At 47.0% G+C, this 72,089-nt stretch overlaps 1 protein-coding gene across 2 annotated transcripts; it reads right to left on the bottom strand.

Moving 5' to 3' along the window:
• Positions 1-17,402: 17,402 nt before the first annotated feature.
• Positions 17,403-64,214, bottom strand: slc2a2 (solute carrier family 2 member 2). Of its 2 annotated transcripts, XM_078564398.1 has the most exons (11): positions 64,091-64,214; positions 59,343-59,438; positions 53,399-53,592; positions 51,169-51,293; positions 47,778-47,893; positions 44,629-44,791; positions 34,673-34,860; positions 27,753-27,857; positions 24,923-25,024; positions 23,966-24,169; positions 17,403-22,272 (listed from the first exon to the last, which is right to left on the bottom strand). In XM_078564398.1, the coding sequence occupies exons 1-11, from the start codon at positions 64,124-64,126 to the stop codon at positions 22,072-22,074; spliced, it is 1,530 nt and encodes a 509-aa protein (XP_078420524.1). In that variant the 5' UTR covers positions 64,127-64,214; the 3' UTR covers positions 17,403-22,071. The 2 variants fall into 2 exon arrangements, with proteins under 2 accessions (XP_078420524.1, XP_078420525.1); XM_078564399.1 differs by lacking the exon at positions 53,399-53,592.
• Positions 64,215-72,089: the final 7,875 nt, after the last annotated feature.

The raw sequence follows: 72,089 nt of genomic DNA, 5'->3' as shown, positions 1-72,089 counted from the left end.
TCCCACGTTACAGCATTGACTATAGTTGGCAAAAGGGCTTCATTGGTTGTAAAGGACTGTGGTTCATCTTGAGGTTGTGCAATCTGCTATATAAATGCAGAAGCTCTTCCTTTCTCTTTGGTCAGGATTTGAATTCAGCCCTAACCAGCAGAGGGGTTGTGAGTGAAAAGCCATATTGTGTTTAGTCTAGTCAAAAGATTTAAATTGGCAGATTAAACAAACAGAACAGGACTCAAGTTAACTTCCAATGGTCTAATATGATACAATAGAATCTTACAATGTAGACAAGGCCATTCAACCCATCGTGCCACTGCTGGCTTTGTGAAAAAGCTATCTAATTAGTCCCACTACACCTTCTCTTTCCCCGGAGCCCTGAAAGCATATTTCAAATTCTCCCTTTGAAAAGTAACTGCTTCCGATACACTTTTTAGCAGAACATTCCATATCATGACAACTGGTATATGTTTTGAAAAATTGCACAGCATTTCTTCAATTATCACCACCTTATCCCATCAGTGAAGTGTTTCAAAGCTGTTCATGCAACAAATTCTATTGAGGTGAATCAACCATTGTTACACAGGGAGATGTGACAGCTAATTTCCAGTAGCTACAGAAGCAGCAGTGGGATGATTAGCTGTGCAATCCTTGTCAAGGGAGGAATGTCAGCTGAAATACCTGGGAGAACTCCCTGTTCTAACAAATATTATCATAGGTAGTTGCTTAATATCCAGCTGAACAGCCAATAGGACCTCAGTTCACTCAATCCTGCTTGCTCATCCCCTCCCTCGCTCTCTCACTCACTCACTCCCTTCCCCAGGGCACATAGGCTTGATGAGTTGACATAATGTTTGGATGCCACTATTTAAACTTGCAACATTAAAGACCCCTGGGGCCAAGAGTTTTTGCTTTGGGTGCAAACGATGATCTGAATGCAAATTGCACTGGAAATTACACTAATTTCCCAAAGGTTCTCTTTGCACTGATCTATTTGCATAAAACCTGGCATGAAGCAGCGCAATTGGATAGCATCTCAGAAAAACCTTTGTTGTTAAAAAAAAGTTTGCATTAAAATATATCCCTTGATATATTTAAGAGTAGTAACCTGGTGCAGTTTGATTAATATATCTGAACGGGGGTTTATCACAAAATAAGCATTGTTAATCAATGTCAACTCAGCACCTCAAGAGTAACCCAATTTTAAATAATTGCAAATAATTTTTCAAAACTATATAAAGAATAATTTATTAGTTTGATTGGTGTAAATGGCCAGCTTCATAGTAAGTTAGGAAATAGTTAAAATCCTTTGAAAGGTGCCTATATGTCTTTGCACCATACCCAGGCTCTAAACTGCCCTCTGAAAAGGTTTAGCAAGCCACTCAATTATATTCGAGGAAGTTGGCTGAACACCGCCCTCTCAAGGGCCGTTAAGGGTGGGCATTCAATCTTGGCCTTGCCAGTGAAGCCCACATCCCATGAATGAATATAAAAATAGGACATTGATTGACCTTGAGCAAGAGTGGCGAGGACTTACAATGGCAAGAGAGGAGAGAGAGCAGCGAGAACTTAAAGCAGCCAGAGAGGTAAGGAGAGAGAGAGAGAGTGGCTGTGGACTGACCAAGTTCTGAAAAAAAATCAAAGTCTGATGTCACACAGAAACAGGTAAGTGATTAGTGAGTATTTTGCTTATTTTGCATGTTTTTTTTTAAATTAGTGCAACTTATGAGAAATTGTAAGGTTTTATTAGTATTAGTAAACATTACTAGCAGTAGTAAAGCTTATTGGGAATAGTAGGATATATTAATTATAAATATATTTAGAAAATAAATTATTTAACACAATTAATTTAACAATAAAGATGGAAGGGCAAGTCATGTGTTGTGACTGCAGAATGTGGGAATTCTTGGACACCAGTGTGATCCAGGGCAGACACGTCTTCAGTAAGTGTCTGTGGGTTGAGGAGCTTCAGCTCGGAGTTATTGAGCTGGAGGCTGAGCTGCAGACACTGTAAATCATCAGGGAAGGGGAAAGTTATCTGGATTTTTTATTCTAGGAGGCAGTCATACACCTTAGGATACGGTCTTCTGATTTGGTCAGTGGTCAGGGACAGGAGGGTGTGGCTGCAATTGAGGCAGGTAAGGGGACCCAGAAGGTAGAAGTTGAGGAGCCTCAGACTTTGCAATTGTCCAACAGGTTCAAGGTTCTTGCAGCCTGTATGGATGAAACTGAGATCTGCAGGGTGGATGAGCAAGCTGACCATGGCACCATGGTACAGGAATCCATTCAAATGGAGGGAGTTTATCGGAATGTAATGGTGGTTGAGGACAGTATAGTCAGAGGGATAAACACAGTTCTCTGCAGCAGAGAGCATGAATCCAGAGGCTGTGTTGACTGCTTAGTGCCAGGGTTCGGGACATCTGCTCGAGGTTCGAGAGGAACTTGCAGTGGGAGGGGGAGGATCCAGTTGTCATGGTCCACGTTGGTACCAATGACATAGATAGGACTAGGAAAGAGATTCTGCTCAGGGATTATGAGCAGCTAGGGGCTAAATTAAAATGAAATCTCTGGATTATTACCTGAGCCATGAACAAATTGGCATAGGGTAAATAAGATTAGAGAGATGAATATGGGACTCAAAGACTGGTGCAGGAGAAATGGGTTTCGATTGTTGGGGCACTGGCGTCAGTACTGGGGAAAGTGGGAGGGTCTACACCTGAACTGTGCTGGGACCAGTGTTCTGGCGAATTGTATAACTAGGGTGGTAGAGAGGGCTTTAAAATAATTAGTGGGGGGGAAGGGATCATGTGAGAGGAGATGCAGTAATTCAAAGGGAATAAAGCAGAGTAGCGATCTGGGTAATGATAACCAGAGTGTGGCAAGAAGGAACAGAGAGTACAAACCAGCAGATAAGGCTAGAGAGTACAAAAATGGTAAAAAGACAAAGTTAAAGGCTCCGTATCTGAATATGTGCAGCATTCTTGACAAAGTGGATGATTTTTTAGCACAGATAGAAATAAATATAGGTGCCCTGATAGTATTACAGAGACATGGCTGCATGGTGATCAAGGCTGAGTCCTAAATATTGAAGGGTATTTGACATTTTGAAAGGATAGGAAACTAGGAAAAGGTGGTGGGGTAGCTCTGTTAATTAAGGATGCAATTACTACCATAGTCAGAGATGACCTTAGCTAAAAAGAGCAAGATGTAGAATCAGTTTAGGTAGAGATAAGAAATAGAAAAGGTAAGAAGTCATTTGTGGGAGTAGTTTTATAGGTCCCCTAACAGTAGTTACAGGGTAGGACAGGATATACAAGAAGAAATAAATGGAGTGTGTAAAAAAAAAGTACCGCAATGATCGTGGGTGATTCTAATTTACATGTAGATTGAGAGAACCTGATTGGGAAAGGTAGCCTGGAACATGAGTTCATAGAATGTATTCAGGACAATTTCTCAAAGTAGTAAATTCTACAGCCAATCAGAGAACAAGCTGTTCTGGACCTGGTAATGAGTAATGAGACAGGATTAATCAATAATCTCATTGTAAAGGAGTATCCAGGCAACAGCGATCATAACATGACAGAATTTCATGTTCAGTTTGAAGGGGAGAAGTGTGGGTCTAACACTAGTGTTTTAAGTTAATTATGAGGGAAAGCAGATCTAGCTAAAGTGAATTGGGAAACTAGGTTAAAAGAGATGTAGTGTCAGACCTTTAAGGAGATATTTAATATCTCTCATCAAAGATTTATCCCAATGAGAAAGAAAGATTCTTTGAGAAGGATGCATCATCCATAGCTGAATAAGGAAGTTAATGATAGTATCAAATTGAAAGAAACACTATACAAATCTGCAAAGATTAGTGGTGGGTCAGAAGATTGGTCAAACCAGCAAAGAAGGACTTAAAAAAAATAAAGAGGGAAAAAGAAGAGTATGAGAGAAAGCTAGTGAGTAATATAAAAACGGATAGTAAGATTTTCTACAAGTATTTAAATGGGAAGAGTAATTAAAGCTAGTGTTGGTCCTCTAGAGAGTGAGTCTGGGGAATTGATAATGAAAAAACAAGGAAATGGCGGAGGCATTGAACGGGTATTTCGTGCCTATCATTGCTGTAGAAGATTTAGAAAACTTCCCAAAGATACTTGAAAATGAAGAGGTGAATGGGAGGGAGGAACTTAAAACAATCACCATCATTAGGGAAATGGAGTTGGGAAAACTTAAAGGCAGACAAGATCCCAGGACAAGATTGCTTGCATCGTAGGATCTTAAGAGAAGTGGCTGCAGAGATAGTAGATGCAATGGTTATAACCATCCAAATTTCCTTAAATCCTGGAAGGGACCCAATGGATTGGAAAATAACTAATTCCCTTTAATGAAAAAAGGAGGGAGACAGAAAGCAGGAAATTACAAGCCAATTAGCCTAACAACTGCCATAGGAAAATTGCTAGAATCCTTAATCAAGGAGGTTATAGCAGGATACTTAGAAAATCATAATTCAATCAGGCAGATTCAATATTGTCTGTGAAAGGGAAATCATGTTTAACTAATTTATTAGGGTGTTTTGAGGAAGTAACAAGTGAGATGGATAAAGGAGAAGCCGTACATATAGTGTACTTGGATTACCAGATGACATTTGATAAGGTGCCACATCAAAGGTTACTAAAATTACATGGGGTGGAATCGTCCCAGATTTGCACTAAGTGGGGTAGCGGGCGGGAAAAATTATGTTTTACCAGCCGGCCGCAATGGCGGCTTCTCACACTGTATCATCCCAAACCCACCACATTAATTAGGCATTCCCGTGAAACGCGCTGTTTCCATGGCGGGCGGGCTCTCATTCGCTCGCCACACCATCATCCCACTGCTTCATCATGCTGGGCTTTCACAGCTCACTGGGGATAGTGCGCTGTCATATCAGCCCCACTCTTCCCCAAGGCACAACAAATGTGAAATGTTTGACCAAACCACCAGATTTCCCAATACTACCGAACTGTTTAATTTAGGTTAACAGAATACGAGCACCAGGTTTGTAAACTTAATAAGCAAATAACTGTTTATTGAACAAACTGTAGTTAGCCAGTGGCAAGAGAAAGAAATATGAGCTGCTAATTTCTAACTCTATAACTTAAACGGTACCCCTTCTTAAATCCCTACACACACACATACAAGACACATAAGACACACAAAAACATGGATTTTAAGGTTGGGTTAAAACAGTTCAATAGCACCAATTCTGGAGTACAGGATTCGATGGGTTGATTTTGATTGATGTCTTCCAAATCCCTTTCAGCTCTTGTTGATGACACGAGGAGGTCTCCCAGCACTTTCACTATTAAGTTCACTGGTTGAGCACTTGCCTTTCAATGTCTCTAACAATGATTTTCCCCTTTGCCTCTTGACAGGAAGTTTCAGAGAGAAATCAGGTTATAGAGATATGAGGAGAAAAAGCCAGCTAGCTATTATTGTGGAATTACTGGAATCTTCCACACACAGGAAAAAGAGGTTTTAGGTCTTGTTCCTTTCAGGCTAGGAGCTATTCTGCACACTGCTCTCACACAAACCTGGTTGTCTGGTCAGGAACCAATTAAAATGTTGTTGCCAGGCAGCTCCCTTGGTCCAGGACTCCTTTCGGCACCATCCTGTCTTTCATGGCACACTCTGTTCCAGAACTGCAACATTGTATATATCTCTCATCCTCTTCCAGCAGACATGTCTCTCAAACTTCAGCCATTGTAATTTTAATCCACAGTCCAACAGAAAATAAGAAAAATGACCTTTACAAGAGTCCAACTGAAATAAAAAGATATGTTCTTTACAGGGCGCCACATTTAAAGTGCAACCACGCGCATGCCTCTCAGTGCATCCAGCCCAGGGCTGCTGCACAGAAGACAGGATGGCCCTGAAAAGCAAAAGGACTGCAGCCACCCACTTCAGTGACGCATCCCTTGAACTCCTTTTGAATGCTGTGGAGGCCCGTCGTGGTGTGCTCTACCCCTGCTCTGGACACAGGAGGGGCAGCTGCATCACCCATCTAGCATGGGAGGCAGTGGCAGTGGTGGTCAGTGCCAATGCCCTGCAAAAGAGGACAGTCACTCAGTTCCACAACAGGATGAACGGTCTAATCCGTTCCACCGGTGTAACCCCCTCTTCTCATCGCTCTCAACTCACACACTCACAAACCCATCGCACATCCACAGGGATCTCACACCTCGAGGGACAATACCACTAACTCTCACACACACCCTCACATCTCCATCAGGCTCATACCCTCTCGAGTTTGTGTCCTCATCCCGTCCATGGCTCCGCTCACCACACAAACATTCCACTCAGTGCCATGTGTCCTGCTCACACTCACTCCATCTGTTTCCATACAGGAGAAGCCTGCTCACATCAGCAGGGAGGGGTCCCAGACCGGGGGGATGGAGTGGCCCAAATTCAGCCCCTCACTCACTTTGAGGGGTGTGCCATTGTGCTGACTGGTGAGGATGTGGACTGTGCCTGTTGTGACCGTGGGGTCAGCGGTGAACACCCTCGCGAGGATCCTGCACCACATCATCTGCCTCTCAGCACAAATGTGAGAGCTCTCTCTCTCTCCTGCCTTTGACTCTGCTGCCATGCACTAATTATCTCTACTTTGGTTCACAGGGAGCTCTGCCAAGCGACCGACACCCTCAGCCAGCCAGTCCCTCAGCTCCATCCAGGTCCTCACCTCCAGCCAAGAGGACACCTTCTCCATTGGAGAGCTGGAAATAAGCAGCCTGGAAGACCTGTCACAATGCTTACCCACACCCTCCACCAGCGCAGAGACACACACCTCGGTTGGACCCTCGATCAAGAGCAAGCTCGGGTTCACAACCTGGTGGTCACCGCGTGGACATGTGTCCGCAGCAGGGGGAGGCAGATTCGACCTGAGCTCCCCGACACTCGGAGGACCTGCTAGGGAAGAGGCATCTGTGAGATCGGAGTCAGATTACAAGCCTCTGGATCTGGCCTTGCAACTCATCCAGGAGAGTCAGCAGAGGTGTGGCAACATCACACCGAGCTTTTGGAAGCCCTCAGCAAAGTGGCACATGAGGCGGAGGAGTGCATCCGTCTGCTTTCTCTGGTGGTGGTACCCACGTGCGCATATGGAGACCTCCATGGAGAGGATGGCGGATGCCATGGAGACTGTGGAGATGTGGGCAAACCTGCACTCCATCGCGGGATCCATGGTTAAGCTCCTGCAGCGGCAACAGGAAACAGGAAACAGGACACCTCAACATCCCTCCAGGTCCTCCTTCCCCTCAGGGAGTCAGGCCGGGGCCCCCAGCACCCGGAGGGAGGAGGAGTGGCAGCTGGACACCCCTGGGTCATCCACTCAGTAATCTCAGAGGCTGTCCTCTCCCTCCGAGTCCCCTTTGCCAGTGAGCTCCTCAACCTTAAACATCTGTCACCACAAAGGGAGCAGCTGGAGGGAGGTGTGTATATGTGGCAGGGCCTTTCGGAGCCTCGTGCAAACACTCTCACCCACACACGTGGATCCTTCACGTATCACACTCACCTCAATGCCCTGAGCATTTTCCCCACTGCCTGCTGGGATTCGCTTTCAGTTGTCCATCTGAGCTGATCTGCATCTCTGCCCAGCCAATGATCACACTCTCATGCAGCACCTGATCACTCCCACCACGACTCTCGTTTCACTTTCAATTTAGACAGAATGGTCTTGATTCAGTTTATCATGCGCTCCCACTATCTATTCCCCTCCCCCAGTCAGCCATTTCATTTCCCCCTTCACTGGTGACATCCCGGCATCACCTTCCACCTCCCCTCCGTGACCTACCAGCCACAACCCTTTTCCTTCAGGGATATCCAGGTGAACGTGCACACCCGACCCCTATCCATGTTCACCTCCCCGACCTCTTCCTTCCCACCCCTGGGTCCATGTCTGCCTTTGAGTCCCCACTAACCACCCTCGCCATCCCTTCTACCACTCCTGTCGAACACTCACCCTCTGACCGCCTCACTCTGCCCTGGGTCATTCTCACCATTCCCTTGTTCCAAGCCCACCCTTAGTTTGCTCCCCAGGAAGCAGAGATGGACTCATCAGACCCCCGCCTCGCACGTTCACCTGGACATCCTCCCCACTCCAGACCCCTTCCTCCTTTGGAACCCCTTCCCCCTTGGAACCCCTTGCCCTCAGACTCCCTCCCCCGCCCCATTTGAACCTCCCCCTCCCACCTCTGGAACTTTGCCCTTGCTTAACCCTTCCCCCTTCCTGACTCCTTCATTCACCCTTACTTCTTCCGCCACCCTTAGTCCTTCCCACTTCCTGAATCTTTCCTCCAGCCTTACTTTTTCCTCCATCCTTAGTCTTTCCCCTTCCCGACTCCTTTCTCCACCCATACTTCATCCTCCGGCCTTTCTCCCTCCCCTCTCCACACTCCTTCCTCCTCCCCGGACTCCCTCTCCTCTCTGTACTCCTTCCCCCCTCCAAACTCCTTCTCCCCTCCGAAGTCCTTCCCTTACACCTACCTCCCCAGTTGCCGTCTTCTCCTCTTTCACTGCCTCCTCCCCCATACTCCCTCCCTACCTCCCAACCACCACTCCGACACCTTCATTCCCACCCAACCTCACCTCATCCTAACACCTTCATTGCCCCCTCCCAATCTCACCCCATCCTAACGCCTTTATTCCCCCACTCCCAGCCTCACTTCTTTGTCTCCCAGTCGATTCTAGACCTTCCTCTCCCACACCCCTGGTACATCTTCCTCTCCCAAACTCAGCTGGACCTTCCTCTCCACCCCGACCATCATCTGTTGTGAGCGTCAACGGTGACTTTCCACCTTCTGTGAGCTGCTTCGCAGTGGAGCCATGTCCATGAGAATCCACCCAGCAATGCCATGGACGTTCCTCCAGTGAGCGGTTGCTGTCGGGCTGCAGCATCTTCAGCTCCTCGGATCTCCGCGATGTGAGCAAGGCCCTGGTGGTAAGTCCCGACTTCTGCACGTCACACTTGTCAAGACACGTTCTGCACTGGTGTGCAATCCCGCTGACAGAGACCAGTGGGGGAGGGAGGGGGGTGGGGGGGTGGGTGCTGGGGGGTGGGGGGGAATGATTCTGGCGTGCTGGCCTTATAGTATGCAGATATATTACAATGCATTGACGGGCTGAGTGGACGATTGCAAACTGGTCTCACAGCGTCATGAAACCGATTTCTGGCCTTCTCGCCATATTGTCTGCTCACACCACCGAGCATAACCGACGCCAGCGGGCATGGAAAATCCACCCCTCAGTGTAGGGGGATAACATATTAGCATGGATAAAGATTGGTTAGATGAAAGAATAAGGATACATGGGTCTTTTTTCAGATTGGCAAGCTGTGACAAGTGGAGTGCCACAGGGATCAGTGCTGGGGCCCCAACTATTTACCATCTACATCAATGGTCTGGATGAAGGGACTGAATGTGTGGTAGCTAAATTTTCCAATGACACCAAGATAGTCAGGAAAGCAAATTGTCAAGAGGAGGTAAAGAGTCTGCAAAGGGATACAGACAAGTAAAGTTAATGGGCAAAGATTTGACAGATGGAGTATAATGTGGAAAATGTGAACTTGTCCACTTTAGCAGGAAGAATAGAAAAGCAGTTTATTATTTAAATGGAGAGAGATTACAGAACTCGGTGGTACAGAGGGATCTGGGTGTCCTGGTACATGAATCACAAAAAGTGAGTCTGCAGGTACAGCAAGTGATTAGGAAGGCCAATGGAAAGTTGGCATTTATGGCAAAGTGAATGGAATATAAAAGTAGGGAAGTTTTGCTGTAGCTGTACAGAGTCTTGGTGGGATCACATCTGGAATACTGTGTACAGTTTTGGTCTCATTTTTGAAAAATGATACAATTGCACTAGAAGCAGTTCAGAGAAGGTTCACTCAACTCACCCCTGGGATCAGGGGCTTATCCAATGAAGAAAGGTTGAACAAGTTGGGCCTACACCCATTGGAGTTTAGAAGAATGAGAAGTGATCTTATTGAAACATATAAGATCCTGTGGGGATTCGATGGGGCAGATATCAGGAGGATGTTTCCTCTTGTGGGAGAGACTAGACCCAGAGGACACAGTTTAAGAATAAGAAGTCTATCATCTAAGTTGGAGATGAGGAGAAACTTTGTAGAATTCTCTTCCCCAGAGAGCAGTGGAGGCTGGGTCATGAATATTTCTACTTTTTCTGCATGGCTAACGTTTACTGTGGATACAAGTAACTGTGGGAAACGTTTGCAAATAGGACAGAGAAGCTCCTCTGAAGATAAAATTGATGGGAATCAGAGGGAAAACTCTCCACGAGTTGAAGTCACTGGGTGGAATTTAGCGGGAACTGCTGGAGCAGACAAGATGGCAGGTGGGCTCAGAGAATCGCATGGACTGCTGCGCATCCGACTCCCAGCGATGGGAAAACTGTCCCGTGTTGAGTGAACAGTGGGAAGGAGCTGATGTGGGACGTTTACCTGTCAGCAATGGGAAGGCAATTAGGCTCATTAATGAATCACTTAAACCCAATTATCTCTGTACCCACCGGGATCTCATGGTGGCTCAGGGCTTAAACGAGATTCAGAAAGTCACCCAGCAAACTCTGTCAGGGCTGCCAAGAGGGATGGACTTTGCCTTCAACTCGGAGTATTCTTTGAGATTATATTGACTTAAACTTCCAGACGTCTTTCACTTTTTAACTAACCCGGCTAATAATTGCTTCAATTACAGCCAAAATGGTTCACTTGAAGGCAAATAAAATGCAATCAATTATTATATCCATAAAGATTAATGAGGCTAGTAAGCAAATGACTTACCGTTGCGAAGAATCTGATGATTTGACTCATTTTTCTTCCATGTTGATTAAGTGGCAGTGTCAAAGGTTTGAGTTCCCTTGGATGTTCATGGTAAACCGTGGGCATGGCAGGTGCATGCACTCAGTTCGTGATCGAGGGACCTGGCATCAGGAAGCGGGCAGCCCACTGAAAACCAATCCCATTCCCTTCCATCCAACTCCCTGCCCCTCTCCACCCCATCAATGGCAGACCCCACCCCACAATATCCCAACCTGTCCCACTTACCTCCCCAGGGATCCAGTGTTGATCCCTGGTGAAGGCCCCAGTGTAATACTGGCAGTGGCCACCTCTATCAGTGGCGTTGCTGGTACTGGAGAGTTGCCAGACTCTGACTGGCCATCAGCTCTCAGGGGTGGGATTTTCTCCCAACTGAGGACTTAATCCAACAGGAGGCCCAACACTGTCCAGGTAAGTGCCTGCTTACCTGGTAATTGCACCTGGCCTCCCATTCAAAGGTGACACAGGGTTCCCTCCGGCTCTCCAACCAGTAGGCGGGACCATGGTCACCACAACTAAATTCCTGCCATACTTAGAATAAAGGAAGCTGGTTGTGGTTGTTGGAGGCCAAACATCTCAGCCTCAGGACATAACTGCAGGAGTTCCACAGGGTAGTGTCCTCGGCCCAACCATCTTCAGCTGCTTCATCAATGACCTTCCTTCCATCATAAGGTCAGAAGTGGGGATGTTCGCTGATGATTGCACAATGTTCAGCACCATTCGCGACTCCTCAGATACTGAGGCAGTCTGTGCCCAAATGCAGCAAGATCCTAACAACATTCAAGGTTGGGCTGGTAAGTAGCAAGCCACACAAGTTCCAGACAATGACCACCTTCACCAAGGGAAAATCTAACCATCTCCCCGTGACATTCAATGTCCTCATCATTGCCAAATCCCCCACCATCAAGATGCTGGTTGGGGTTAATCATAACTTTGCTGGACCAGCCATATAAATACTGTGGCTGGAAGAGACTCCCCAAAGCCATTCCATAATCTACAAGACACAAGTGCGATGGAATACTCTCCACTTCCCTGGATGATTTCACTCCAGCAACACTCAAGAACTTCAACACCATCCAGGAGAAAGCAGCCTGCAGGATCAACACCCCACTTAACAAGTTAAACATTCACCCCCTCCAGCACCAATGCTTAGTGGCAGCAGTGTGTACCATCTACAAGATGCACTGCAGCAACTCACCAAGGCTCCTTTGACAGAACTATCCAAACCCACAAACTTTACCATATAGAAGAACAAAGATTGCAGGCGCATGGAAACATCACCACCTGCAAGTTCACCTCCAAGTCATACACTAACTGTTCATTGATCATCACTGGGTCAAAATCCTGGAACTCCCTCCCTAACACCAACTTGGGAGTGCCTACACCACATGGACTGCAGTGGTTCAGAAAGACAGTTCACCACAACCTTCTCAAGGACGATTAAAGATGTGCAACAAATGTTGATCTTGCCAGAGACACTTACACTCTGTGAATAAATAACAAAAGTCAGTAACTGACTGAAATTGGACATTGGAGCCAAAGGTGGTTACTTCCCTGCTTTCTGCCTATAACACTGAAAATCCAAAAGAAAATGAATAACTTGCATTTTTATAGTGTCTGTCCTGACCTCAGGACTTCCCAAAGCACCTTAGATACAATGACGTACTTTGAATGTAGCCTTTGTTATAGGGAGCAGCGGAAGCCAATTTTGCACACAGCTAAATCCCCAAAAAGTGCAATGTACTAATGGCCAGATAATTGTTTCTTTTAGCAATGTTGGTTGAGGAATAAATGTTCACCCAGGGCATCAACAAGAACTCCCTTCTTCTTCCTTTAATAGTACTATATATATATGTTCACCCAAGAAGTCAGACGATGCCTTGATTTAATGTCTCATCCAAAAGACAGCATCTCTAACATTGCAACAGTCTCTCAGTATTACATTATTATGTAAGCTTAGCTTAAGTTTCTGGAGTTGAACCTGAACCTGTGACCTTTGACTCAGAATTAAATATGGCTGGTCAGAGTCAGAGGGCAGAATTTTGCCGTTGGCGAGCAGGGGGCGGGGCCCGCTCGCCGATGTGTAAAACGACGCGGGATGGCGTCAGGCGGAACCCCCGATGTCATCCCGCCCCATTTAAATTTTCAGGAAGGCGGGGGCTCAGCAAAATCAGCTGCTGGCCCCCCGACCTGTCAATGGCCAATTGAGGCCATTGACAGGATCATTTATACGATTAAAGGACCTGCCCGTCCAACCTTAAGGTTGGCGGGTCGGCCAGGAGCCCCGGTGGCAAATAGAAAAAACATGAAACCTCATCCACCAGCGGGATGGGGTTTCATGTAGGAATTTAAAAAGTTTAATAAAGTTGTTCTGTAAATTATGAACATGTCCCAACTGATGTCACATGAGGGGGGCATGTTAGGGAATTTTTTTTTCTCTATTTTTCATATTTTTAAAAGTGTCAGCGATCTCCCTGAGGCTGCACTTAGCCTCAGGGAGATGTGCGTTTTATCGTGCGCATGCGTGAAAGAGCGCACTCTCGCTTTTGGGGAATCCCTCCCCCCCCACCACACAGGTAGCGCATAGCGCTTCCCGCCGGACGTCACGCTGGGCGGGCCTTAATTGTCCCGCCCATGTAAAATGGAGGCGGGGCCCGCTTCTCCGGCGGGGATCGGCTCCCCTGCCCACCGGAGATTGGATCGAGCCCACCTACCCGACAGGCAGAAAATCCTGCCCATTGATTTCCAAATTTATTTTCTCCTTTGTCATCATTTCTGCTGGTGCATTTGTCTGTCACTGATACAAATTGTGTCAGCCTCAACTCAGTCAGTATAAATCCTTGCCATGGGCAAGGAAATCTCCTGCTGATTACCACCTCCTGCTTCCCTCACCCCTCTACCAGTGGCGCTGCCAGTACTGTAGAGCTGCCGGACTCTGATTGGCCCCTCAGCTGATGAATCAGTGCTCCTCCATGTTGAGCACCACTTGGAGGAAGCACTGAGGGTGGCAATGGTGCAGAATGTACTCTGGGTGGGGGACTTCAATGTCCATGGCCAAGAGTGGTTTGGTAGCACCACTACTGACCGAGCTGGCCGAGTCCTAAATGACATAGCTACTAGACTGGGCAGATGGTGAGAGAACCAACAAAAGGGAAACCTACTTGAGCTTGTCCTCACCAATCTACCTTTCGCAGATGCATCTGTTCATAACAGTATTTGTAGGAGCGACCACCACACAGTCCTTGTGGAGATAAAGTCCCATCTTCACACTGAGGATACCCTCCATTGTGTTGTGTGGCATTACCACCGTGCTAAATGGGATAGATTTGGAATAGATACGGCAACTCAAAATGGGACATCCATGAGGCGCTGTGGGCCATCAGCAGCAGCAGAATTGCACTCAAACACAATCTGTAACCTCATGGCCTGGCATTTCTCCCAATCTACCATTTCCATCAAGTCAAGTGATGAACCCTGGTTCAATGAAGAGTGCAGGAGGGCATGGCAGGAACAGCACCAGGCATATCAAAAAATGAGGTGTCAACCTGGTGAAACTATAATAATGGGACTACTTGCGTGCCAATATGCAGAAGCAGCAAGTGATAGTCAGAGCAAAGTGATTTCACAACCAACGGATCAGTTCTAAGCTCTGCAGTCCTGCCAAGTCCAGTCATGAATGGTGGTACAACTACCAAGAGAAGGAGACTCCACAAATATCCCTATCCTCTATGACGGGGGTGCTCAGTACACCAGTGTGAAAGGCTAAAGCATTTGCAGCATCTTCAGTCAGAACTGCCGAGTGGATGATCCATCTCAGCCTCCTCCTAAAGTCCCCAGCATCACAGATGTCAGTCTTCAGCCAATTCGATTCACTCCATGTGATATCAAGAAATGGCTGAGGGCACTGGATACTGCAAAGGCTATGGGCCCTGACAATATTCCAGAAATACTGAAGACTTGTGCTCCAGAACTTGCTGTGCCCCTAGACAAGCTGTTCCAGTACAGCTACAACACTGGCACCTACCCGGCTATGTGGGAAATTGGCCAGGTATGTCCTGTCCACAAACAGCAGGACAAACCCAACCTGACTAATTACCGCCCCATCAGTCTAGTCTTGATTACCAACAAAGCAATGGAATATGTAGTTGACACTGCTATCAAGCAGCACTCATTCAGCAAGAACCCTACTCACTGACACTCAGTTTGGGTTCCACCAGGGCCACACAGCTCCTGGTCTCAATACTGCCTTCAACCAAACATGTACAGAAGAGGTGAGATGAGGGTGTCTGCCCTTGACATCAAAGCAGCATTTGACCAAGTGTGGCATCAAGGAGCCTGAGAGAAACTGGAATCAGTGGGAATCAGGAGAAAATTCTCACTGGTTGGAGTCATACCTAGCACAAAGGAAGATGTTTGTGGTTGTTGGAGATTAATCATCTCAGTCTCAGGACATCACTGCAGGAGTTCCTCAGGGTAGTGTCCCAGACCCAACCATCTTCACCAATAACCTTCCCTCCATCATAAGGTCAGAAATGGGGATGTTTGCTGATTATTGCACAATGTTTAACACCATTTTCGATTCCTCAGATTCTGAAACAGTCCATGTGCAAATGCAGCAAAACCTGCTCAATATCCAGGTTTGGGCTGAGAAGTGGCAAGTAACATTCCTGCCACACAAGTAGTGACCATCTCCAACAAGAGAGAATCTAACCATCTCCCCTTGATATTCAATGGCATCACCATTGCTGAATCCCCCACTATCAACATCCTTGGGGTTACCATTGACCAGAAACTGAACTGGTAGATAGATTCATGTTAGGCAAGGGAGTCAAAGGTTAGCGGGGGTAGATGAGAATGTGGAATTCGAAACACAAACAGATCAGCCATGGTTTTATTGAACAGCAGAGCAGGCTCGAGGGGCCGAATGGTCTACTTCTGCTCCTATTTCATGGGAAAAATCTCCCCCCATCAGGGGTAGTTGTGCGGGGGTGAGTGTAAACCCAATCGGCGCCGCGCCACCATTTATTACGTGGGCGGGCCAATTAAGGCCCGTCCAGTGTGACCCTCACCCGGAAGCACTCCCTGTGCGGGCGGGCGGGATTCAGAGGTGCCTCAGGGAGATCAGTTTGATATTTAAAAACTGAAATAAAGTAATGAAAAGCTTTTAAAACATGTCCCCTCATGTGACATGAGCTGGGACATGTCAAAGAATTGTTTTTAAAATTTTTATTGAATTTTAAAACACTTCATGAAACCTCATCCCGCCTGTGGATGAGGTGAAAAATGCAAAGGCCGCCTGGGCTCTTTGCCTGCCCGCTAACCTTAAGGTTGTCAGGCAGCTCAGTTAATTGCTTAAATTAGTTTTTAACAGGCCGATTAGGCTGCGTACCCACCGAACTGGAAATCTAAATGTCGGGCGGTGTCATCGGGACACCCGCCTGACATCACCGTGCATCATTTTATGCATCGGCGAGTGGGCCCCTCCTCCACTCGCCAACCGGAGAATTCTGCCCCATATGTTCGTATGGATCAGCTATATAAATATTGTGGCTAAAAGAGCAGGTCAGAGGCTGTGAATTCTACAGAGAGTAACTCACCTCCTTGCTCCCTAAAGCCTGTCCACCAGCTACAAGGTACGAGTCAGGAGTGTGATGGAATACTCCCCACTTGCCTGGATGAGTGCAGCTCCCACAACACTCAAGAAGCTGGACACCATCCAGGTCAAAGCAGCCCGCTTGATTGGCACCCCACCCACCACCTTAAACATTCACTCCCTCTAACACCGACGCAAAGTGGCAGCAGTTAGTGCCAACTGAAAGATGCAAAACTCCTTCAGAGCAACTTCCCAACACACGATCTCTATCACCTTGAAGAATAGGGGCAGCAGACGCATAAGCACACTACCCCCTTCCAAGCCACACACCATCCTGACTTGGAACTATGTCACCTTTGCTTCACTGTCACTGGGTCAATATCCTGGAACTCCCTCCCTAACAGCACTGTGGGTGTCCCTACACCATATGGACTGCAGCGGTTCAAGAAGGCAGCTCACCACCACCTTCTCAAGGGCAATTGGGGATGGGCAATAAGTGCTGGTCTTTCCAACAATGCCCACACCCCATGAAAGGATATATAATAAGAAAAGCTTCTCTGGATTTTTAGTCTAATGATGTAACCGTCACGCTACTTGTGCTGCTTTCTGGGCTGATAAAAAAACAGGGAAACAAACTGCAAACACTGGGAATCTGAAATAAGCATGTTGGGAATACACTGCATGTACTAACCCAGCTCCTAGTGGGCACAACAGCCCACCCACTTCCCTCTTTTCCTCCTCTAATAACATGTTTAAATAAAACACATCAAAAAGGTTTTTTTGTTACATTTCACTGTATAAAAATCAAACATTCCAGTGATTGGCTCAATATGTTGTTATGACCGTGAACCAGACCCACAAGTTTTTGGTATGAGCCAGTTAGGGATGAGTAACTTATTGTTTAAAGTAGATAAAGTTTGAGATCCCAGGTACTTACTAAGTGAATAAAGCCACAAGGTTCCATTAAACAAACAAAATAATTTTTACTATACAAAATCAGAAAAGTAAAATGATTTACAATATCTTTCTTATACATTCGGAATTAATATGAAGTAAATATGAATTATCAGGCAAACTGTCATCGGACACACTACACTGCACAATAATGGCGGATGTAACCAAGACAGGGCCACACAGATTTCTCAGCACCCACCCTGACATCATTACCCGCTGTTGAAAAGAGGAAGGGGCAGGTGGAGCAAAATAGAAGGTCAGGGATAGGTTGGATGGCGGGAGGGACGAAATGACAAGAACTCAAGACAAAGGGAGTGGTAGTGATAGCATTAAAAATGAAGGCTTTGGTACAGAGTAGGTGTTATAGCAGGAATGAACGCCAACACTCTCTGAAAGCGAAATAGCAGAATGTGTTAATAGCAGAAAAAGGGGTCAGCACTGTAGAAAACAAAAACATGGGAACAAGATACAGACTGGAGTTTGGGGGCAAAAATTCAAAATGGAGGACAGAGTTCATGGTCTGAAGTTGTTGATCTCAATCACCCCACAAACTCTGGTACCGGGCGGGAGAAAAGTTGTTTCACCCTCCGGCCACAATGGCGTGTTTCCACACTGTATCGTCCCATTCCCGCCTCATTAATTGTACAGCCACAAGAAATATGATGTCTGGCTGGTGGGTGGCCTCTGATTTGCCCACCACGCAATTACCTCGCTGCTTCCTCAAGCAGGGTGCCATATTAAAAACAGCAGCTGTGTGCACACTTCTCAATTCTTGCAGCCCAGGACTGCTCCGGTGAAGGCACGGCCCCAAAAGTCAAGAAGTGTGCAGCCCCCTGGGATGCCTTCTGGATGCCAGGGAGGCCCGCCACGATGCCCTCTACCCCTACCCTGGCTGCAGGAGGCCCATCAGTCTCACCACTCCAGCTTGGGAGGCAGTGGCCGAGGTGGTTGGTGCCAATGCTGCACAGAAGAGGTTGGCCATCCAGTGCAGAAAACGGAAGAATGATCTCATCTGTGCCGCCAGGGTAAGGCAACCATCTCATCACTCTAAACTCACACACTCACAAGGCCATCGCACATTCACTGGCATCTCACTCACTGCCAGTTCAAGGGACATCACCACCCACTCTCCCACACACACCCTCACATCTCCATCTGGCCTCATCTCCTCTAGAGACTGCCTCCTCAGCCCTCACCCTCTTGAGCCCACTTGCACAGATCAATATGTGCCCCCACACACACCCTGGGATACCCCCCTTCCCCAGTACAGCCCTCACCCTGCAGCCTCTCCCCTTGCCTGAGGCCACTTCTCCCCCTTCCCCAAGCAAGCCCTAGTCCTGCAGCCATTGTAAAGTCACCCCATCAAACGGCTGGTCTGGTAGGTAGAGACCTGCCCGTGAACCCCCCCCTAAAAGTGATGTGATGTGAAGCCTGGTGCTGATGACCATGGGTGCTGACGGAAGCAAGGTGGGCAAACAAGCCTCGAAGTCCAGGGCATAGTGCAGCTCACCAGGTGCACTTTGCTTATGTACAGTTGTGAAACAGGCCAGAGTGTAATCACACTGACGTGCCCAGATGATTCATCGTTGGGGGATGATTCTGGTGAGCAGGGCTTATAATGAGATGCCTAAAGTATTGAATTAAAAACATTTTTTTTTATTCATTCACGGGATGTGGGAGTCGCTGGCTGGGCCAGCGTTTATTGCCCATCCCTAATTGCCCGCTGCAGTCCATGTGGTGTAGGTACACCCACAGTGCTGTTAGGGAGGAAGTTCCAAGATTTTGACCCAGCGACAGTGAAGGAACGGCCGATATATTTCCAAGTCAGGATGGTGAGTGACTTGGAGGGGAACTTCCAGGTGGTGGTGTTCCCATGCGCCTACTGCCCTGTCCTTCTAGATGGTAGTGGTTGTGGGTTTGGAAGGTGTTGTCTAAGGAGCCTTGGTGAATTCCTGCAGTGCATCTTGTAGATGGTACACACTGCTGCTACTGTGCGTCGGTGGTGGAGGGAGTGAATGTTTGTGGATGGGGTGCCAATCAAGCGAGGCTGCTTTGTCCTGGACAGTGTCAAGTTTCTTGGTGGAATTTTACTGTCCCATCGAGGCATGAGATGTGGTGGAACCGTTCAAAACTCCATTGACTTTGGCAGGACCATAGAATCCCGTCGGCGTAAAATTCCGCCCACAGGGACAAAAAATAAAATTGATTTCATGACAATGTTAACAATTTAATTTTTAAAAATCACGCATTGGTCTTTTTTAAAAAAAAATACTGAACAGGTTCATGGGATTTAAATCCAACCTTGCGCATTATAAATCTCTGCTCAGATGACATTTATTTAGAGGCAGGCAGTGAGTGATATGTTCCTCTGCAGATTGGTTTCCATGAATCGTTTGCTTGTATTAACGTCAGAGCTAATTCCACAATTGCTGCTTCATGATCACTTGGGCCAAGGAAGCCAGAGCTAACTCTCTATACACCCACTTGGCCATCCCCTCCCCAAGCCAATTCCACGCCACACTCCCTACGAGTGTAAACTTTGGGACTAGGAGTGGGGTTTTGTCCAAATTAACCCTAGACTTCCCAAAACGGTCTCTCAGAGGCAAATAGTTGGATGGGAGCAGTGATGGGCGATGAGTTCAGGGCCGGGTGATTGAGATGACAGTCATCACCCAGGTGAAAGTATCAGCAAATGCCTCTTTCATTGCTTCCGTGCAATCTGGAATCCCTGGAAGTCACCGGAGTGAGAATTCAGTTGAATCCTCAATCCGCCATTTCTAGTGCTGCAACAGACAGGCAAAAACTATATTTATAGAAATGAACAATTACAGGCAGTTTATTTAATTCAGTCACATAACTGGTTGTCCACCTTCTCCAGAGGTTTGCAGCACTCCATTACCTCCTTTTAAAACCACAAGAGCAGCAGCTGAATGATCGCAAGTGGGAGGTGGCTAGAAACAGTTCACACGGCTCAAAATGGCCCAAATTGTGCAGTCAGCAGTGAAGCAGTGGTCTTGAAGAAAGCCGCTCGGAAAGATCCAGCAATATCTCTGGCATGGGTCTCCCCTTTCCTGACATTAATTTGAATTTGGCACCAAGTTCAGGGGATCTCCATGCGTCCAGAAAAATGATGTCATCAAGCAGGGGTAAGGAACCAATAACATTGAAATATTCTCACAGACAGCAAACCAGGAAGTTAAATGCACTGATTATCCTTCATTTTCCAAAACATTATATTAAAAGCTATGGATTTTTTTTCTCACATTAGAAAAATGTTATCTTATACAAATATAAAAGTAGTTTTACAGATAGTTCAGTAGTTGCGACTCCGTTCCCTATTAAAAAGCTCAGTAAAACCTCGTTAACAAGGTGTAACTTCTTTTGTAGCTGGTTAACAACAAGATTACTGATTAAAAGGTGCAGTTTTCATCAATTCAGTGATTTCTGAAGATTAGCATCTGCAGAGACTTGAACAGTGTACCCTCTGAAGGAGCAGAAAATCACTGACAGCAAGATTTTCACCATTACCTGTGCATGTGTGAATGGCAGATGCTTCTGTCAGTTTCACAGGGTACTTACTGATAGCATCATTAAAACCACAGTTTTAATATTAATTATAGACAAGATTTTAGAACAATACTGCTGGGTAGATAATGTTGACCTTGAAATTATGTGGTAATAACACAGATGGGCATGGAATTCAGATTGGGTGAAGTTGGGCGGGGGGGAAATCACAATTTGCGTGGCAGTGGGTCATGCCCCTGTTATACACCATGCAGCACCATTACCCTTTGCAATGAAATCAGTGACAATGAAAAATCAGGCAAACTGTGTAACGGACACCAATGCTCATTTTTGCACTCCCCTTCCCCAAAAGTTGAATTCCATCCCCAAAGCCCTTATCAGTTCATCTGAAATGATTCTTTTATTCTAGCAGTGTTGCTGATCCACTCAACGTAAAAGGGCTAATTTCTGTTGTTAGCCCAAAAGGGTAATTAACTTCATTCAAACAGGTTAAGTATTTATCCATTAATTCCACACATAGTAATCTCTGGGCTGTTGCTGATAAGCACCATTCATATTGTGTTCTCACTTTATCAATCTTTCTCAGCAGTGAATCGATAACTGGATTATTCTAAACCATCGCTCAAAAGGACTTATTGTTTTCTCCCCATCTCCAATGCTTTTAAGTGAAAGTGTTCAAAGAAAACAGAGAAAAAGAAATTGGTGATGTTCCTCCTGGGTGATTCACAGTGGTTTGCAGGGAATTAGTCTTAAATTCCTGAAGACTCCAGAGCAATCATGGAGGGTTGGCCAAATGACCTCAATCTTCCATCTCCAGGAAAGCGTCGAGTGGGACAAAGAGGTAATCCAGCCGATATCGGGATCCTGCCCAGACTGGTGTCCAGTCCACACTGGGATCCAGCACGCACCGGGAAATCTGTTTTAACAAATGCTCTTACTTGGCCACTCTTTGGACAATACCAACATGCATTGCAGGTCGTTCTGGTTCCCTCTAACGATGAAGGAAGGGAGAAAGCAATTTTCCAACAATGCACTTCCCGCTGTAGGTACCTCATTTTACATGGTTCCTGTTCCAGTCTTAGTTTGAATACTTTCATCTCAATGTGCACAGCAGCAAGGCTTAGCATCCCCTCTTTCCCCCTCATCCACCCAGTTAGGCCTCTGTGGTGCCCAAATATTCCAGTTCAGTAGCAGAAGCTTTCAGGGGCCCTGATGAGGATTTCTTGCTTCGGAATCCTTGCACGATCTGTTCAAATGTCTTGCCTTTTGTCTCGGGCACCTTGATGTGCGTGAACAAGGTGAAACCAATGAGAAGCCCAGCAAAAATGACAAACACATAAGGGCCACACAATTCCTGTAGAGAGAATGTGCAGAGAACATCTTAAAAAGCGGGAGTGGTCAATCAGCCTCAATAGGATCGAGTCAAACACGATTCTAATTTTGCATTTGAATCACAGACTGACAGGAGTTTACAGCACAGTGGAAGCCATTTGGCCCATCATGTCTATGCCAGCTCTTTGCTGGAGCAATCTACTACTAATCCCATTGCTCAATCTCTCCCCATAGCCCCCTATCAATCCCACGCCATTGTCCCTAATCCATTCTCTCCTCATTGCCCCGTATGTTCCTCTATTTCAAATATTAATCTTTTAAAAGATGCAACAGTTTCTGCTTCAACCACTCGCTGTGGCACATGAAGAGGAATATTTTCAGGGCGACAGGAAAAGGGCAGGGGAGTGGGGCTAGCTGTGAGCTGGCTCAGACTCGATGGGCCAGATGGCCATCTTCGGCGCTGTAATCATCCTATGATTCTAAAATATCCCATGCTCCAACAACCCTCTGTGTGAAGGCATTTCTTAAACACCCCTCTCACGCTCTTACAGAGAATTTAAAGTTGATGACCCCCTCATCACTGAGGCTCCAACATAAGGATGTACTTTTTACCCTTTACAACCTACGAAAATCCTTCATTGTTCTAACAAGTTCAGTTACTTCTGTCAGCCTTCTCTGCTCTAGATGAAATAATCCTAGTGTCACAAGTCTCTTCTGACAACTATAGTTTCAGATCGGTGGGTCATTCTGGTGATTCTGTGCTCTAGCTTTGCAATGGTTTTAATTAAGTTGTAATGGTGGAGAGTGTAGAGCTGGAGATTGGGGTGGTTCCATTACATCCTATCCCACTCATTCTTCCACTCATCAGAATTTCCTGACCAATTGGGGACAGGTGCATATTACAGTAGGAAACGGGCGTGATTAGATCTACCAGCTAGTCTGCCGATGGGTTATAAAACAACATTCCAATTTGATCATGTCAGACTCCGGCTGATGAGAAGGATTAAGAAGTGCCCTCACCGAATTCCGTCTCGGCTATGCTGGGTACCATGATTCTTGGTTTTCACCCAATCCACTCAATAAAAGTCAGCCTTTGTCTGCCGTTCACCCACCACCCCTACGCTCACTGATCTACTTTGGCTCCCAGTTAAGTAACAGCTCGATTTTAAAACTCTCATCTGTCTTTTCAAATCTCTTTGTGGTCTCTCCCCTCCCTATCTCTGTAACGTCCTCCAGCCCCACAACCCTCTGAGGTCTCTGTGCTTCTCCAACTCTGGCCTCTTGCAGACCCCCAATTTTAAACAGTGGCTATGTCTTCAGTTACCTGGACCCTAAACCTCTGTAAACCTCTCTGCCTCTCTATGTCTCTCCTTTAAGATGTTCCTTAAAACTTACCTCTCTGACTAAATTTTTGCGCATTGTCCTTATATCTCTTTAAGTGGCTCAAGTCAAATTAGTTCTGGTGACACTCCTGTGAAGCACTTTGGGACATTTTTGCTACGTTTAAAGTGCTAAATAAATGAAAGTTGTTGTGCTTGAGTTTAGTAGTGCCATTTTATCATGGTCTTTAGTGTGTCAGAAAACCCTGAACTGAAACCCTGTAAGTGAATACTGGAGACCCCACCATCGTGAAAAAAGGCACCTTAAGGTGCCAGTCTGGATTATTCCTTACAGGGCGACAAATTGTTGAGAAAGCAGGCTGTAAATCTTCTTACCATGATGTATGGGAAGCACATTCCCACGATGAAGTTACAGGTCCAGTTGCAGAAACCCGCAATGGTTATAGCAGCCGGCCGGGCCCCCTGACTAAATAGCTCAGCTACGATGAACCAGGGGATCGGACCTGGTCCGATCTCAAAGAAGGCTACGAAGGTAAAGATGGCGGCCATGCTCAGGTAGCTCATCCACGTGAAGGTATGCTGAGGAAAGGCAGGAAAAGCACTCAGAATTCAGGAGACACAATAAATGGCACATCAAAAAACTTTACAAGAATCAAACCAGAGCCGAGAGGTTAGAACTAACTGTAAAGTCTGAAACAGGCCGGGGCTCTTTTCTCTGAAAACAATAAGGCTGAGGGGTGATCAGGTGGAGGCTTTTATGATAAACGTGAGATTTAAAATATAAGAATAATATAAAAATATAAGAAATATGAATATAAGTCTCTCATAAATCCAACAGGAAATTCAGGAAAAACTCCTGTAATTACCCAGAGAGTGGTGAGAATGTGGAACGTGCTGCCAGAAGGACAAGTTGAGGTAAATAAGAAGATGAAGAATTCAAGAACATGAGGGTGAAAGGAATAGGATTTACTGATTGGATTAGATGAAGAGGGGTGGGAGGAGGTTGGAGTAAAGCATAAACACTGCCATGACCAGATGGACTGAATGGCCTGTTTCTGTGCTGTGGTCTCGATGTGAGGGTACCTAAAAAAAAAACAAAAGTCAGAAGGTAAAAGTGACCCTTTCATGGCCCCTGTTTGGATGGTGGTGGGGGGGTGGGGGGCAAACTGCAAGCTGGTGGGTGACTATACTTTAAGAGTGTGCCATTGGCTGTGAAGCCCTTTGGAAGGTTCTGAGGTTGTTGACGGCATATGCAAATGCAAACTCTTTCTTGACACGCAATGTTTACGGGCACCAGTAGCCGGGTGTATTTTTTGCTCCAATCCCACTCACCTGGAAAACCAGCCCGATTGTCATGACAATCGCACAGCAACACATCCCTGCCAGACCCACGATGTACAGGGACCGACGCCCAGCATGTTCTACCAGGAAGACCTAAAGAGACACACATGTCAGAGGAAGCAGAACACATCCAGTCTACAAGTCCCCAGTGATGCTGCTGCTTCTCATGCACCACACCTAAGATTCCTCCAGCCAAGCAACAAGCCTTGGCTTGTGAATATGTATCCTTTTATCTACCTTGTCCATACGTCTTGCAGATTTCCTATTCTTTCTTTTCCCCTTTTTCAGCCCTGTCCTCCCACTGAAGCTGTAGACTCGTGCTGAGGGGTGTCTCTAGATTTACCAATATCTGGTCCAATCTTAGGAACATAGAAACAGTAGGAAGCCATTCAGCCCCATCAAGCTTCACTATTCTATTATATCATGGCTAATCTATTCTTCACATTCATTCGTTGGCCTTTGCCCCATATCTCTGGGTAGCCAACAAAACCTGTCAACCTCTGTCTTAAAATCTCCAATTTTCTCTCCACAGCCACAGCCATTGTGGGTGAAAGTTCCAGAAATCCACTTTGTGTGCAGAAGTACCTACTGATTTCACTCCTACGCAGCCTAGTTCAAATGTTAATATTTTGTCCACATATATTCTTCATTCCCCAGTCAGAGGAAACATTTTCTCTATCTACTCTATTGGATCTTTTAACTCTTGACATGTGAGCCCAGGTAGTTAATGCTAGCAAACTGCGCAACTCTTTTTATGCTTTCGTGGAATGTGAGTGTCGCTGGTAACTCCAGCATTTATTGCTCATCCATAATTGCTCTTGGAATGGTAGCGGTCAGCCACCTCCTTGAACCGCTGTACAGAAGAATCGCAGCAGAACCAGCCCCTGGGTCACATTTTCCAGGAGGGGTCACCCTATTCCAAACAGGAACAAGGGCTCCGGCCAGGCTTCCCCCTTTCAGATATCAGGGCTCATATTAGGAGGAATATTTCCATTTTAGATCTGTTGGACTGATGTCGCTTTGGAAATGCACGTTCTTTCAGCCTCTTCCTCTTTAATGTTTCTAACTATTGCTGGGCCATGATTGTAAAAGTTCAATTCAGCCTTGACAAAATGTTCCGATCTTAAACGCTAGGAGATTAGAGTAAACAAGCAATTGGAAATTATTAACTAGCTCCACTCTGCCAGCCAAAAAAGAAGTAGCAAAATACTGCTGATGCTGCAAATTTGAGATTGAATTAGAAAATGCTGAGAAATACTCAGCGTGTCGGCAGCATCTGTGTGGACAAGGAGATGGTTTTAACATTTTAGTTCAATGATTTGCTCTGATTCCTCGCAGGGGTCCAGTTCCAGGGGTAGCGCTATCCCTTCAGTAAAGGCCCAAGTCACCATTCTTCATACGTTGGTCACCAAAGGGAAACCTCGGCTGAACGTTTTTTTCTCAGGGTCACTGAGGTTAACTGTAGATCATCTACATTGTCCACACTGAGAACAGCTACCTCAGCGCGGACTAACAATGAAACCTGGGTCATTGCTGACCTGTGCTGGAACCACTGAGCCTTTTGGCAGTGCTTGCTGTATTAAAATATTGGGTAGGTCTCATGCCTGTCAGTCAGTACATCGTGGGTTGAATCCCCTTAGAGGGGGTGCAATAAGGGTTCACATCACTGACTCCTATGATTAAGGAACTATCCTATGAGGATAGTTTGAGTATGAGAGGTGAACCCATGGAAATTTGTAACATTTTCAGAGGGTTTGATAGGGTAGGTTTCCCCTGGTTGGAAAGACTGGAACTAGGGGTCACAGCTTTAGGATAATGGGGTCTGACTGGGCTGAGGAGAAATTTCTTTATTGGGAGGGTTGCAAATTTGTGGAATTCTCCACTGTGGATGCTCAGTTATTGAGAAATCTAGGTTGACACCCCAATGGAGTACAGACAGAGTGCTGCATCGTCGGAGGTGCCCTCTTTCAGATGAGATGTTAAATGAGGCCTCTGTCTACCCTCTCAGCTGTGTGTAAAGACCCCGTGGCACTATTTCAGAGAAGAACAGGGGAGTTCTCCATGCTGGGTGGCCAATTAACATCCAGCCAGCACGAAATGCGGGCTGAAAAGCTCAACGCTGCCTGGGTGGGGTGGGGGGTGGCGGGAAGAGGGCAGGCGATGATGTCAGCGCGGATGTGGGTGAGCGCCGCGAGAGAGCTCCCTGAGGGCAGACAGCTGCCTCAGGGAGGGAGCTGCGGACCTGCAAATAACGAAATAAAGCTGTAAAAAGCTGCAAAAAAAATGCCCATCCATCACGATCAAGCACCTGGAAACATCCTTCATAAAAATGCAGGCCACAGATGTTCCCTAGCGGAGATTTCATCCTGCCGCTGGATAAGGTTTGATGAAAAATGTAAAGGCCGCCTGGCGATTTGCCCGTCCGCCAACCTAAGGTTGGACAGGCCATGAAAAAATCGCCGACAATTTGTGCCGCCACTGAGCAAAATATTGGGTGAGTGCGTGATGACGTCGGGACGCTCGCCCAATGTCATCTTGCGCGATTTTACGCCCAATCGGATTTGGCGCACGCCTGCCTGTGGGATGTAAAACTCTGCCCATTGCTTGGTCATTTTCACATCGTTGTTTGCGGAAGCTTCCTGTGCATAAAGTGTTTGCCATATTTCCTACATCATAACAATGACTGCACTTCAATAGTACCTCACTGACTGCGGAGCCCTTTGGGATGTGCTGGGGTTGCAATAAGAGGCTATGGAAATCCTCGTCTCTCTTTTGTTCATAGGGAAAGGTACCAAAAAAAGCAATTTTTCCGACTACTCACGGAAACCATTGTGAAGATAATGTTGACCACTCCAACTCCGATTGTGGCGTAGACTGGGTGCAACAGACCAGCCTGTTTAAAAATAGCTGTGGAATAGTAGAATATCTAGAGGGAAGAAGAAGAGAGAATGATTACAAGATGTAACAGACAGCTGAGACTGGAACAAACTGTGGGTTTGGAAGGAACCAGCACATCCAACGAGATCCCTGTGAGTTGAGATCATGACCCTGTGCCCTCTTGAATTAAGATCAAAATATAATTTTTCTCCCCTAGGACTTAGCCACTGGACAATGAAGTGAGTCAAGAATCATCAAGTCACACAGCACAGGAGAAAGCCATTTGGCCCATCATGTCTGCCTGTGCCAGCTCTTTGAAAGACCAGTTAGTCCCACTTCCCCGCTCTTTCCCCATAGCCCAGCAAATTTTCCTTTTCAAATATTTATCCAATTCTCTTTTGAAAGTTACTATTGAATCTGTACCCACCGCCCTTTCAGTCAGCGCATTCTGGATCGTAACAACTCACTGGGTAAAATAAAATCCCCCTCTTTGTCCCTCTGGTTCTTTCGGGAAGGTTATGCGACAAGGGTTTTCTGGGCTTTGACTCGGCTCGGGTAAGATACGAGTAACGTGTTATCAATGTACCAGAAATTAACTCGCTCCTGTCTAATTGTGTCAATCTTCTGTCTTCTGGCTTTTGATTGATTTCACCATCCAATCATGAAGCCTGTTCTTTTTTAAAGTTAACCAAAATGAAGCTCAGTGAAAGAAAAAAAGTGATTGGGTCGAAATTTGACCAAGGAAGATTGATTGTCTGTGGAGGAAGTCAAATTACAGTTGAAGATGAACTAGACGGAGAAGGGCGAAGGTATTGGAGACAAAGAGTAAGGTAGAATGGGAAAGGGGGTAATGAGGTGAGCAGAAATAAAGTGGTATTTTGAACTGACAATGTTAACTTTAGACAATATTAATATGTTGAAAAAGCTTCCAACATTTGAATAATTTCATTCAAGTCATATTACTGCTTATCTCAATGTCACTCTGGTTGAAGGTGTAATTCAGCGGGGCCCGCTGGCCGATGCGCGGTGACGTCGGGGGGAACTCCAATTGAGGCCATTGACAGGGTCAATTTAGCCATTAAAGGACCTGCCCGTCCAACCTTATGGTTGTCGGGCAGGCCAGGAGCCCCAGTGGGAACTAGAAAAAGCATGAAACCTCATCCACTGGCGGGATGTGGTTTCATGTAGGTTTTTAAAAATTTTAATAAAGATTTTGTAAAAATTGTGGACATGTCCCAACTCATGTGACATTGTCACATGAGGGGACATGTGAGGGAAATTTTACCTTTCTATTTTTGTCTTTTTTACATGTGCAGCCGATCCCTCTGAGGCTGCACTTAGCCTCAGGGAGATGTGAGCTCTTTCATGCACATGCGTGAAAGAGCGCACTCTCGATTTTGGAATTCCCCCCCTGCCTGCACAGGACACACATAGCCCGCCCACATAGAATGGCGCCTCGGCTCCGATCGGGGGCACCGATCGGAAGCACACCCGTACGCGCCCGCCCATCAACATTCCCCCCCAACAGGGGGAAAATTCAGCCCAGTGAGTTTCAGCCATGGTTCACTGGGTAACACTCTTGCCTTAGGGTCAAAAGTCACTCCAGAGATTTGAATCCATAATCCAGTTGATACGCCTGGTGCAGTAGTGAGTGCTGCATTGTCAGGTGTCACATCTTTTGAATAAGACATTAAACCGAGGCCTTGCTTGCCCTTTCATGCAAATGTAAAAGATCCTATGGAGAAGGAGCAGGAGATTTCTCCCCAGTGTCCTGGCTAATCTTTTTCCCTCATTCAACATCACTAAAACAGATGATCTGGTCATAACTACATTGTCGTTTGTGGGATCTTGCACTGTGCAAATTGGCTGTGGCATTTCTTACGTTACAACTTTAAAAAAATATATTCATTCATGAGACATGGGCATTGCTGGCTGGGCCAGCATTTATTGCCCGTTCCTAATTGCCCTTGTGAAGGTGGTGATGAGCCGCCTTCTTGAACTGCTACAGTCCATGTGGTTTAGGAACACCAGCAGTGTCAGGCCTAGGTCGATGTCAGGGTGATCCATCTGGTTCCATTTAGACTTCATAGCTGTTTGATATAACTGAGTGGCTTGTTAGGCCATTTAAGAGTCAACCACATTGCTGTGGGCCTGGAGCCACCTGTAGGCCAGACCAGGCGAGGACAGCACATTTCCAGGGGACAAACTAACAAATTGTCAAGAGATTAAATGAACAAATAAAAGGGGAAGCCCCTTAAAGGGGCCTGTAACAAAAGACAAAACTGCGACAGCAACTTAAAATGGTCAAAACAACATGTGATTTTGGGGGTCAGTAATGCACACCAGCCCCAGCAGTGCCCACCGGTCATGGAAGGCCTTTAACATGCTGGCGGGCACCAGGTGCTCCTCCTGAAGAGACACCTGGCGGCAAAAGAGAGGCAGTCAGTCGGGTGAAATAGATGGGTTTTGGCAACAACCAGTGATAGCTGCAAGGTCACCATTACTGAGACGAGCTTCTTTAATTCTAGGTTTATTAATTTAAATTCCACTAGGTGCCGTGGTGGGACTTCAATCCATGGGTAAGATTTTCCCGTTGGCGTGCGGGAGCGGGCCCCACGTGTCCGTGTGTAAAATGAGGCGCGGTGACGTCGGGCAAGCGTCCCGATGTCACCCCCTCGCCAACGTGATATTTGGCTGGGCAGGTGCGTGATGATCTCCGATGCGCGCCCGCCGTTAATTAACGGGCCACTTAAGGCCCTTGAGGCGCCCATCGATGGCGATTTTTCAGCGCCCGTGCGATCTTCAGGTCGGCGCACGGGCACAACAGGCAGGCGGGTAGGGCACATTTGTATAAACCTTATCCCTGGGCGGGATAAGAGGACTCAGTGGGGTCACGAATGTGCTCTGTCAAATATTTATTTTTTAAAGTTATTGAAACTTGCCTGCGTGATCTGCAATATTTCAAAACGCATCCCAGCTGCTCTGTCTGGACTCTTAACCTTCAGGTCAGCGCTCTCCAGTGAGGAATCTTTCCTGGGCCTGCAGGTTTCAGGAAGCCTTCCCTTAGCCTGGGAATGGGAGCTGAACTCTCCACTGAAGGCAGCTCCTCTGAGGAGAAAGGGAGGGCTAGAAGGGGGAGGAGGCCAGGAGTGGACAATCAGCCTCCAGGGGAGCCACCTTTGGGAGGACAGGCGCAGGCACAAGGGGCGCAGGGCCAAGAGGTTGTCCAAGGTGGAAGAGGCCGCAGAAGATGCCACTGTCCTGCTGCCAGGGTTTACAGGCGGCGAAGCAGCTACCTCAATATGTCTGAGGTGCAGTGCCGAAGGAGGCTCCGTCTCTCAAGGGAGACAGTCACCTCCATCTGTCAGATGATTGGCCCTGAGATCTCCGCTAACTGTGTGGGTGGACACCCCATGCCAGCAGCTCTGAAGGTCATAGCTGCCCTCAACTTCTATGCCTCTGGTTCCTTCCAGGGCTCGGTGGGTGATCTTTGCGGTGTCTCCCAATCAGCTGTCCACACTTGTGTCAAGCAGGTCACAGATGCTCTGTTCAGACGGGCATTGACCTTCATCCACTACCGTTGGGACCAGGCAAGCCAGACACAGCGAGCCAGAGGCTTTGCGGCCTTTGCTGGCTTCCCCTGTGTCCAGGGTGCTATAGACTGTACACATGTGGCCATCAAGGTGCCAGCAGGTGAGCCCGGTGCCTTCGTCAACAGGAAGGGCTTCCACTCCATGAACGTGCAGATAGTGTGTGATCACAGGATGCTGATTCTACAAATCTGTGCAAGGTACCCAGGCAGCTCCCACAACGCCTACATCCTCAGACACTCCCAGGTGCCGGGGCTCTTCAGTTCTCCAGCCCGGCTGGATGGATGGCTGCTGGGTGACAAGGGCTATCCCCTCAGAAGGTGGCTCATGACGCCTCTCTGCCATCCAAGAACAGAAGCTGAGCAGCGGCACAATAGGAGCCAGGGCACCACGAGGGCTGTGGTGGAGAGAGCCATCGGTCTTCTCAAGATGCGCTTCCGATGCCTGGACCGCTCAGGGGGCGCACTCCAGTACCCCCCAGACCGTGTGTTGCTGATAATGGTTGCATGCTGCACTCTCCACAATCTTGTGCTGGAAAGGGGGGACACAGTGGACGCTTCTGGGTGCTACGTCTTGGCGCTGACCCCTCACTCGGAGTGGTATCTGAGCCAGCCTGCTGACTCTGCTGTCCTGTTGGCCTCGGTGACCTTGGCAGCTGTCCTCTGGTGCGTGGAGCCTGTGCTGGCCCTGTCTGGGAGGGAGCTGCCAGTTCCACAGCTGGCATCTCCCCAGTCGTCGCAGCCTCACCAAATGCAACAGTCACTGGGAGAGAGGCGGAGGAACTGCTGCCCTCATCCGGAGCACCCTGAGAGGAACCCACAGAGACGACAGGCAGCTGCTGCGCCGATGGGAGGTCGCTTTGGACCTCCCTGCTCACTGTGGATGGATGGGCACCAAGCTGGGAAAGTTGATGCCCAGATCATCTCCCACACTGGCACTGACCAGCTGAGGTCAATGCCAGTGTGAGGGCTTGCTGGTCAGAGCGCATCCCTAGGAAGCCCTTATGGGTCTCCTGAAGGAGCCTCTCCATGAGAGTCGCCACTTTCTCCATGGAGGACACATGGCGCTTGGACATGTGGCTCAGCAATCATTCAGCAATCGTCAGTGTAGACTCCTCCACCACGGAGACCAAGCCAAGCATAGCCTCATGTATCTCCCCCAGATACTCCCGCACACCCGGCCGCATTCTCTGCCCCTGCTGCGTTGTGGACGAATCCAGAGACACATCACCAGGCACCGACTGAGCATGTGCCTGGTCCCCTGCAGTCCTCCGACTGCTGGCGCCATGGGCACTCTCTGTCTCTGCCAGCTCCTCCAGCGGCTGTGAAGTGCCCTCACCGCTGTGCCCCGGGACACTAGCCGATGTTCTAATTCCGACCGAGGTGCTAGTATCTGCGCTGGTGCCTGCCTGGCAGAGATGGTGTGATGCTGGTGAGACTTCAGGCCCCTCAGGTGTGAGAGGGGGCTCTCTGCTGCTCCTCCTCCCAGCCCCTGGATTACTAGTCCAGCAACACCACCACTACACCAGCACCTCCACCAAACTGTGACTACACTTCAAAAAGGGTTGGGCTATATCTGGTCAAAAATACCTGGAAGTGCCAAATGGGTGATAGTGAATGAGCAGCCTGTTTTACATCCCACCCATTTAATCTTTTCCACCACTAATGCCCATTTTCACCAAACAGCAAAGGGCAGCTTCACCCTACAGGTAGGTTTGATGCTCGGGAGGTGAGGGAGTGATTATCAAAATCTGTGCAATTGAGGAGCAGTTTTGAAGGAACCATTATAATGAAAGCAAAATACTGCGGATGCTGGAAATCTGAAATAAGAACAAAAAAATGCTGGAAAAACTCAGCAGGTCTGGCAGCATCTGTGGAGAGGGAAACAGAGTTAACGTTTCAAGTCCATATTACTCTTCTTCAGAACAGCATTGATGGAACCTGTCCCTTTCTCATTGCAAACTTGTCAGTTTACAATGAGTCACCAATAAATCCAATCAGGAATTCAGGAGAAACTTCTTTATGCAGAGAGTAGTGAGAATGTGGAATGCACTACCACAGGGAGTAGTTGAGGTGAATAGTGCAGATACATTTAGAAACAATCTGGATAAACACATGAAGAAGAAAAGAATAGATGAATATGATGATAAGGTGAGTAGAAGAGGAGTGAGCTTAAATATCAGCATGGGTCACTTGGGCTGAATGGCCTCTTTCTGTGCTGTAAATTCTACGTTATACCATAAGCTGGAAGCTTCCAGAAGCCAACTGGGTCAGGGAGAGACCCAAATCTCTGGAACTGCCAACAGTCCAAAGGTTAAATATGCCAGGCAGGAATCTCTGGTGTGAGACAGTGTCTGTGACCCCATGTCAATGCTGAATTAGCAGACTTTCAGGGACAATTTCAACACTGCAATAAATTATACATTGTGGCAATCACTGGTTAATGCTTCAAATATACAGCTGAGTTTTGTCACAAAACAAAGGAGAGGTAGCACCAACAGTACAAACTGTTATCACCACCAACGACCAGATGGAATCTAATAGTAATGTTTGCCACTTTGGAGCAGAATATTACATCCTTTGCCATTTAATTACCATAGAAGGACAAATGAGCACAGTGATAGAGCAGTTATCTTACTGGACTAGTAATCCAGAGGGATACAGAGTGTAGTGGTTATATTACCAGACTAGTAATCCAGACAGGTACAGAAGTGTAGTGGTTATGTCCTCAAGTAATCATTCAATCGATGCCCTCCACCTGTATATACTCAACTTTAATGTATACAAGTAACAGCTTCACTCTGTATCTAACCCCATGCTGTACCTGTCCTGGGAGTGTTTGATGGGGACAGTGTAGAGGGAGCTTTACTCTGTATCTAACCCCATGCTGGAACTGTCCTGGGAGTGTTTAATGGGGACAGTGTAGAGGGAGCTTTACTCTGTATCTAACCCCGTGCTGTACCTGTCCTGGGAGTGTTTAATGGGGACAGTGTAGAGGGAGCTTTACTCTGTATCTAACCCCATGCTGGAACTGTCCTGGGAGTGTTTAATGGGGACAGTGTAGAGGGAGCTTTACTCTGTATCTAACCCCGTGCTGTACGTGCCCTGGGAGTGTTGATGGGGACAAAGTTGAGGCAGTTTTACTCTATACCTAACTCCGAGCTGTGCCTGGGAGTGTTTGATGAGGAACTGAGTGCCTGAAATAACAATGTGTTTCAATCTTCAGCATCGACATGATGAGCGAATCATTCACCAGTGGAGATGTTATCACTCACCGCATTAATCCCGGAGAATTGCTGGGATATGTGCAGCATCAAGGCAACGACGATGGGCTGTTGGTAGCTGGAAGAGCAGAACAACTGCATCACGGACACCTCCTTCTCTTTCTGGATATCCTCCTTCTCCTTCTTCATCTCCTCAATATGCTTGTCAATGTCAGATGTCCCCAGTAATCTTTTCAAACCTGGCGAGAGTTGAATTACTTCATCGTCAAGATCAGTACAGAGGACAGAACAGACCTACAAATAAATAAATACTGGCTCCAGGGCACTGGTGAGAACTCCTTGCTCTTCTTCCAAAATTGCCATGCGATCCTTTCCATCCACATTAGAGGGCAGATGTGGCCTCCATGCCGTGTCACTCATGTCTACCAAAAGATGGCATCTCTGACAGTGCAGCAGTCTCGCAATACTGACACAAGACCATGTCAGTCTAGGTTTTCTGCTCAAGTCTCTGGAGTGGGACTTGAGCCCATGACCTCATGACTCAGAGGCAAGAGATAATGTTATTCGGAGAAGAATAGGGAAGCTCTCCCCTGTGCCCTGGGCCAATATTTATTCCTCAATTTAAATAAACAGGGGTAACCTGGTCATGATCACATTGTTGTTCATGGGAGCTCACTCTGTGCAAATTCAATGCTGCTTTTTACGACACTACAACTCTGAATACACTTCCAAAGTGTTACAGTGCCCGTAACATGCTTTGAGACATCTTGAGACTGTGCCAGGCACTATAGAAATCTCTATATTTTATGAGCTGGGGCTCAAGAAACTTCCCAATCAGAACTCTGAATCCATTTTAAAACTGCTTTCCGCGTTTTAATGAGTTAAGATGTTTCTAAGATGTCGTTAAAAGTTCAGGGAATTCCGAAAGGGGATTGTGCAGTTCGGAGCTGCACCCACCTCATCACTCTGCTGAAAATCTCTCTAATCCAAACTGTGTCTGCGCTTTGCCTCCCATCAAATGATTCCCTTTAATTAATGAGAACCAGGCAAGTTGCTTCATACAAAGCCAAAGATACGTTGACATTAGACTATTCGAGGGATCTATGTCAGGGTGACCTTCTTTACTTGTTTAAATACAAACTAGAGCAGGTGAGAAAAGTAGAGCTGAGTTCTAGCTCAGTGATTGCCATCCCATCCCTGGGTTAGAAAGTTAGGAGTTCGCGATTGACATCTAGAGGAATACTTGTGCCTGGTAGCTAGTGGACGTGGATAAACCCACACTACCCTCTTCCCACACTCCATCCCCCCATCCCCATCCCGCAACTGCCTCCCCCTCTTCCACTCATTGTATGTGGTGTAGGAGTCCAAAATACCCTCCCGCTGTATAGTGCTAACCCTCCCTGGGAGAAAGATGGTCAAGGACAGGGAAGAAGTGTTCATATATGGTGGTCTGTGATGCGGATGTTAACCATCTTCTGGGTCCTCCCATTGTTTCCACCATTTTCTAAGGGAAGATTGCGAAGCTACGAACACACTTCACTGAGGGAGTGCTGTACTGTCAGAGGCGCTGCCTTCTGGACGAGCTGTTCAAGCAAAGCCATACCCTGTGGCCTCATTTGAAGAAGAGCAGGGGAGTCCTCCTCAGTAATAACGCAGAAAATGCCGGAAAAACTCAGCAGGTCTGACAGCATCTGTGAAAAGAGATTAATTCATTTTCCCCCCTCCACGCCTGCTGAGTTTTTCCAGCATTTCCTGTTTTTATTTCAGATTTCCAGCGGGCGCAGTATTTTGCTTTTATTTTAGAGTTCTCCTCAGTGTCTTGGCCAATATCTATCCCTCAATCTGCATCACAAAAATCAGATGATCTGGTCATTACCCCACTGCTGTTCCTGGGAACTTGCTGTGCACAATTTGGCCACTGCATTTCTGACATTCCAATAGTGGCAACACTTTAAAAAGTGCTTCGTGGATTGTAAAGTGCTTTTGGGATGTCCTGAGGTTATGGGAGGTGTCATATAAATACAGGTCTTTCTTGTCCTTTTCAATGTGGTATCACAAACACACAGATCTAAATAAAGGCACATAGAAACTCATCCACACACACAATAAAGTGAAACCAAATATCAGGTTAAACACTCATTTACCCCACCTCAGCTCTGCCTAGCCCCTGTGCTCAGCCAATCAGAGCTGAGAACACAGAGCGTCAACTGTACCAGTGACCAATCACAGACACTGACAGATTATCCTTAATGCACTCACTCAACCTGGAGTTTTGTCATTCCCATGGGAACCATTTCCAGCCTGGGTTTAAAGTTACAAAATAAACTTCTCCTGTGGAAGAATATTTTGTGTTTATAGATTGTTGGGGGCCGATTGTCATTAATAAATGTTCAGACGATGCCCTGAGCTGTTTCCCTGTGTGTTCAAGGCCTCGTATTGTCTCTCGCCTGTCCCAACCTCCCTGCCCTCTCCTCTCTTGCTCGCAAGGGTGCTGACTCACAATGCCACAATTCTGTGGGAGCCTGCAATGCCTCTGTGACCTCACCCAAATAACCACTCTTCAGGTAGCTCTACAGAGCATGGGATATTCCACCATGTGGGGCATCATATCAGAGACAGATTCTAAACCACCCTGCCCTCTCACATCACCGCCCACACCTAACATTCCTGCGACATGCCCTTCCCTGCAGCAGTTTGGCCATGAATAGGAACCCTGTCTGAATTGCCCATTTCCTATCCCTGGTACTGAGGCTGATTGTTTTGCAGCCTCTTTCCAACAGCATTTGTGTGAGCACAGTTCTGGGTTGGTAACTAGGAGTGGCCTGCTCTAAGCAATTTAAATGGACTCCACGCAGTGAACTTAAATCCCGAGATAGTGGGCATTTGCCAAACCCCATCCTCCACCTTTGTCCCTCCAATCCCTCCCTCCCCCCAATAAAATCACACCATTAAAACACAAGGGAATTTCACAGAATTGTGGACAATCTGGGGATGGATACAACCTCTAAGCAACAGGATCTTACATTTACCCAGTGCCTTTAATGTAGCAAAACATCCCCAGGCATTTCACAAGAGGGTGATTGGAATTTGACACCTAGCCACATATGCAGATACTAGGGCAGGCAGGTTAGGCTTTGAGGAGAGTGTTAAAGGGGAGTATAGAACGAGAGAGGTATGGGGGGGAAATTCCAGGCATAGAAGTTGGGGGCCACTGTGACCTTCAGAGACACTGGCGTGGGGTGTCCACCCTCACAGTCAGAGCTCATCTCAGGGTCGATCATCTGACAAATGGAGGTCACAGTCTCCCTGGAGAGGCGGAGCCTCCTTCGGCATTGCACCTCGGGCATATTGAGGTAGCTGCATCACCTCCTGTAAACCTTAGCAGCAGGATAGTGGCGTCTTCTGTGCCCCCTTCTGCCTTGGACTATCTGTTGGCCCTGCCCTCACCTTGTGCCTGCGCCTCTCCTCCCACAGGTCCCTCCCCTGGAAGCTGCATAGGGACACCCGGCCTCCTCTCCCTCCTGCCCCTCTCTTCCCCCTCAGAGGAGGTGCCTCCAGCGGAGACCACAATCCCCAATCAGGGTGATGGAAGGTTGTCTGATACACGGATGGGCCCACACGGTCTGAATCCTCCGGGGGCCTGGAAGACACCAATGAGGCCTGAAATGAAGCCTGGAAATGCTCAGAATGCAGCTCTGAAGCGAGATGGAGCTGTCCAGTTCACACAATCAACCAGCAGCACATGATCTCCAAAACCCCTCATTACTCACATTGACAACGCTGCTGACCTTTCTTATCCTGCCCATGGATGAGATTTGCAAATTGTGGTCTGCCCGCCTGCCCTTTTTAGCCTGTTTTGCCCGTGCGATGGCCTAAAAATCGCACGGGCTACGTAAACGCGGAGACAATCGGTGTCTCGAGAGCCCTAACTGGCCTCTTCATTAATGGCGGGCACACCTCGGACTCCCTTGCACGCCCACCTAGCGAAATATCGCGAGACTGCGCGTTGACATCAGCGCGCTCGGCCGAAGTTAACGTGTGTCCTTTCACGCTCCAGCGGGTCGGGCCCACCGGCCCAGAGAAAAAGATTTAAAATCACTCGGAAAAGATCCGGAGGGAAGGTGAGAACTTTTTTTTCACTCAAGAGTTGTCAGGACCTGGAAAACACGGCCTAAAAAGCTGGTTGAAGCTGATCCCATAAATAATTTTTCAAGGGAGTTGGCCAGGAACTTAGGGATGAGGAACATCTATGGACAAACAGTGGGGATGTGGTAATAAGCACAACCGCTCTTTCAAACAGGCAGCACAGGCATAAAGGGCCAAATGGCCTCCTTCTGTGCTGTACATTTCTACTTTACAAGCCTTGGCAGTCAGCAGGAACTCCTATCCACTGGGGAGGCACAGATTGGAAAATCAAGCCCACCCTTGTCTTTAGTCCATGCTCAGGGTACATCTGAATTACCAAACAGGTATTAAAGTCTGCAAACAAGGCATGCAGTTTTTTAAAAGAAGGATCAAGGGTCAACTTGAACAGAACACCACAGCCTCAGCGGCAACCGATTGAACTGCACCTTAGGATGGAGAGCAGGGCTTAAGGGGAAATAATCCAGAAACAGGCACCTGCTCATTTCCTCCACCCCCAGTCCCTCCCAGGCAAAAGACAGAGGCTTGTACACACAAATATTTCCACACATTAATTGGAGCTCAGTGCCAGATTAAACATTTGTTGCCCAGCCTCTGCTGTGCCTTCGACAAGCCCCCGTGCTCAGCCAATCCGGGCTGACAGCATGACTCGTCAAACACGTTGGTAATGAATTACAAACATCATCCTGTTACTGTGACGCACCCTGAATGTACTCACTCAACCCGGATCCATGTCATCACCAGTCCAGATCTACGGTTTCTAAATAAAGTTCTTTTATAGAGGAAAGTTCTGTGTTTATAGATTGTTGGGGGCTGATTGTCACTGATCAATGCTCAGGCGATGCTCTGACCTGTTTCTCTATGTGCTCAAGACGTCCTGTTCACTCTCTGTGGTCCCAACAATTTGTTCCTCCCCATCCTCCCCTCTCTTTCCCTCAAAGGTTGCTGACTCACGCTGCATGGGATTGTATGGCATTGTACAAGCCTCTGCAGCCTCCCCCAAATAACTGCTCTTTAGATAGCTCGAGAGAACATGGAATCATCCACCATGTGGGGCATCACATTGGAGACTGATTCTAGATCCCTCCCCTACCCCCTCCCACACTTTCCTGCATTTACCAGCAGGAGCGTGATTCAATGCATTGAGATTGGGCAATTCCCCTTTACCCTTCACTGGACTCACAATCCAGAGCCTCTGGCTAATTGCTCTGGGGACAAGGGTTCAAATCCCACAATGGCAGCTGGTGGAATTTAAATCTAATTAATAAATCTGGAACTGAAAAGCTATTCTCAGTAATGATGAACATGAAACTATCATCGATTATTGTAAAATCCCATCTGGTTCATTAATGTCCTTTAGGGAAGGAAATCTGCCATTCTCACAGACCCACAGCAATGTGGTTGACTCTTAACTGCCCTCTCAAATGGCCAAGGAAGCCCCTCAGTTGTAACAAACTGCTACGAAGTCTAAAAGGAATGAAACTGGACAGACCACCCAACATTGACCAAGACAACAATGGCAAACTCAGCCCTGTCAACTCTGCAAAATCCTCCTTACAAAATCTGGGAGCTTGTACCAAACTGGAAGAGCTGTCCCGCTGACTAGTCAAGCAACAGCCTGACATAGTCATACTCACAGAATCATACCTTACAGACAATGTCCCAGACACCACCATCACCATCCCTAGGTATGTCCTGTCCCACCTGCAGGACAGGCCCAGCAGAGGTGGCAGCACTGTGGTATACACTCAGGATGCAGTTGCCTTGGGAGCCCTAAGCATGGGCCCCATGAAGTCCCATAAAATCAGGTCAAACAGGACAAGGAAACCTCCTGCTGATTACCACATACTGCCTCCCCACCCCCCTCAGCTGGTGTTGACGCTGATGTCCTCCATGTTGAACACTGTTTGGAGGAAGTATTGAGAGTGGCAAGGACACAGACTGTACTCTGGGTGGGGGGACTGCAATGTCCATCACTAAGACTGGTTGTCAACGCCACTGCTGACCGAGATGGCCGAGTCCTAAAGGACATCGTTGCTAGACTAGGGCTGGGATTTGCCCTGCCCGCCGGCATTGGGCATGCTCAGTGGCATGAGCGGGCAAATATTTGCACCATCGGTTTCACGACGACATGAAGCCAGTTTTTGCCATCGTCCGCTCAGCCCGTCGATGGCGGGATGTTTCTCCCACCATCGGACATTGGGAACCTCATTGTACAACATCTATATATCATTATTAGGCCTGTCCGCTGGAATTGTCCCCTCCGCACCCCACCTCCACCAACTGGATCGTCCATCCACGTCCGCAGGAAAACACACCGACATGTTTCACAACAGCACATAAGCAACGTGCTCCTGGTGGGCTGCACTCCTATCAGGACTTCAAGGCCTACCTTGCTTCAGGAAGCACACAGTCATCAGCACCAGGCTTCACAGGCAGCACCACGTCGCTTTTAGGGGGGCTCACAGGCAGGTCTCTACCTACCAGACCTGACATATATGGGTGGCTTTTCAATGGCTGCGGGGCTAGGGCTTACTTGACGAAGGGGAAGAAGTGACCTCAGGCAAGGGAAGAGGCTGCAGGGCGAGGGCTGTACTGGGGAAATGGGGTATCCCAGGGTGTGTGGGGGGGCACAAGTTGATCTGTGCAAATGGCCTCCAGATGATGAGGGCTGAGGAGGCAGTCTCCAGAGGAGATGAGGCCAGATGTGGATGTAAGGGTATGTGTGTGACAATGGGTGGTGACATTCCTTGAGCTGGCAGTGAGTGAGATGCCAGTGAATATGTGATGGACTAACATCCAGAGGTGATGTTAGAGAGACTGCCCTTGACATCAAGGCAGCATTTGACCGAGTGTGGCATCACTGGAGTCAATGGGAATTAGGGGAAAAACTCTCCACTAGTTGGAGTTGCACTTAGCACAAAGGAAGATGATTGCGGTTGTTGGAGGTCAGTCATCTCAGTCCCGGGACATCACTGCAGGAGTTCCTCAGGGTAGTGTCCTCGAGTGATTGAGATGGTTGCTGCTATGCATGCGGTGTAGGTACATCCCCAGTGTTGTCAGGGAGGGAACTTGACCCAGTGACAGTGAAGATGGTGGAGGCAGTGAATGTTGAAGGTGGTGAAAGGAGTCATCAACAGTGCTATCAAGCAGCACTTACTCAGCAATAACCTGCTCACTGACACTCAGCTTGGGTTCCCCCACAGCCACTCAGCTCCTGACCTCATTACAACCTTGGTCCAAACATGGACAAAAGAGCAGAACTCCAGAGGTGATGTTAGAGTGATTGCCCTTGATATCAAGGCAGCATTTGTCCGAGTGTGGCATCACTGGAGTCAATGGGAATTAGGGGAAAAACTCTCCATTGGTTGGAGTCGCACTTAGCACAAAGGAAGATGGTTGTGGTTGTTGGAGGTCAGTCATCTCAGCTCCAGGACATCACTGCAGGAGTTCCTCAGGGTAGTGTCCTCGGCCCAACCATCTTCAGCTGCTTCATCAATGACCTTCCTTCCATCATAAGGTCAGAAGTGGGGATGTTCACTGATGATTGCATAATGTTCAGTACCATTTGCAACTCCTCAGATACTGAAGCAGTCCATGTCTAAATGCAGCAAGACCTGGACAATATCCAGGCTTGGGCTGACAAGTGACAAGTAACATTCACACCACACAAGTGTCAGGCAATGACCATCTCCAACAAGAGAGAATCTAATCATCTCCCCTTCATATTCAATGACATTACCATCGATGAATACCTCCACTATCAACATCCTGAGGGTTACCATTGACCCAAAACTGAACTGGACTAGCCATATAAATACTATGGCTACACGAACAGATCAGAGGCTGGGAATCCTGTGATGAGTAACTCACCTCCTGACTCCCCAACGCCTATCCACCATCTACAAGGCACAAGCCAGGAGTGTGATGGAATACTCCCCACTTGCCTGGATGAGTGCAGCTCCAACAACACTCAAGAAGCTCAACACCACCTAACACAAAGCAGCCCCCACTCGATCAGCTCCCCATCCACCATCTTAAACATTCACTCCCTCCATCACCTTCACTGTCACTGGGTCAAATTTCCTCCCTGACAGCACTGTGGGTGTACCTACACCGCATGGACAGCAGCAATTCAAGGCAGCGGCTCACTACCACCTTCTAAAGGGCAATTATGGATGGGCAATAATTGCTGGCCTAGCCAGCGACGCCCACATCCCGTGAAAGAATTTAAAAAACCCTCGTGCCTCTGTCCCTACAACAGCAACCTCATGGTTCAAAAACATAGCAGACATCAGACCATGGACTCCTGGGAGGGGGGTGACCACCACGGGCATAATGGGCTGAATGGCCTTCTTCAGGCATTTGTGGCTCCAGATTAGGATGGCTCGTAAAAGATGGAACAAAGAGCAACTTGGACAAGGCACCACAGGCTCACCGACAACCGGTAAGACTGTATCTCAGGATGGAGACCATCATACCAGGGGGTAACTAGGGACATCAGCCCAGAACCCAACCCTTGTTCATTTGTTCCTCTGCTCCCCACTTCACTCAATATCTGCCTTTGGGGGCTTGCCAGGATTATGAGCCTGTAAGATGATCTCCCAAACTTGGCCACTTATACCCAATTCCAAGTGTCACTTTGTAAGATAGAAACAGAGAGGAAGAACTTAATTTCTATAGCATCTTTTATAACCTCAGAATGTCCAGTCAAGTGTTTTCAAACAATAATCACTGTTTTAATGTAGGAAACCAAACTACCACTTTGTGCACAGCAAGCTCCCATGAACAAAAAAGTGATAATGACCAGATGACTGATTTTTGGTGAGGTTACTTGAGGGATAAATATTAGAGAACTCCCATGTTCACTTGGAAGTGGTGCTGTGGAATCTTTTCCATTGAGCTGAGAGGGCTGATAGGACCTTGGTTTAACGCCTCATCCAAAAGACCGGCACCTTTGTCAGTGCAGTGCTCCCACAGTACTGCCCCTCCGACAGTGCAGCACTCCCACAGTACTGCCCCTCCAGTAGTGCTGCACTCCCTGAGTGCTGACCCTCGATAGTGCTGCAACTCTCAGTACTGCCCCTCCAATAGTACTTCGTTCCCTCAGCACTGACCCTCTGACAATGCAGCATTTCCTCAGTACTGACTCTCTGGCAGTGCAGCACTCCCTCAGTACTATCCTTCTGACAGTGCAGCATTCCCTCAGTACTGTCCCTCTGACAGTACAGCACTCCCTCAGTACTGACCCTCCAAAAGTGCAGCACTCCCTCAGTAGTGACCCTCCAACAGTGCAGCGCTCCCTCAGTATTAACCCTCCTACAGTGCAGCATTCCCTCCGTACTGACCCTCTGACAGTGCCGCACTCCCTCAGTACTGACCCTCCGACAGTGCAGCACTCCCTCAGTATTGACCCTCTGACAGTGCAGCACTCCCTCAGCACTGACCCTCTGACAGTGCAGCACTCCCTCAGTACTGACCCTCTGACAGTGCAGCGCTCCCTCAGTACTGACCCTCTGACAGTGCAGCACTCCCTCAGTACTGACCCTCCGACAGTGCAGCACTCCCTCAGTATTGACCCTCTGACAGTGCAGCACTCCCTCAGTACTGACCCTCCGACAGTGCAGCACTCCCTCAGTACTGACCCTCTGACAGTGCAGCACTCCCTCAGTACTGACCCTCCGACGGTGCAGCACTCCCTCGGTACTGACCCTCTGACAGTGCAGCACTCCCTCGGCACTGACCCTCTGACAGTGCAGCACTCCCTCAGTACTGACCCTCTGACAGTGCAGCACTCCCTCAGTACTGACCCTCCGACAGTGCAGCACTCCCTCGGTACCGCCCTGTGCTTGCTGTTCACTCACTCTTCCTCGCTGCTTCTTCTCTTCCAAGTTTGATGTAGAGGTAGCGAGGACTCTCGGGGCAGAAGGGCAGCAGGATGATCTGTAGAATGGCCGGCAGACCTGACAGGCCAAGAATTAAAGGCCAAAGTCGATCATTGCCTAGCAGAAAATTCAAACCGAGCACCTGCCAGAGAAGAGAAAGAAGAAAATAACTTATCGATCTCTGTCTTGAATACGCTCAGTGACTGATCATCCACAGCCCCCTGAGTGAAAAAAAAATCTCTTCATTTCAGCCCGAAATGGTCAACCCATTCTTCTGAGACTTTGACCTCATTTTTGTTATCCCTGTACGAGGATACCCAGGTCCCTCTCGATGCACACATTTTCCAGTCTCTCACCAATCAAAAAGGTTTTTTTTATTGTTCCTGCCAAAGTGGATAACTTCAAAGTGGATATTATACTCCATCTGCCATGTTCTTGCCCATTCACCCAACCTGCCAATATTACTCTACAGCCTCAGCATCCTTCACCAACATAACGTTGCATTGTCAGCAGACTTAGATATGTTACACTGAGTCCCCACATCCACGTCATTGATGCAGGTTGTAAGTGGTTGAGGGCCCAGCACTGATCCTTGCCATTCCCCGGTAATTACAGCCTGCCAACCAGAAAATATTCTTTTTATTCCTGTTTTTCGACCAATCGCCAATCCTTAATCCATGCTAATATATTTCCCTCACTCCCATGAGTACTGATTTTGTGTCATAAAGTCTTGTGTGGTACAGTATCACAGAATTGTTACAGTACAGAAGGAGGCCATTCAGCCCATCGACTCAGCACTGGTTCTCTGAAAGAGCATTCCACCTCTCCCACTCCCCTGCCTTATCCCTGTAAACTTGCACATTCTCTCTTTCCAGGTAGCAATCCAATTCCCTTTTGAATGCCTCGATCGAACCTGCCTCCACCACCCTTTCAGGAAGTTTGTTCCAGACTCCAACCACCCTCTGGGTGAAAAAACTTTTCCCCACATCACATTTATTCCTTTTGCCAATTATTTTGAATCTGTGCCCTTCAGTTCTTGATGTTCTCTTGAGTGGGAACAGTTTCTCACTATTTACCCTGTCCATACCCTTCAGAATCTTAAATATCTCAATCAGGTTTCCTCTCAGCCTTCTTATCTCCAAGGAAAACAGTCCCAACCTCTCCAATCTATCCTCATTGCTACAGTTCTCTATCCTGGGAATCATTCTTGTGAATCTCCTCTGTCCTCTCCCCAATGCCTTCACATCCTTCATCAAGTATGGCGCCTAGAACTGGAAGCAGTACTCCAGATGAGGCCTAACTAGTGCAAGTTATGCAAGTTTAACATGACCTCCTAACTCTTGTACTCAATGCTTTTAGTAAAGCCTAAGCTACTGTGGGCAGGCTTTTTCACCCAGCGTGTGGGCACACGCCCGACATGCCCGAGTGTGAAATAGCGTGCGATGATGTCGGGCAAGCGTCCTGACGTCATTGCGCACCCACGCGATATGTCAGTCGGCGGGCGCATGCGAGAGTTGGAAACGCGCCCGCCGACAATTAAGCTGCCTATTAAGGCCATTAATCAATTAATTAACATGTATTTTTCGCTGCCAATCGAACATTATGGTTGGTGGGCTGACGGGGCCTTTGGATTTTTTAGGAAACCTCATCAATGGGCGGGATGAGGTTTCCACATTTAAATAAAGCGTATATAAAAATTTGGGCAGGATTTTTAACATGTTTCTGTTCATGTGGGTGAGTCTTATGCGGGGACATTTTTTTTTTCAGATTTTCAAAGTCTTTATTCTTGATTTTAAAATTCTTCAGCTCCCCGGGGCAGCTCCCTGCCCGATGTCCCGAATCTCCTGCCCACTATTATGCTTTATTAATGCCTCTCTCACAATGCCCTGCCATCTTCAATGACCTATGCACGTATACACTGATGTCCCTCTGTTCCTGCACCTTTATTTTATACAGTCTCACCATATCTTTCATACCGTAATGAATCACCTCACACTTCTCTGCATTGAACTCCATCTGTCAACTTGTCTGCCCAATCCACCAACATGTCTATGTCCTTTTGAAGTTCAAGACTATCCCCATCACAGTTGACAACATTTTCAATCTTCTCAAGTGCTTTCTGAAAATCTAAATACACAACTTCCACTGGTTCCCTCTTATCCATCCTTCTCATTACACCTTCAAAAAAACTCCAGCAGATTTTACAAACACAAATTCCCTTTCACTAACCTGGGCAGACTCTGCTTAATGACATTATCAATTACTAGGCGTCCTGTTACCATGTCCTTGGCCATAGATTTTGAAGTAGAGTCACTGTTGTAATCCAGGAAACACAGCAGCAAATTTGCACACAGCAAGAACCCAGTACCAGTCAGGTGATAATGACCAGATCATCTATTTTTTTTAGTGAGGTTAGTTGAGGGATAAATATTGGTCCAGGACACCGGGGAGAACTCCCCTGGACCAGCATTCAGAATTCTTGCTGATTTGCCAATTCACTATCCCACACGATGCTGTCACTGTTTGTCTTACCATCCAACCTAACAACAGCTGACTGAATAGAGTCCTGTGATGGTAACTGGGATCCTCGTGCTCCGACTGAATCAGTGACACACCATTCAGCATACATAGTTTGGGAACTTCATTTCACCCTCATCCCTGCCATTGCTCCCACCCCCACCTTCACCAAACCCCGCCACCCGAAAAAAACACCACACTTCCAAAACATGACAGGAAGTTAGCCCATACAGATCAAGCTAACTCTGGGGGCAAGTGGCACAGACACGTCGGCCTGAATGGCTTCCTTCCATGCTGTTAGGCTCGATGATATTTTAATAACTCTCTATCGCAGAGCACTGCGGGGACATCTTCATTACTCAGGCTGCAGTGGTTCAAGAAGGTCCACCACCACTTCCTCAAGGGTAACTAGGGATGGGCAATAAATGCCCATATTGCGAAAACGAACAAGGCAAAATAAATTGGAATGATTAATTTCTCACAGTGAGAAATTTCTCATCTGTGGGGGAATGTGGTTTGTAAGGTGGGAGAGCTGGTTAATCAATCTTAATTGTGGTTGCTGCTCCTGTTCGAATTCCATAGTGGGCTGAAGATTTGTTGAAATGCTGTACCTGGCTAAGGAGGATACCGATGACAATGGCTAGTTGGTGCATAGTGCCCAGTGCTCCTCGCAAACTGGTGGGTGAGATCTCCCCAATGTACATGGGCACCAATCCTGTAGACAGACCTAGAAGGGGGTTGAAAGAGATCTTGGTTGATTTTCCATGAAGCATTCAAACAACAATGGCACCCAAAGTTAAAGGATCCTTTTAATGGAACTCATGCCAAGGTCAACATCAATGTGACAACCCTCAGTCTCACCCTGCAAGGTCTTACACAGTTTATGTCGAATCTTTTCATCTCTATAAGAGCCAAAGTTAAAAATATAAAGTCACATCCCTGGAGTAAACTGACACTTCTTCTGGACCCATAGCAAGTTCTCCTTATAACCAACTGGCATTGCAACAGAGATTAAGGGGATGGGAAATACAGGATTGAAGGTGTTGTATCTGAATGCACGCAGTATACGAAATAAGGTAAATAAGCTTGTGGCGCAGATTGAAATTGGCAGGTATGATGTGGTGGGCATCACGGAGACATGGCTGCAAGGGGATCAGGACTGGGAGCTAAATATCCAAGAATATACAACCTATCGAAAAGATAGGCAGGTTGGCAGAGGGGGTGGGGTTGCTTTGTTAGTAAGAAATGAAATTAAATCAATAGCAAGAAACGACGTAGGGTCAGATGATGTAGAATCTGTGTGGGTAGAGTTGAGGAACCACAAAGGTAAAAAAACCATAATGGGAGTTATGTACAGGCCTCCGAACAGTAGTCAGGATGTGGGGCACAAGATACACCAGGAGATAGAAAAGGCGTGTAAGAAAGGCAAGGTTACAGTGATCATGGGGGATTTCAATATGCAGGTAGACTGGGAAAATCAGGTTGGTAGTGGATCCCAAGAAAAGGAATTTGTGGAATGTCTACGAGATGGCTTTTGGGAGCAGCTTGTGGTGGAGCCCACTAGGGAACAGGGAATTCTAGATTTAGTGATGTATAATGAGGCAGATTTGATAAGGGAGCTTAAGGTGAAGGAACCCTTAGGAGGAAGTGACCATAATATGATAGAATTCACCCTGCAATTTGAAAGGAAAAAGCTGGAATCAGATGTAACATTATTACAGTTGAATAAAGGCAACTATAGAGGCATGAGGGAGGAGCTGGCCAGAATTGACTGGGAGATGTGCCTAGCAGGAAAGACAGTGGGACAGCAATGGCAGGAGTTTCTGGGAGTAATTTGGGAGACACAGCAAAAATTCATCCCTAGGAAGAAGAAGCATACTAAAGGGAGGACGAGGCAACCATGGCTGACAAGGGAAGTCAGGGACAGCATAAAAGCTAAAGAGAAAGCATACAATGTGGCGAAGAGCAGTGGGAAACCAGGGGATTGGGAAGCCTACAAAGACCAACAGAGAACAACTAAAAAAGAAATAAGGAGGGAGAAGATTAAATATGAGGGTAAACTAGCCAGTAATATAAAAGAAGATTGCAAGAGTTTTTTTAGATATATAAAGGGTAAGAGAGAGAAAAGTGGACATTGGGCCGCTGGAAAATGATGCTGGAGAAGTAGTAGTGGGGAACAAAGAAATGGTGGAGGAACTGAATAGGTACTTTGTGTCAGTTTTCACAGTGGAAGACACGAGTAACATCCCCAAAGTTCAAGAGAGTCGGGGGGCAGAGGTGAGAATGGTGGCCATTACCAAGGATAAGGTGCTAGGAAAACCGAAAGGTCTGAAGGTGGATAAATCACCTGGACCAGATGGATTACAGCCCAGAGTTCTGAAGGAGATAGCTGAAGAGATAGTGGAGGCATTAGTGGTGATCTTTTATCAGTCACTGGAGTCAGGGAGGGTCACAGAGAACTGGAAAATCGCGAATGTAACCCCCCTGTTTAAGAAGGGAGTGAGGCAAATGACGGGAAATTACAGGCCGATTAGCCTGACCTCGGTCGTTGGTAAGATTTTAGAGTCCATTATTAAGGATGAGATTTCAGAATACTTGGAAGTGCATGGTAAAATAGGGCAAAGTCAGCATGGTTTCATCAAGGGGAGGTCATGCCTGACAAATCTGTTAGAATTCTTTGAGGAGGTAACAAGTAGGTTAGACAAAGGAGAGCCAATGGATGTTATCTACTTGGACTTCCAGAAGGCCTTTGACAAGGTGTCGCACAGGAGGCTGCTCAGTAAGATAAGAGCCCATGGTGTTAGAGGCAAGGTACTAGTATGGATAGAAGATTGGCTGTCTGGCAGGAGGCAGAGAGTGGGGATAAGGGGGTCCTTCTCAGGATGGCGGCAGGTGACTAGTGGAGTTCCACAGGGGTCAGTGTTAGGACCACAACTTTTCACTTTATACATTAATGATCTAGACGAAGGAACTGAGGGCATCCTGGCTAAGTTTGCAGATGATTCAAAGATAGGTGGAGGGACAGGTAGTATTGAGGAGGCGGGGAGGCTGCAGGAGGATTTGGACAGGTTAGGAGAATGGGCAAAGAAGTGGCAGATGGAATACAACGTGGGCAAGTGTGAGGTCATGCACTTTGGTAGGAAGAATAGAGGCATAGACTATTTTCTAAATGGGGAGAGAATTCAGAAATCTGGAGTGCAAAGGGACTTGGGAGTCCTAGTCCAGGATTCTCTTAAGGTTAACTTGCAGGTTGAGTCGGTAGTTAGGAAGGCAAATGCAATGTTGGCATTTATTTCGAGAGGACCATAATATAAAAGCAGGGATGCGATGCTGAGGCTTTATAAGGCACTGGTCAGACCACATTTAGAATATTGTGAGCAATTTTGGGTCCCGTATCTTAGGAAGGATGTTCTGGCCCTGGAGAGGGTCCAGAGGATGTTCACGAGAACGATCCCAGGAATGAAAGGCTTAACATATGAGGAAAGTTTGAGGACTCTGGGTCTATATTCGATGGAGTTTAGAAGGATGAGTGGGGGATCTGACTGAAACTTACAGAATAATGAAAGACCTGGATAGAGTGGACATGGGGAAGATGTTTCCATTAGTAGGAGAGACTAGGACCCGAGGGCACAGCCTCAGAATAAAGGGAAGACCATTTAGAACAGAGATGAGGAGAAACTTCTTTAGTCAGAGAGTGGTGAATCTATGGAATTCATTGCCACAGAAGGCTGTGGAGGCCAGGTCATTGAGTGTATTTAAGACCAAGATAGATAGGTTCTTGATTGGCAGGGGGATCAAAGGTTACGGGAAGAAGGCAGGAGAATGGGGTTGAGAAACTTATCAGCCATGATTGAATGGCGGAGCAGACTCAATGGGCCAAATGGCCTAATTTCTGCTCCTATGTCTTATGGTCTTATTACAAGGAAATCTTCAAAGATGATATGGAAATTGCTAAGGTTACTAGTCATGGAAGAGAAATTGCCAAGAGTGTTTATACTTTACCACAATAAATTCCAGTGATAGCCCGCCCTGCAATGATGAGGATGTGTGATGGGCCCAACTTGGCCAGTCCCATTAGAAGGGCACCAACTATTGCAAAGATATTCACAGCTAACATAGCCTTCAGTCTAGAAAGAGAGTCAAATGTTAAAGTTACTTCTTTCAATGTAACCCCATTGAAACAGCCCCTTTACAAAGAGGATATTACACTCCCATTACAGTGGTGAGATTGGGTATCCATGTTTGTTTTTTTAAATTGAAAAACTTGGGTGAAAGGCCAAGATCTGTAGAGTGCAAGTCACCACTGAGGTTTGCTTACACCTAGGGTGTTTCATTGAACCATACAACACAGAAGGAGGCCATTCGGTCCATTGTGCCTTTTTTGGAAAAAGCTTTGAACGAGCTATCAAACCAGCTCCTTTTCCTATAACCCTGCAAAACTTTTCCATTGAATCTGCCCACTGCCCTTTCAGGCAGTGCATTCCAGACCTTAACAAGTCATGACACAAAAAAAAATCTTAAATTCTCCTTTGGCTTTCTTTTGCCTATTACCTTAAATCTCCGTCTCTCTGATTACTTGCACTCCTACAGCACCTTTCACCAAAGAGATGGTGACGTAGTGGTAATGTCACTGGCCTAGTAATCCAGAGGCCCAGGCTAATGCCCTGGGGGCATGGGTTCAAATGGCAGCCGGAGGAATTTAAATTCATTCAGTTAATAAAAAAACTCTGGAATTGAAAGCTAGGCTCAGTAATGGTGGCCATGAAACTATCATTGATTGTTATAAAAACCCATCTGGATCACTAATGCCCTTTAGGGAAGGAAATCTGACTCCAGATCCACAGCAATGTGGCTGCTTTTCACTGCCATCTGAAATGGTCTAGCAAGCCATTGTTGGTGTACCTGCACCAGATGGACTGTAGCAGTTCAAGAAGGGGCTCACCGGCACTTCTCAAGGGCAATTAGGGATGGGCAACAAATGCTGGCCTAGCCAGCGGCGCCCACATCCCATGAAAGAATATTAAAAAATTTCAGTGCATCCCAGAGTGCTTGACAACTAATGAAGCCTCTTTGAAATGTAGCCACTGGTGTAATGGAGGGAACGACACAGGCAAGCTGCACACAGCAAGCTCCCACAAACATCAATGAAACCAATGACAGAAAGAATTACAGGGCACAGAAGAAGACCACTCAGCCCTTTGTGGCTGTGCCATCACTTAAAAGAACTATCCAATTCATTCCAATCCCTGCTTTCTCCTCATAGCTCTGCAAAAATATCCTTTTCTGTATAATGTTTAGTGATGTCAGTTGAGCATAAATATTGGGCAGGACATCAGGAGAACTAATTCCATGGAATCTCTTAACATTCACCAAGAAGGGTGGGCGATTTGAGATATCACACAAAGGACTTCACTTCTGATAGTGCAGAGCTCGCTCAGCCCTGACACTGGGGGCACCAGCCGAGATTGTGTGATCAAGTCCCTGGAGTGGGGCTTGAACTCACAACCTCCTGACTCAGAGTCAAAAAAGTGCTACCAACTGAGCCACAACTGACATTTGAATATGCCCCATACTTGTTGGGGCAGCTTTAGTAGGAGAGGACATCAGGCATTAACAATTGAGATCTAACATTAGTGCTGCCCAATCCTGGAGGGGCATTTATTGTGCTCCACGATATCCCATTTTACACACGTGTGCTCAAAGCCCATGTTTACGTTTGCTGTCAGATTCTATTGATGGGCAGCACTAACTGATGGCCAAGCATTTTTGTTTCTGTGATCACTGGCATGATCCGAAAGATTGAAAACATGTTTCTAATATTCCACCTTTCATTAACTCCTCTGTGTCCTGGTTCAAATTTCCCTTTTGATCTCTGCCAACCGCAAATTCTTCACAGAGTAACCACGGCAACCAGTATCAGTTACTCAACCACAGAATCATCCACCCAAATCCAACCTTTGATCTTTGACATGCCTTTCCAGTAAGGAACCCAGGGAAGCGTTTCACCTCCTCTCTTGCTCAGATGTGTTAAGACTAACTCGAACATCCATTTTGAAAATATATCACATGGTTTTGGGTGGGGCCATCCCTGGGGGAGCGGTCATGGGTAGTTTAGGAAAGAGGGTCAAAATTATAATTGGTTTAAACTGGTCCTGTTCAGTTCAAAATTGGACAGATCTTCTTCTCTGCCTTTCCAGCTCAGGCCAATGGTGGACCTGATGTAATTCCATACCTGCCTAGCTTGTCCGCTAGATATCCGACAAGGACAGAGGAAAACATCCCCCCTATGCAGAAGACGGAGACGGATAGAGTCCAGTAAATGATGATGCTGCGATGTTTGGGTGGTGTGGTTGCTTGCGTGAGATTCCCAGCCACTGTCTCATTCTGCGCAATATTGAGGATACGACCATAATGTTTCTCAATAACCTGGAGAGGATGAGAAAGTCACATTGGTTCTGCTTTTTCCATTTACACCTCCTCTAGAATCATCTTTTGTTCCTTTTGCCTCATTACCGTCTCCTTTTGCCTTGCACCATCATCCCTTTCGTCATTTAATCTCTCCTGTCCTTCACTCTATCACAGTTCTTCCCATCTCCCCTTTCTCCCCCCTCCTCCTTTCCTTGACCCTGCACTTGCTTAAAACCTGGACCTCCCCAACCTTACTCCGTTCTGATGGAAGATCATCAACGTGAAACGTTAACTCTGTTTCTCTCTCCTCAGATGTTGCCTGACCTACTGGGGATTTCCAGGATTATCTGTTTCTATCTTATCTGAGAAAGCCACAATTACACTTTTGAACACAGAATCTCCTCAATCATCGAATCTTCTTATTTTCTGATCTGAGGGGGGGGGGGGTTTGTGTCATTTCTTGTCACAAAGCTGTTATTTGCAGTTGATGCTTCTTGTTTGGATTTGCATCTTGACCAATGCAACAACTCACGAAGGCTTCTTCAGGAACCCCTCCAAAACCCGCGACTTCTACCAATCTACACGCACAGGGGAAATACCATCATTTCCTAGTTCCCCTCCGAGTCAAATATACCACTCCAACTTGGCCATTTATTGCCAATTCCTTCAGCATGTCACTCAGTGAACACCCTGGATCTCCCTTACTAACAGAACAATGAAGGAGCACCAGCTAAACCCACACCACCCACCCCCATACCCCCAACCCTTCCAGCAACCACACCCTCACCACCCACCCAACCCCATACCCCCAACCCTTCCAGCGACCACACCCCCACCACCCACCCAACCCCATACCCCCAACCCTTCCACCCTCCACACCCTCACCACCCACCCAACCCCATACCCCCAACCCTTCCACCAACCAGACACAAACTGCAATGGTGCATGAAGAAGGTCCATCACCTTTTAGAAACATAGAAAATGGGAACAGGAGTAGGCTATTCATCCCTTGGAGCCTGCTCCACCATTCAATATGATCATGGCTGATCCTCTATCTCAACGTCACACTCTCCCCATACCCCTTGACACCTTTAGAGTCCAGAAATCTATCTATTTCCTTCTTAAATATATTCAGTAACTTGGCCTTCACAGCCTTCTGTGGTAGAGAATTCCATAGGTTCACCACCCTCTGAATGAAGAAGTTTCTTCTCATCTCAGTCCTAAATGGCCTACCCCGTATCCTGAGATTGTGACCCCTTGTTCTAGACCCCCCCTCCAACCAGAGGAAATATCATCCCTGCATCCAGTCTGTCCATCCCTGTCAGAATTTCATATGTTTCAATGAGATTCCCTCTCATTCTTCTAAACTCCAGTGAATACAGACCTAGTCGGCCCAATCTCTCCTTATACGACAATCCTGCCATCCCAGGAGTCAGTCTGGTGAACCTTTACTGCACTCCCTCTATGGCAAGTATATCCTTTCTTAGGTATGAAGACAAAAACTGCACACAACACTCCAGGTGTGGTCTCACCAAGGTCCTGTACAGCTGCAGTAAGACATCCTGTTCAAGATGGATTAGGAATGGGGAATAATTGCTGGTCTTGCAAGTCATGCTCACATATTGAAGAATCATGCTGATTTATTTTGGTCATTATGCCCTTTATGCACCACAGAGATGTTTCAAGGAAGAAAGAAAGAAGTTGCATTTATATAGTGCCTTTCTCCATCTCAGCACTTTACAGCCAATGGAGTGTGTTTTGAAGTCACTGTTGTAATGTAGGAAATGTCAATTTGTACACAGCTAGCTCCCACAAACAGAAATAATGACCAGACCGTCTTTTTTCTCAGTTTCTGTTTTTTGGTTGAGCAATAAATATTGGCCCAGGACATCGGGGAGGACTTCTCTACTCTCCTTCAAAATAGTGCTGCTCTGCATTGGCTGGACATGCTTTTGTGTTGAGCTGACCGATTCTCCTGGATGCCTCACAGTTTCACCCTCAGTTATTTCAACATAAGTAATGAAGTATTATTCCTTCTTGTGTGGTGTACTTTACGCATTCAAAAGAGGCATGAATTCCATTGGAAGAGTGGAGGTGGCCACCGAAGGAACATTAGCAAATATCCAAGGAAGTTATGTGATTACTAAACTTAATTCAAGCTAATTTGTTATGGGCAATTAATACTGCCCTTGTATGAATCAGATTGTGACTAAAGGAGTTGCTGACAACAATGGAGAGTCTTCCAGTCAGTCTCAGTTCCCGGACTGCAATAGCCATCGGAACAAGAATCAATACTCTATAAAATAACTACACATTCCAGCCAAAACAATCCCATGAAAGAAATGTATCAGCCACCTACAAGACTCCCCATTGGTCACTGACAAGGATGCTAGGAAGCTGAGAGAGGCAAGTCGGGGGATAATGGAAGTTTTAATCAAGGATTGGGAATGAGTAACCTGAGAGATACGAATGGGGGATTGGGGGTTTTAGAAAGTGGAGAGTGGATTCAGTGACCTGAGAGAGGGGACTGAGGGAACAGGAGGTTGAGAGAGAGGCTTGGGGGAACAAGGGCTTGAGAAGGTAGATGAGAAATGGGGGGCACAGAGAGGGTGGCAGGAGATTTGGAGCTTAAATGATGGAGCATGTATTTGGGCCCTTGAGGCCAAGCGACCTGGAGTCAAGAAGAGCTGAGCAGTGTTGGAGCAGCAGGAACGTAGGCCCAGACCCCGGAGTGAATGAGTATGCTCCACTGAGTGAGAAACAGTACTACAATGACTCACACAGAAGTGGCTCCAACACTTTCATCTCTTGATGATCCTTTGCTTTAAACGCAACAATTGCCTCTTTTAATGGCCAGCTGAACTAACATGTTTTTTAAAAAACCTACAGGGTAACATTAGGAAAGACAGACTTATATTTCTGTAGCATTCAGGATGTCTCGAAGCACTCTACAGCCAATTGAGTACTTTTTTGGAAGTGTAGTCATTGTTGTAATGCAGGAAATGCAGCAGCCAATCTGTGAACAGTAAGATCCCACAGACAGCAATTAGGCAATAGCCAGATAAACTGTTTTAGTGATGTCGGATAAACATTGGCCAGGACACTGGGGAGAATGATTCCGGTCTTCTTCGAAATTGTGCCATGGGATCTTTTAAATTCACCACAGAGTACAGGCAGGGCCTCAGTTTAATAACTCTCCTGAGAACGGTACCTCCAACAGCGCAGCACTCCCTCAATACTTCACTGGAGCATTGCACTGGATTTTGTGCTTGAACCTCTGGTGTCAGGTTTAGACAAACGCCTGCTGGCATACAGCCCTAACTACTAAACCGTGATAACCCAGGGATAGGAGGGGCTGAATAATCTCCTCTTGTTCTTATGTTTCTGGTTTATTTCTAATTAATTATTGGGTTGCGAGCACCACTAGCTAGGCCAGCATTTATTGCCCATTCCTAATTATCCTTGAGAAGGTGGTGGTGAGCTGCCTTCTTGAACCGCTGCAGTCCCTGTGGTGTAGGTACACCCACAGTGCTGTTAGGGAGGGAGTTCCAGGGTATTGACCCAGCGACAGTGAAGAAATGGTGATATATTTCCAAGTCAGGATGGTGAGTGGCTTGGAGGGGAACTTCCAGGTGGTGGTGTTCCCATCTATCTGCTGATCTTACCTTTCTAGGTGGTAGAGGTCACAGGTTTGGAGGTGTTGTCAAAAGAGCCATGTTGAGTTGCTGCAGTACATCTTGTAGATGGCACACACTGCTGCCACTGTGCATTGGTGGTGGATGACGTGAATGTTTGTGGAAGAGGTGCCTATCAAGTGGGATGCTTTGTCCTGGATGGTGTTGAACTTCTTGAGTTTGACTGGAGTTGCACTCATCCAGGCAAGTGGAGAATATTCCATCACACTCCTGATTTGTACCTTGTAGATGGTGGACAGGCTTTGGGGAGTCAGGAGGTGAGTTACACTCTGCAGAATTCCCAGCCTCTGGCCTGCTCTTGTAGCCACAGTATTTATATGGCTAGTCCAGTTCAGTTTCTGGTCAATGGTAACCCCCAGGATGCTGATAGTCGGGGGTTCAGCAATGGTAATGCCATTGAATGTCAAGGGGAGGTGGTTAGATTCTCTTGTGTTCCTGTGTAAGCCTTAGTGTAAAATTAGTTTAATTAATCTATAAGGGGGAAGAGAGCCAAAAGCAGACTGATTCCCTGTAAATTGGTCACTAGGCAGTTTGCACATGATTTATTTCACAATAACTGAACAACAGATGGGTTTGCCACTCCTCACTTCATCCCCAGGTGGTTTGAGGATATGACTAAAGGTCATTGCATCCATTTCAGCTCAGAAAGGAAACCTCACAAAGTCTTTCATGAAGAAAATGCCATCAGCTGTGGCTCAGTGTGTCCTTCACCTGGGCACATAATCTCAGAATCATAGATAAAAGCAAAAAACTGCGGATGCTGGAAATCCAAAACAAAAACAAAAATACCTGGAAAAACTCAGCAGGTCTGGCAGCATCTGCAGAGAGGAACACAGTTAACGTTTCGAGTCCGTATGACTCTTCAACAGAACTAAGTAAAAATAGAAGAGAGGTGAAATATAAACTGGTTTAAGGGGGGGTGGGACAAGTAGAGCTGGATAGAGGGCCAGTGATAGGTGGAGATAACCAAAAGATGTCACAGACAAAAGAACAAAGAGGTGTTGAAGGTGGTGATATTATCTAAGGAATGTGCTAATTAAGGGTAGAAAGCAGGACAAGCAAGGTACAGATAGCCCTAGTGGGGGTGGGGTGGGGGGAAGGAATCGAAAAAGGCTAAAAGGTAGAGATAAAACAATGGGTGGAAATACATTTAAAAACAATGGGAATAGGTGGGAAAAGAAAAATCTATATAAATTATTGAAAAAAAAAGGGGGGGGATCGGAAAGTGGGTGGGGATGGAGGAGAGCGTTCATGATCTAAAATTGTTGAACTCCGGAAGGACTGAATTTATTTTTAAATGTATTTCCATCCATTGTTTTATCCCGTCCTCTCAGCAACCATAAAAGACCCCACAACACTGCTCAAAGAACAGCAAGGAAATGCTCCCAGGCCGGTAACAACCCCATTTTAAAATTCCCAACCTTGTTTTCAAGTCCCTCCTTGGCCTCACTTCTCCGTATCTCTGTAATCTCTTCCAGCCCAACAATCATCTTTACGCTCCTCCGATTCTGATCTCTTGAACATCCCTGATTGAACCCTTCCACCAGGAGCGCCTGTGCCTTCAGTTGCTTAGAATTTAAGCTCTGGAATTCCTTCCCTAACACCCCCCCCTCCACCTCTCCACCTCGCCTGCTTTAACACACACCTTACGAGCCAACACTGTGACCAAACATTTGACCATCTGTCCTGATATCTTTGTAGGTGGCTGAGTCTCAAATGTTGTTTGATAACGCTCCAGTGAAGCATGGTGACACGTTTTACTATGTTAAAGGCGCTATATAAATGAACATTGTTGTTGTCTGTGTCCAGGCCAATATTTATCCCTCAACAATCAGTTAAAAGAAAAATTCTCTGCTTATTATCTCATTGTGGGATCTTGCTACGTGTAACTTGGTTGCCACATTTCCTACATTACAACAGACAATACATTTCATTGGCTGCAAAGCGCTTTGGGAGATTCTGAGATTGTGAAAGGTGCTACAGAAATGCAAGACTTTGTTTTTGTGAGACAATCAGCTAAGGGGTCAGGGTGAGGCAGTCATTAACTGCAGTGGGTTTAAGTGGTGATCTTACCTCCTGGGGTGCATTGATAACTCCGAGCCCATAACCAAACTGCATTGAGCCAAGCACGGCAGCAAAGACAGAGAGAAGCAGCAGCCCTGTCAGTTCCTGAAAGAGGATAACAGAAGAGCAATAATTAGAGACCTATCCACAGGGTGATCACTGCAAGCCCTTTTACAGGAAGCTGGCGAGGGGAGGGATTGGGAAGGGAGGTGAGGAATGAGGGGAGGGATTCGGAGGGGAGGTGAGGAATGAGGGGAGGGATTCGGAGGGGAGGTGAGGAATGAGGGGAGCCATTGGGGATGGAGGTGAGGAGTGAGGAGAGGGACTCAGGGGGGAAGTGAGGAATGAGGTCAGGGACTGGGAGGGGAGGTGAGGAATGAGGGGAGGGAATGGGAGGGGAGGGGAGGAATGAGGGAAGGGACTTGGAGGGGAGGTGAGGGATGAGGGGGATTTGGAGGGGTGGTGAGGAATGAGAGGAGGGACTGAGAGGGGAGGTGACACTGAGGGGAGGGATTGGGAGTGTGAGTGAGGAATGAGGGGAGGGTTTGGGAGGGGAGGTGAGGAATGAGGGGAGGGATTGGGAGTGTGCGTGAGGAATGAGGGGAGGGATTGGGAGGAGAGATGATACAAAGATAGGTGGAGGGGCAGGTAGTATTGAGGAGGCGGGGAGGCTGCTGAGGGATTTGAACAGGTTAGGAGAATGGGCAAAGAAGTGGCAGATGGAATACAACGTGGGCAAGTGTGAGGTCATGCACTTTGGTAGGAAGAATAGAGGCATAGACTATTTTCTAAATGGGGAGAGAATTCAGAAATCTGGAGTGCAAAGGGACTTGGGAGTCCTAGTCCAGGATTCTCTTAAGGTTAACTTGCAGGTTGAGTCGGTAGTTAGGAAGGCAAATGCAATGTTGGCATTTATTTCGAGAGGACTAGAATATAAAAGCAGGGATGTGCTGCTGAGGCTTTATAAGGCTCTGGTCAGACCACATTTAAAATATTGTGAGCAATTTTGGGCCCCGTATCTCAGGAAGGATGTTCTGGCCCTGGAGAGGGTCCAGAGGAGGTTCATGAGAATGATCCCAGGAATGAAAGGCTTAACATATGAGGAACGTTTGAGGACTCTGGGTCTATACTCGATGGAGTTTAGAAGGATGAGAGGGGATCTGATTGAAACTTACAGAATACTGAAAGGCCTGGGTAGAGTGGACGTGGGGAAGATGTTTCCATTAGTAGGAGAGACTAGGACCCGAGGGCACAGCCTCAGAGTAAAAGGAAGACCTTTTAGAACAGAGATGAGGAGCAACTTCTTTAGCCAGAGAGTGGTGAATCTATGGAATTCATTGCCACAGAAGGCTGTGGAGGCCAGGTCATTGAGTGTATTTAAGACCGAGATAGATAGGTTCTTGATTGGTAAGGGGATCAAAGGTTACGGGGAGAAGGCGGGAGAATGGGGTTGAGAAACTTATCAGCCATGATTGAATGGCGGAGCAGACTCGATGGGCTGATTGGCCTAATTTCTGCTCCTATGTCTTATGGTCTTATGTGAGGTGAGGAATGAGGGGAGGGATTGGAATGGGAGGTGAGGAATGAGGAAAGATTGGGAGGGGAGGTGAGGAATGAGGTGAGGGATTGGAAGTGGAGGTTGGACATTGAATGAGAGGCAGAAGGGGACAAAATGGGGAGGGGGCAGGAGATGAGGGGACAGGGGGTGAAGGGGACCGGGAGGGTGGTGGGAGAGAAAGGAAGGGGGATGATCGCTAGAAGTGGGTGGGGGAGGTTAAGGAATAGGGGGTGGATGGAGAAGTCAGCCAATCACCAATTGAAGTTGGCATGATGTTCTGACATCATTGTGAATAGACAGGCAGTCTCACCCAGTTACTCTCTGAACTTCCAGCATGTGGCAGGTGAGCGGCATTGCCTGTAGTGCCAACTCTGGAAACACAGGCCTCGTCTGTAAATACCGACACACTCCACAGGGGCTCTCTGTACTGAGAGGGTACAGAACCGCCAGGGGTCAACTCCTTTGAGCTAGACGTTACCTTTTCAGTGACCCAGTAAACATTCCTTCCTCAACCAATACAGGGTTAACTAGTTCTGTCCTTCATGACCGTTTATGGGATCTTGCCATGTGCTTCATTTCACAATGCAGCAACAAACCTAAAAAGTTACCCATAAGTACATTGGGGCATTTTACTGTGTGAATGGTGCTATATAAATGCATGTTGATGTTGTTGTTGTTGTAGTGAGGCATTATTGAAATATGAGTTAAGGCTGACACTCAAATACCAGATGAGTCATCAATTCTTAGATATACCAGCCTCTGCTGTGACAAATCAGGTTAAACAGGGAGCTAAAATATCTTGGCTATGGGTTAAATCAGCTGTTTGATTACAGGAAGAGGAATGGCTTTCTGTGTTGACAGAATCCACCCAGCACTCACTTTAATATTTGTAAGGCATGGTGGCATCAGCCAGGCAACAGAGAGTGTTCAACATCGAGGGAGGCTCGCTTGTAGCGCCTCACCCTAAGTAACAGCCGGTAGACTGCGTCACATCCACTGATTTCAGGAACTCTCAAGGCGTTGAATTTACAGATCTCAGGCTGGACGGTGACAGCTCATCACCACTGAGCCAGAGATGAACAAACCTCCCGCCACAACACCCCCCCACCCATTCAATCACTGCCCACTGACCCCTGCTGGGCCTGTGGCGACATGGTAACTCGGCCAAATTAACCCTTCCTACACCACTGTGCACCAATTCTTTCCGTCTGGGTGATGGGTCAGAGGGCAGGCAACACCTATGAAATCTTGACCCTATGATCAAAGAGCATGGGCGGTGTCAGCATCTTTGGTGGGGCTGGAGTGGGGTGGGTGGGGGCTGGCGCGGTTGCTATGGGTACAGAAAATCGGATGAGTACTAAAAAACTGAGTAAACTTTCAATCTAGGACAATGACACCATGGGCAGTCTGAACCTGTAAACACAGACTCACTCCTATAGACTCTCTGTAAATGCTGTCACACTCCCAGGGACCCCCTGAAAATGCTGTCACACTCCCAGGGACCTCCTGAAAATACTGTCACATTCCCAGGGACCCCCTGAAAATACTGTCACATTCCCAGGGACCCCCTGAAAATACTGTCACATTCCCAGGGACCTCCTGAAAATGCTGTCACACTCCCAGGGACCTCCTGAAAATACTGTCACGCTCCCAGGGACCCCCTGAAAATACTGCCACACACTCAGGGACCCCCCTGTAAATACTGTCACACTCCCAGGGACCCCCTGAAAACACTGTCACGCTCCCAGGGACCCCCTGAAAATACTGTCACACACTCAGGGACCCCCCCTGAAAATACTGTCACACACTCAGGGACCTCCTGAAAATACTGCCACACACTCAGGGACCCCATCCTGTAAATCCTGTCACACTCTCAGGGATCCCCTATAGATACTGACCCACCTTCAGAGACCTTCTCTAAATACTGACACATGCCCGGGTACCCCTGCAAATAATGATACACCCCCGGGACCCCGAGTAAATGTTGAGACACTCCCAGGCACCCTTTGTAAGTACTGACACACTCCCCGGGGAACCCCTGTCACTACTCACACACTCCGCAGGGATGCTCTTTAAATACTGACACACTTCCCGGGGAACCCTTGGAACTACTCACACACTCAGCAGGAACCCTCTGTAATTACTGGCACACTCCGCAGGGATTCCTCTGTGAATACTGACACATTCCAAGGCATCCTCTGTAAATTCGCACACACTCACAGGGACCCTCTGTAAATACTGATACACTCTGCAATAACACTCTGTAAATATTAGAACAGTCCGTGAGACCCCCTATAAATACTCACTCCAAGGGACCCTCTGTAAACACTGACACACTCCCGGGGACCCCAGGAAAATACTGACACACTCTTCAAGGACCCTTTGTGAATACTCACACACTGCCAGTGATTCCAGTTATCAGATATATTTTGACTTTTTAGTAATTATTTCACTGCTGTCCACAAATTACTAGCGATGTTTTTCTGTCAGTGCCAGGAAGGTGTTAATACTTGCTGCTAATCATGGTAGGTGTGTCAGTATTTACAGGTGATGCTCTAAGGCTGACATGCCCTGAATACACATCCGAATAGAAATTACTCCAACTCTTCCTTGACAACCATCAAAATGAACAAATCATTTCATTGGGGGTGGTAGTGACACTCACTCAGGTATCTGACAGGCAGCAGCAGCCTGAGAGTCCTGCAAATCCCATTCCACGGGTGTGAGCCCATAAGCCAGGCTGACTCTGCGAGTGCAGTACTGCAGGGAGTGCTGCCCTGTTGGGAAAGGTGCCCTCTTTGGGCATGAGACACTCAACTGAGGTGCAGCCCGACATCTGGGGGTGGATGTAAACCATCTCAGTCACCCTGTCATAAGGCAGGTGCATTCTCGCCTGGGTCCATCACATTGCTGGTTGTGGGAGCTTCCTGCTCGCAAATTGGCTGCTGCGTTCCCGACATGACACTTTTTAAAAAAAAAACACACTTCATAAAGCGCTTTGGGGGCGATCTGAAGCCCTGTGGGGCGCTATAGAAATTCTGGGGTTTCAGGGGGACCCAGGCGTCCCGAAGCCCGGGACGGGCGGTGTGAGGGAGCCGGGACAAGGCAGGGATCCGATGTGAGTTTCAATGATTCCCCCTCCCTGTGAAATGGACCAAGGAGCGGGAGATCCCGGGATCAGTGACAGTCTCTCTCTTACCTTTCCCGGTCCCCTGTCCGCGCTGCTCTTCCCCATCCCCGATGCTAAGGAATCCCAAATGCTACAGAGGCGGGACCGACACTGACACTGTTACCTGGACATGAATCCTTCCTATTTAACTGACGTGAGTTTCTGCGGCTTAAAGGAGCCGCCCCGATCGGGAGCAAATTCCTATCAAGCCAAAGATCTTGATTGAATTGGATTGTGATATAGGAAAGGATCGATTCCTCTCTTTGTCTGGATAGGAATGTGGGGGGTCCTGTGTCTGTGCGTGAACGAGTTATTTGTGAACGTGTGTGTGTGTGTGAGAGGGTGTGAGTGTGAGCGACAGTGAGAGTCGCGTGTGTGTGTGTGAGGGAGTTACAGTGAGAGTCTGCAAGTGTGCCTGAGGGCTGTGAGAGGGTGTGAGAATTAGGGTTAGGGTCATGTGTGTGTGTATCTGTGCACATATTACTGGTCAGAGTCAGAGCAAAGTTAGACTTGGCAGTGAGATTTTTTGATGTTGCAATAATCACGTTACATTGAACAGGAATGGGAGAGGTTTGTGGCACCCAAATAGAAAGAATCACAAGTACAGAGGGCACTGAGGGATATGGGACAGTGGATACTGACGGATATGGGACAGTAGATACTGAGGGATTTGGGACAGTGAGTACTGACGGATATGGGACACTGGATAGCAAGGGATATGGGACAGCGGATACTGAGGAAAATGGGACAGTGGATACTGAGTGATTTGGGACAGTGGATACTGAGGGATATGTGCCAGCAGATAATGAGGAATATGGGTAAGTGGATACTGAGGGATATGGGACAACAGACACTGAGGGATATGAGCCAGTGGATACTGAGGGATATGGGACAACAGACACTGAGGGATATGAGCCAGTGGATACTGAGGGATATGGGACAACAGACACTGAGGGATATGAGCCAGTGGATACTGAGGGATATGGGACAACAGACACTGAGGGATATGGGCCAGTGGATACCGAGGGATATGGGACAGTGGATAGCAAGGGATATGGGACAGCAGATACTGAGGAAAATGGGACAGTGGATACTGAAGGAAATGGGATAGTGGATACTGAAGGATATGGGGCATTGGATACTGAGGAATATGGGACAGTGGATACTGAGGGATATGGGCTGTGGATACTGAAGGAAATGGGACAGTGGGTACTGAGGAAAATGGAATATTAGATACTGATGGAAATGGGACAGTGGATACTGAGGAAAATGGGACAGTGGATATTGAGTGATATGCGACAGGGAATACTGAGGGAAGAGTGTGGATAGAATAGCATGCAAATTAACTGGGAGCAGTAAACTGAGTAAACTCTGTCACCTAGAATATGAACCGTCCCCCATCCGATTTTCCTCTGAGTTCCCACCCCCTAGTCAAATGTGTAAAACCCTCCCTGATGTGGCCCTGTTTTTTGTGAATCCAGTCAGAGGGAGGCTGCCCCCTCACATTCAATACATCAAAATTACAATCGCTACCCCAGGTTATGAAAGGTAAGATACAGGCATATCTTACATTTCTATAGCACCTTTCACAGCCTCGGGACATCCCAAAATGCTTTACAGCCAATGAAGTGCCCATGAAGTGCAGACTCTGTTGGTGGAAATGCAGCAGCCAATTTGCAGCAAGCTCCCACATCACAAATGAGATAAGCTAGCAGCAAAATATCCTTTGCTTTTCTTTGAAACAGTGGCCGTTTGATCTTTTACATCCGCCGGAGAGGATAAATGGGGCCTCCATTTAACACGTCATTCAAAAGGAGGCACCTCCAACAGGACAGCACTCCCTTAGTGTTACACTGCATCGTCGGCCTGGTTTGTGGGCTCAAGTCTCTAAAGTTGAACTTGAACCCACAACCATCTGATTCCTTGGTAAGAGTGCTACCCACTGAGCCATGTTTGACACTTACTCCATGATGGACAAAGACTTAAAATCACAGGCAAATGCAAAAATCTGCAGATGCTAGAAATCTGAAATAAAAACAGAAAATGCTGGAAACACTCGGCAGGTCAGGCTGCATCTGCCGCCGTCTAAAACTATACCCCCCAGCTATTGCCTACACACCTGCAACCTAGTGTCACCCCCTGCTCACCACAAGAGGGGGAGAGAGGAGGTGCTGAACCTCGGTAAAAACTATTACAGTAGTGTAATACTTGACTCCGGGTCAAAACCCGAGCATCCTCAACTCCAAGCCAGTAGTTTGGATCTGTGACCACAAGGCAGAAGGCTTCATTCTTACCACCCACACAGATATTTGGTCCAAACACCACCTGGTACTATCTGAAGCAACAGGAGAGCTTTCATTGCACTCACACTCACCAGACAGCAAGCCTTTGATCACCACAACATGGGGGATGAAGACACTAAAAATACTCCAAGCACCTCGGGCAGTGCTGACCCATCCCAGAACCCAGTCCCAGACCTCTCACCCTGTGGGGCAGTCTCAACAACACTGTCTGGAAGAGCGGTGAAGGCTCCGCAGAGACTTAGCCTTTATTGGGAGACTGGTGGGGTCGGGGTGGGTGAGGGAAGGGTGGGGGACTGGGGGAAGGAGGCGCAAGGTCCAAATAAATAGTTTAAGAAACCAATGTCATATAAGTAGTCCAAAAACAAATGTGGTGTAAATTGTAGGACATAGTTAATACAGTTGTTAAAACGTAGATTGTACACTTGTGGGGAGGTGTAGTATAAAGGGTTAACAGAAAGGAGATGCTAATCTATGATGTAGATTATGATGTAGCACTGACATCAGCCAGTTACGTGCTAGAGACCCTGTACAGCAGATGGACAGCTCTTAGTGGAGATGTGTTTTCTCAGTGACCCACCTTATGTATATTGTACATAATGTAAATAAACTAGTTTTAAGTAAGTACCTTGGCCTAGCTACAGTTCCTCTTCACAAGAGATCAGGTCTAGCATGTCCCTCAAACACTCACCTCTTGAACTCAGCTCTTTTGTCCAGAATGACCAGACAATCTGTTTTTTTGGCGATATTGATTGAGGGATAAATATTGGCCAGGACACTAGGGAGGACTCCCCTTCTCTTCTTTGAAGTAGTGCCTTGGGATCTTTTACCTCTGCCCAAGCAGGCAGATATGGCTCTGGTTTAACATCTCACCCAAAAGATGACACCCGGACAGTGCACAGCTCCCTCAGTTCTGCCATGTCAGTCTTGATTTTTGTGCTTAAGCCCTATAATGGGACTTAATCCTGAACCTCATGGTTTTGAGATGAGGGTGTTACCAACTGAGCCAGGGCTGCCACACCAGAAAACCTGGAATAAAAAGCTAGTGCCAGGAGTGGCAACCACGAAACTACCAAATTGTCATAAAAACCCAGCTGGTTCACTAACGTCCTTTAAGGAAGGAAATCTGTCATCCTTTCCTGGTCTAGCCTCCATGTGACTACAGCAATGTTACTGAATCCTAACTGCCCTCTGAAAACCAATCAGCTGGATTCAAGAAGATGGCTCACCACCAGCTTCTCACCAGGCAATTAGGGATGGGCATCATTGGAATATCCACATTTCTCAGCAATGCAACTTGTCTGTATCGCTGGACTATCCCCACACAGCAACAACAGGGCTTGTAAATGTATACGGAGGGTGAGGATTTGTAGGAGTTTAACAGAAAGATAAGAATTTTACAATTGTGATGTTGAGAGACTGGAAGTCAATGCCAGTCAGCAAGGCTAAATGTGAAGGTGAACCAAAAAAAGTGAACAGGATTTGGTGTGGGATCAGATACGGGCAGCAGAGTTTTGGATGATAGCTGAAGTTTTCTGTGTGGTTGGGAGGCTAGGACAACATTGGAATAGTCAAGTCTTGAGGTGACAAAGACATGGATAAGGGTTTTGGTGACAGGTGGGCTGAGGAACAGTTAACCTAGCTGAGATTGTTGCGGCACTGGTTGCCTGAGTAGAATGTGTTTAATTCTCTAGCAACAAAATGCTTCATCCGACAATGTCATGACGACAAAAAAAATGCTCCAGCCAGAGTCAGGCAAACAGCAGGTACAAAGTCACACTTTGTTAGAAAAATCTGATGTGGTATCAATCCCCATTATGCTGTCTCTAAATCATTTATTCCTCAAGCATTCACAATGGACCTCGTTACTAGCACAAATAAAATGCTTGCATGAGATACTCACTGGTTGAGTGCTGAGCATCTTATCCTGATTTGAATCTTGATTGCTCAGCAATGGTCTAGAACTCAAATTTCTGCAGAGTCAACAGGGCAGCTGGAAATGGATAAAGGTTCATTGCCAGACATTTGAACTCAGTTGCGTGAGTTCCAGGTCAGTGCTGTGCAACCTCAGTTAATAACATTAATATTTTCATATTATTAACCTACTCCCCCTCTGCCATTGCTATGCCAAACATGTTAAAATGAGGTCTCCTTTCAGTTAATCACTGCCCGAGTTTATAGACAAAGGCTGACTGTCTAACAAGATGCAAAACCTGCACACAGGTTTGAAGGGTCAAACTCTGAGGACAGGTTTGATAAATTTAGCCAGCATTCTCCTGACTTTTGTAGGTTGACGAGTGACGGAATTGAGATCTTCAGAATAATAAAGGGCATCGATAGGGTAGTCAGACAGGAACAATCATCTCTATTGGGATTGTCCAGGAAAATGGTTGTTCCTTTATTTGTTCATGGGATTTGGGCATCGCTGGCTGGGCCAGCATTTATTGCCCATCCCTAATTGCCCTTGTTCAGAGGGCATTTTAAGAGTCAACCACATTGCTGTGGGCCTGGAGTCACATGTAGGTCAGACCAGGTAAGGACGGCAGATTTCCTTCCCTAAAGGACATTAGTGAACCAGATGGGTTTTGCAATCATCGGCAATGGTTTCTTGGTCATCATCAGACCTTCAATTCCAGATTTTTTTTATTGGATTCAAATTTCATCATCTGCTGTTGTTCTGTGCAAGTGGCCAAGATAGTGAGGGCAGACGAGTCAGTCTCCAGAACAGATGAGGCTAGTTAGAGATGTGAGGGTGCATGTGAAAGAGTGAGTGGTGAGGTCTCTTGAGCTGGCAGTGAGTGAGATGCCAGGGAATGTGTGATGGGCTTGAATGTGTGAGTTTAGAGTGATGAGATGGTTGCCTTACCCTGGTGGCACAGATGAGATCATTCATCCTCTTTCTGCATTGGATGGTTAACCTCTTCCATGCAGTATTGGCACTGACCACCACTGCCATCGCCTGCCAAGCCGGATTGGTAATGTTGCTGCCCCTCCTGTGGCCAGAGCGGGGATAGGGAACACAGTCGGCCTCCACAGGGTCCAAAAGGCGCTTGAGGGACATGTCACTAAACCTGGGGACTGCAGTCTCCTTGCCTTTTGGGACCATGTCTTATTTGCAGCAGTTCTGGGCTGGAAGCACTGAGAGGTGTGCACGTGGCTGTACTTCAAATGTGGCGCCTGGCATGATGAAGCAGCGAGGTGATGGCGTGGTGGGCGAATCGGAGCCCGTTCGCCATGGAAACGGTGTGTTTCCCTGGAATGCATAATTAATGCAGTGAGTTTGGGGTGAAACGGTGTGAGAAGCCACCATTGCGATTGACAGGCAAAATGACATTTTACCCGCCCGCTACCGCACTTAGTGCAAATCTGGGATGATTCCGCCCAAAGAGTTGTGAAATGGTGTCATTGAAGAGGAATGAAATTTTTATTAAATGGTATTTGTAATAAACTAATCCCCAAACGTTGATATGGAAATCTTGACATAACAAAGTTCAAAACAGTTAACTAATAATCACAGATATCAGGGTGCAATTAACCGTTTAATAACAAGTTATGAAATATATTTCTTTACAATCCTTGATGTACAAAGTCTTCCAGGAAAGTATCTAGCTCTCATTTTGCTCCACTTCTCCATCTCTTCAACCGTGTTCCATCCTCTATCATTAGTAACATTCTCTGTAACTGTGATTTTGCTCCCTCATCCTTTTCAACCTCTTGTCTCGACCACACCATCCTCCTTTTCTGCTTGTCCAGCTCAATGGGATTTGCTTCATTTGTATACAATCTAACCTATCTAATCATAGCCAGCATGCCCCCAATTGGTTCCCCTTCCAGCCTTCATATCTTTCCCTAGGTCCTTTGTCCTCTCCTCTTTCTGACCTACACGCTGCTCATTGGCAATAGACATGGGCTACCACACGTACACTGATGAAACCCAACTCTCCTCTCCAGCATCTCTCTTGATCCCTCCACTGCCTCTGTATGGTCACAATCCTTGGCTGACATTCAGTCCTAGATGAGCCACAATGACCTCCAAATAAACATTGGGAAGACTGAAACCATCATCTGTTGCCACAGGCATAAGCTTACCCCTCAAGTCCACTGCTCTCTTGGCAGATGGAGTTTAATCACGAAAGTGTGAGGTCATGCCTTTGGTAGGAAGAATCAAAAGGCAGACTATTATTTAAATGGAGAGAGACTCCAAAAAATGTGCAGGTGTTCTTGTGCATGAAACCCAAAAGGTTAGCATGCAGGAACAGCAAGTAATTATGAAGGCAAATGGAGTTTTGACCTGTATTGCTAGGGGGTTGGAGTTTAAAAATAGGGAAGTCTTGTTATAACTGTACAGGGTGTTGGTGAGGCCGCACCTGGAATACTGTGTACAGTTTTGGTCCTCGTGTTTAAGTAAGGATATATTGGCATTGGAGGCAGTTCAAAAGAGATTCACTAGGCTTATTTCTGGGATGAAGGGGTTGACTTATCAAGAACGGCTAAACAGGTTAGGTCTTTATTCATTAGAGTTTAGAAGAAATGAGGGGTGATCTTATTGAAACATACAAGGCTCTGAGGGGGCTTGACAGGATAGATGTTGAGAAGATGTTTCCACTAGTGGGGGAATCTCAAACTAGGGGACATAGTTACAGAATAAGGGGACACTCATTTAAAACTGAAATGCGAAGGAATTTCTTCTCTCAGAGGGTAGCGACCGTCTGGAATTCTCTACCCCAGAGAGTTGTGGAGGCTAGATCACTGAAAGCATTTAAAGAGGAGGTAGATAGATTTTTGAAATATCGGGGGGGGATTGAGGCTATGAGGAGCTGGCATGAAAGAGGAGTTGAGGCCTGGGGCAGATCAGTCATGATCTTATTGGATGGCAGGACAGGCTTGAGGGGCCGAATGGCCTACTCCTGCTCCTATTTCTTATGTTCTTAAATTCTCCCTGGCCACTGCCTCAGAAGGAACCATGCTATTCACAGCCCTGGCACCCCATTCAAAGGAAGATTTTTGTATCTTTCCCAAAGTGGTTTATGGCCGATAAAGTACTTGTTTCTTTAAGCATAGTCACCGTTGTACGTAGGAAATGCAGCACCCCATTTGTGCACAGCAAGTACCCACACACAGCAATGTGATAATTACCAGATAACCTGCTGATAATGTTGTTGAAGAGTAAACATTGGCCCCATAACGCCAAGGATAGCCAAACATCCTAAGCTGCTTCACTTGAGCGGTATCTAACAAAATCAGACACTGAGACATATAAGGAGATATTAGGGCAGATGGCCAAAAGCTTGATCAAAGGGGTAGGTTTTAAGAAGTAGGAGGGAGAAGCAGTGAGTTTTAGGGAGGGAATTCCCCAATTTAGGGCCCAGGCAGCTGAAGGCACGGCTGCCAATGCTGAGGCAGTGGAAATCGGGGGGCACAAAACACCAGAATTGCAACTGCACAGGAATCTCGGAGGGTGGTAGAGGCTGGAGGGGATTACAGGAGTTAGGGAGGGGTGCGGCCATGTTTGGAATTGAGTAAAAGTGTACAAATACTGAGCACGTTTCTCTCAATTATTTTTGCCCAAGGTGCAATTGTCTTTTAAAGGGGTTAAGAACTCCGCAAAAGTGGTGAAGAGAGCGTTGGAGATCCAGCCACCAGTGTTCCACAGCAGAACATCTGTTAGGGTGAGTTAATGACAATACTCTCATCGTTAGGTTAGCAGGCCGTAGGCTCAAGCCCCACTT

Source organism: Cetorhinus maximus, chromosome 19, assembly GCF_964194155.1.
Source record: "Cetorhinus maximus chromosome 19, sCetMax3.hap1.1, whole genome shotgun sequence".
NCBI classification, from domain to species: domain Eukaryota; kingdom Metazoa; phylum Chordata; class Chondrichthyes; order Lamniformes; family Cetorhinidae; genus Cetorhinus; species Cetorhinus maximus.
The sequence above is the reverse complement of the archived record's forward strand: the minus strand, read 5'-3'. Positions and strand labels throughout refer to the sequence as shown.

Bases quoted from the DNA above. Each gene is read 5' to 3' on its own strand.
- slc2a2 (XM_078564398.1), bottom strand. From the start codon at position 64,126: ATGGGGAAGAGCAGCGCGGACAGGGGACCGGGAAAG. The intron at 53,593-59,342 runs GTAAGATCACCA...CATCCTCTCCAG, and splicing joins TTATCAATGCACCCCAGGAG to GTTATTGAGAAACATTATGG. The intron at 47,894-51,168 runs GTAAAGTATAAA...ACCCCCTTCTAG, and splicing joins TATCACTGGAATTTATTGTG to GTCTGTCTACAGGATTGGTG.